Here is a 60,948-nt window from a genome sequence, read left to right as displayed (position 1 = left end):
TAGAGTTTTGAAAAGGGACAAAGACGTGATGAGGGCACAAATCAAGCGATGATGATGGGGTGTTTGATGTGATGGGGAAACGGCGCTCGCGGCGAAGAGTGTTGTTGGTTGGCTTCGTTGTGACAATGCCCAGAAAATGAGATAGCAATAACAAGGACGAATCGATTGACAGAAAGCATCCAGAAATCTCTATAATCGTGGACCGCGATTCAAATAGCAAAACCCTCCGAACTCCGGCGATCTGTAGTCAAAAGCGTCGCACGAAAAGAAGATAGTTAAGTAATGGTCGAGTTGTTTTGGTGGAGGGCTTTCATGAGTACATGTGAAGCTCGAGAAATTTATACAGAGGTGTGTGCTTTCCTCCGTGAAATTGGAATGGGGTTTATGGTGGAGGTAAATAGAGTACCAATCTGGCAGGATTATTAGAAACCACGATTTACTCTCACGGAGCAACAGGGCTGAGTCTCCGAAGTGAAGGCGGGTGTTCAGTCAAGGTCCATAGAGCCTTCGGTGTGGTCAAAGGTGGAGGGAGGAGTGGGTTCAGTAACTGGAAGTGCCGTAACCTTGTCGATTGGCTCGGCAATGGCGGAGTCCTGGGGGGACAGGATGCTTGGAATGACATCCTCGTTGAGAAGGGCAGCGGAAACACCATCGGGCTCCCCAAGAAGCTGTCGAATACGACTTCCCACGGCGTCCACCTGAGCAAGAAGAGCACGCAGACTACGCTTATCGTTATCTGTCAAGTGGCCAGTGGAAACGTTGCTGGCGTCTGTCTTTGTCATGAGCGATAACACGCTAGGATCAGCGGCATCCTATCGGTTCTTTGTCAGTAACATGTACAGGGCAGTGGATTACCAAGACTCACCAGTAGGGCTGTGACCAGGTGGTCGACACCATCCGACTTGCTCTCCTTGAGGCTGGTCAACGTTAAGGCTAACTGCATTTCATCCACACTTCTCTGCAGATCAGAACCTGCAAGAGGTCGGTTTGGGTCGCTTCCAGGGGGGACGACTTGTACCCATCTGGGCTCATCACGACGGGGACCGTAACCAGCATGTTGACGGCGTAGTCTATAATCATCATTAGCATGTGAATGTTTCGCGTCGAGTGCCTATACTCACTGCTCAATAAAATCAAGCACAATGCCTTTCGCAGGTAACTTGTAAGCCCGGCCGAACGAGTCAGGGTCTGGCCAGCCAGAGTTGTTTGGAGTTTCAGGTTCGGACTCGTCACTCCAATCCACCTCGATGTGCCCGTTGTTCTTGATACCGCGTGATAGAGCTGGCACAATGGTCTGGGCACCCTTGATTTTGCGGAAACGGTGAGCTGGCGCAAGGGGACGGACCTCGGCCATGATCTCTTCCGGATGCAGAGGACACCGCCAGTTCTTGAGCACGGGTGGAACAGCAAGAGGGGGGTCTAGACAGTCAATATGCCAGTAGAACGGGCAGACGCTGCACGGAATGATAGCTCGCACATCTGTGGCGGACTTTTGACAGCCATGGCAGATTACTGCCTGCCCTTCATCACGCTGCTTGAAAAAGTCTGGCAACTCTTCGTAGCCATTCTTTTTCCTGGAATGTTTGTCAGTATACACAAACGAATTTCGCTTAAACCAATAATACTCACTTGGCCGTCTTGGAAGCAATGGCTTCCTCGTAATCGCCGTCTGTGGCAGCTTTGACGCCCTCAAAGCGGGTCTGTAATTTCTTGGGGAGGCTGAAGGCGCGAGGAATGCTCTTCTCCAGGTTGATGAGAGCCGCAGCAAAAACACCCTTGAAGGCGGGCATGCGCGAGGGGTATCGCTTGTATAAGCACTCGTTGCAAAACCACTCGTCGGGAAGATGATCTGAGGGTATCATTCCCACGCATTCAAAGTGGAATGACCGCGGGCATCCATCGCAGCAAACGACATCTCCAGCAGCACCGCATGCAGAGCAATCTTCATCATTGTCCGATACCTAGATAAGGGGGGTCAGGTTAGTCAAACATGCTCATGTCCGTTATATTCAGCTCAACATGCGCTGCACTTCGCGTTTCAACCCGTCCTGGTTGCTGATTCAAATGCTGGGGGCTGGTTCGGAAAAGCGGACCATCGGGGGCCACGAGAAATTACCCCGTAGGTGATCCTGGCCCGACGTGACAAGGCACAGCACAAATTTGGCCACCATCTGGTGAATTTTCGAGTAAAGTCCATGATGTTGAGTTTTCCGTATATGGGTGACCAGTTCGAACCAAGACGGGTTTTTCGCATTTTGGGAAGATGGAAATGAAGAATGGAGAAATAACATACCTGTTCCTTGGCTACACCGTTGATCGAAGGGGACTCTCCCAAGGGTCGAGGCACCCCAGCAGCAGTTCCGCCTCGCTTCTTGATGGGACTAGAATAAAGATATGATTAGCATGATCTCGACACGTAAACGATGAAGGAAGGTAGCGTGTCCGCGACATCTTGAGATGGCGGCCGCGAGTGATGAAAAGATCAGTCCAGGCGCATGGGTATCTGTAACATCTCATAAAACCAGGAGTCTCATCAGAAATATGAGAATCGTGGCATTCTGATGACGACTGCAGTGCTGCTCATGATGGGGGCGATGCAGATGGTGGCAAGGTGATGATTTGGGTGTGACTTACGATGACTTGACACGAAGGCCAGTTCTCGGCTTCTTGGGGGGACGTAGCGTGGGCGTTGCAGCCCGTGATCCCCCGGCTGAGCTGTCCCTCTCATCACGCTGAAAAGACCACGCAACAGGAGACATGATAGCGTCGGCCTCATCGTGAGGTCTCTTGCTAGCCGACCGCGTAGACCTCGTTGTTGCCGTAGAGGCAGCGGCGGATTGACGCGTCTTCCTCGTCGACTTTGCTGGAGTTGTGAAGAGGTCCTCGTCGATTTCTCCTCCCCGAACAGAGCTTTCCTGGGCCATGACGCTGTTGGCAAACTTTTGCGCATCGCGCCTCCGGTCCCAAAATGCCTCGTCGTTATCATGACTGGCACGAGCGTCATCAGCAGGGGCAGATGATGCCTTGTTCTTTGCTGTCTTGGGCTTTGTAGGCAGATTGGGAAAGATTTGTGCAGCAGGAACCCTTCCTGGCATACTGGCGTCGGCACTCACGCTGATGGTCGCACTTGCGGGTGCATCAGTGTTGATATGATTACTGGTGTTGATGTGAGTGTGAGTGTGAATGTTGGTGTTTGAGGTGGGAATGGTGGGTGATGAAGGCTGCTGCTGCTTAGTAGTAGACTTGTTGGTCTTGGTACCGGCCTTGGTCTTAGGCTTGGACTTGGTAGTGGTAGTGGTACTTGTCTTGGAGGCGATTGATTTGCGGCGGGTGGTGATTGGCCGAGGTTTTGGCGCATCACTGGAGTCGGGTCCAGGTGGTCCAGGGCGACCTGTACCCCCTCGACGAACCGGGCTGGGGCTGCCCATCATGGCCTCAGGCGACGACAGGCTGAGAGCTGATGAGAGAGATGAGTCGCTTGAAGCTGAATCTCGCCTGTTTCGCTTGCGCGAGGGCGTTTGAGGTGGGTTGTCTGAAGACATTTTTCGTGGTGTGTTGCGGGTTGACTGAGCCTGTGCTTGAGTTTGAGATGGGTGAGAAGAAGAGTGAGTGCGAGAATGCGATGTCTTTGCCCTCTTGGCCGCTCGAGCTGGCGGCTGATTGCTCTGCTCTTTTTCCTCCTCCTCTTCATCGACAAACTGCTCCTCGGTCTCAGGATCTGTCTCAACGTCTGCAACCTCGACCACCTCCTCCACTTGATTGTGAAGCAGCAACTTGCCGTACGGTGCTGCCTTGGGTTTGTGGGGGGTGAATCTGCTGTTGGTGGTCGGGGGGATAAAATAATAGCATCCTTGGTTGTCCTTCTTGCCTTCTCGCTTCTTCTTTTCCATTTGTTTGGAAAATTTGCGCATCGTAGCCTCATCAGCCGTTTGTGTGAAGACGTCCTCAACCATGGCAACGAACTTGGGGTCACTCGACTTTTCGTCGTAGAGAGTCCGCAGCGCCCACGCGGTCGGGTATCGGTAGTGTTTGAGGGCCTCGTCCACCGCAGCCTCGATAACCTTGTCTGCAAATTCTTTATCTTCGGGTTCCACCGGTTCAGCAGCGTGAATAGTCGCTTCTGCCTTGATTGCGTCTGTTTCTGCGTCTGCCTCTGTGTCTGCCTCCACCTCCTCGTCTTCTTCCTCTTCGGAATCCTTGATCACGTTTGTGATCTCCGTTTTGGCTACTGGCGTGGCTGCCTTGATTCCCTTCTCGGATCCTCTGCGCTCTTTTGTCCCCTTTGCTGCTGGCTTAGTCACAATAGAGCTCCGGTGGCCGGCTGAAGAGCGCCGTGTCCGCTTTCCCAGAGATATGCGACCAGATTGACGTCGTTTCGGCCGGCTCGGATCGTAATCTTCGTCGTTCTCGTCGTCAGCTGCTGCTGCGGCGTCTTTGAGAACAATTGAAATCCTCCGTGGCGGTGTAGGAGGTAGGGTGACAGGTGGAGGGGAAGAGTTTGCCGCTCTGGCCGTAATCGCAACATCCGTCTCCGCCTCCACATCCGCGTCCACGTCCACGTCAACATCCACCACTGGGTCGGTCGCGGCGATGAGCGCTGCATTTTTTGCAGCACTTGCCCCTGACGGCCTCAATATAATTCTCTTGACACCAGAACTCGTCTCAGGTCCCGTCTTCTTGGGTTTTGGCAGACTTCCCAAGGGGGCCATGTTCTCGACCACACCGTAGCGCACCAGTCCGTCATCCTCGAAGCTCGCCTTGCTCTGCACGCTCGGCTCTAGCCAACGCTGCATAAATGCTCTTGAGCTCTCGGTCGCCCCCTTAGACGCGTCGAGGACTCCGTTCCATTTGGTATTTTGAGATTGCGCAGGACTAGAATAACGGGATCGTGTAGCGCGGGTATTTGACGAAATCATTGTGCAGTGCTTTGGCTTGCCTGTCCTGGAGGGGGTCGGGCAGCCTGCGTTATGCGTGCGCCTCTCTGCGTGTGCCAGTTGCCGTGGTACGGGCAGCGCACCTCTCTAGGACTACTGGAAGAATGATGGTTAGCATGAAAGTCCAAAAGTTAAAAAAGGGGGTAAATAATGTATTTTTTATACTTTTCTTTTAGAAAGCAGCATGAATTACTGCCGTATTATCGCGTCTTTCGAGTTCGTGGACGCGGGTTGTTGAAGAGTGAGAGAGGGTGGGTTGCTTTTCGTTGCAGGTTGAGACTCGGCTTTTGCTCTGCTCTGCTTCCTCGCCTTGACTTGAAAGACAGGACCCATACCCAGTGTCAGTGCATGCATCGGAGCTGACGGCGCGGGTCGGACAAGGAACAAGGGGGGGCCAAGGCAACCCAAGACGGTGGGAAAAAAGAGTTTCTAGCACCAGGTAGTCTTTTTGTTCTTTATTCCGCTATTCTTTGGTGGGTTGTGCTATTATAGCTGACGGCTATGTATCAACAGCAGTTGTCAGGCAATCCTGTGGTAAAATCCCACGGGTCAGGAGGTATGACCCAATGTTGACGGTAGCTTACCTACTAGTAGTACCTACATATCCCTTCGTTCAGTGGTTCCCGTAGCACCTGGGGCCTCAATCCTCTCTCCCTGCCTTTACTCATTTACAAGTGTTAAGCCCCGGCTGCCCGCCTTCTTTTCCCCTTTACCTTTTCCATATCAAAACATGATTCATCATTCTTTCGTCTGGTTTATGTTGCTTACTTCTTGACGGTTCATCTTTTCATCCATACTCACTAGAATCACCAACACTTTATTTAGGTTTAATTTTGGGCAAGCTTCAGCACTAACTAGGTCATAGAGATAGGAGCTCTCTCCTCATCCATCCATCCATAGCTCCCTCCCATAGCAACCATTGCAATCCACTCACTAGTAGTAGCTCAAGGTTACCATCCATGCTACAGAATTTAAGATAAAGTGGCTTGGTAACTTCTGCACTCTTAGTCTGCTTCCAAGCTATGTCTGACCTCTTTGATCGTCTTGAAAATGAAGTTGTTGCGATGGTTACCGATGCATGATACGAATAGGGGTTGCCTCTGATCGCATATGTAATCCATACCTGCTGCACCCAGAAATATCTGGTCATGAAGCCACTGTGACGGATAGATTGTGAGGGGAGACAGTCTGAAAATGCTGGTTTATCGGCACTGGGTCATTGGTGCTGTGCTCAGATTGCCCAGCAGTGCCCTCCTCTGGTTGCAAGTCACAACAACCTGCCTACCTTAGGCATCCAAGTCCAAGTCACCGACTAATTGAATTGGTCGATGACTGACATTTGCCTTGCATGTCTGACTTTGCTCTTCTCATTCTGTTACTCACCTTTTTTTTTTTTTTTGTAGGCCAGGTGCAATCAGGGGGGCCTGCGCCATGAGCAGACATCCCATCCCGCATTCTGATTGACGCCGAGTTGGCCACCAAACCTGAGCAAACGAATGTACTACTGCTGGCAACAGTCATGCCGGCTTGTTGCGACCATCGTCCGTCCTCGTACCATCCTGCAAGTCTTGGCCTTGTCGACGACCTCCTATGCATCACAAACACCTGTATCAAGTCGCCCGGATTTGAATCACAAATGCATTCATGGTTGATCAGTATCAGGATGTGTGGGATTTCTATATATTTCTGGTCGCTCCACACCACCTGATCAAAACGGGCGATGTCGGGTTTGGCGATTCCAGTCGTCCCTTTCAGCCTTCCAACAGTTTTTCTATGAAGACGCTTTCCTTCATGTGCATGGCCCATCCAATGGTGGAAAAGTCGTTGGCCTAAACTGCCGATATACATCCTTCTTGACTCGCGCTTCTGGCTTCACCCGTCCTCGGGTCCTTGGTCTTTCCACACCCCTTCGACATATCTTTTCATGCCGTATGCCTTACTCTTCGTCGCCCTCCTTCTTGGCAGTCTTCTTCTTAGGCTTGCTCTTCTTCTTACCAGTGTTTCGGGCAATGGGCTGCTCCAGGATCTTGAGAATCTCCTCGTCCTCGATCTTCTTGTCGGTCTCGTACTTCTCAAGGTCCAGAGGGGGAGGGCCACCCAGCTTGGTGATACCATTCTTGGTAATAGCTTGACTTTATGTCAGTATCAACTGTCGCAATGTACCTTGTATTTTACATGGAGTATTACTCACCAAAGGTTGTAAGGTATCGGGCAACGGGAGAGTTGTCCTTGTCGCCAACGAGTTCGTATTGGCGGAAGACGTTTCCTCGGACACACTCGACGACACCAGACTTGGCATCGCGCTCGTCCTCAAGCTGTCGCAAGCTGAAGGGGAAAGTACCGAACTTCTTCTGGACCTCGTTGAGGATCTTGCGCGAAGTAGGTCGCTTCAGGCCATAAGTCTGGTTGGTGCGGCGGTGAAGAGTGGCACGCTGGTCAAGTCCCTTGACCTTGCCGGAGCCCAGGCTGACACCGACCTCAACACCCCAAACCTCACCAATTTCAGGGACACCCTCGCCCTTGGTGCCCTCTGCAGGGGAAAGGACAATCTTCTTGCTGCCTTCGATCTCATTGTGGTCGAAGAGCCACGAGGTGGTGCTCTCGACGATGTTGGCCTCGTAGGTCTTGGCGACCTTCTCGAGAAGGCTGGTGATCTTGGCCTGTGTAGGGGCTTTCTGGGCAGCAGCCTTGGCCTTCTCCTCGTCGGAGCCTTGGGCCAGAGTGCCAGGGGGGATCATCAATCGCAGGAGGACCTCGTTGATGTAGTAGTTGGCAAGGACCAGATCGGCAGTGCGGCCAGTGATCTTGTCGCCAGCCTTGTCTTCGGGGGTGGCGATGATGGTGTCACAGACGATGGAACCGAAACCATCGATTTGGGCACCAAGCTGGATCTTGATAGCCTCGCCATCCTTGATCTCGGCGCCGGCCTCAGCCTCGTCGGAGGTGAGAGGAGTGTAGGGGGTGACGTAGGACGAAGGGGAGACGGTGGTGGGGTGGGAGAAACCTTTTCAGCGGCATTAGCTATGTCATCGGGGTCAGACTCGTGTAGGACAAACCCTTGTTGATCTTCTTTCCTCGGTAGACCTTGGAGATCTCTTCCTCGATGAGCTTGTCTCCCTGCTGGCAGATATCGACAATTTTGGCTCCAGGAACGACGAGCTTGGAAACCTCGGCAAGAACCTTCTCAGAGATCTGAGCAGCGGTCTTGTACTTGGTGAGGGTATCTGGGTTAGCCAGAGAGTAATCTGAGAACTTTTGTCAGTATTCCAGAGCTCAATGCAGTGGTTTTTTTAGGCTGGACGAGGCCATCATGGGGCATTGTTGACGAGGGCGTTGGCAAGAGTGAATGGGTTGGTTGTTGTTATGGCGGGGCAGCAAGTGAGTGGTGATGAAGTAACGAGGGGTAGCAGCACCTGATTGTGCAATGCAGAGTCGTAGCTGAGCTTGAGCTTGAGCTTGCTCTTGAGCTTGCAGAGGTAGGAATACAGAAGCTCCTGTGCATTTCGGCCCAGGACTTGACTTGAGAGAACGACTTACCGACTTCCTTGTTCTCCGACGACATGGTGGGCAATTTTTCTGTTTGACTTGGTTAGGTTAAAAAGTGAAGAACTACAAATGCCGGGGCAATGTGGATGAAAGCTCGAGTAGGTCAGTCGCACAGAATCAGAATGGAATGGAATAGGTCAGGTAACTGGAGAGCCAGTGGGTTTTACGGCTGGAATGGGAAGTGGGGATTGAGCTGGAGGGCTTCGACAGCAGGGTTTTGATGTTAGTACGTTTGGTGGAGGGGTCACTTTATCGAACTCTACTCAATACGAGAAAGAGAGAGAGAGAGGGAAAACCTTGAGAGTGCTGGGAGTACTACCTAGTACCTACCTACCTACCTAAGTAAGTAAGTAGGTTACCTGGGTATGTATATAGATACAGGTAGTTATATCACCTAGACACCTGTCTACCAGCACCAGGACGTTCTACCTTTTGACATGTTGATGTCTACTTATAAAAAACATTATGGTTTGTTTTGCTTTTCGTTGCCAGGCTCATACCATTCCGACCCTGGGTACTGACTCTGTTCTGCTATGGAATCGTTGCCTCCCAGTAAATACCTAAAGATGGATATCCGTGTCGTGTGGGCAACTGCATTTGTGCGCGCAACCAAGCGCCACATACTCATGCATGATCCCAGATCTTGTAAAGGTCTGGTTTGTATTACTCTGTCCATCTATGCACCTCATGCAATTGAGGGATCAGAACTATACTCTTCTTACGCCTCTCGTTGAATCCATATCCATCATCCAACTTCCCTCTACCCAATTCAATACATCACTGATTATCAGGAACAGAACTGTACTTAGTCTGTAGGTGGTCATGACTTCATCCAGCCCTATTCCGTCTTGGGCGTTCGGTCGCTCCCGTGCCGGCACCCTTTGAAGTTACCCTATATGTACTTTTCCACTTCTTGGTTCAGCACCAAGTTTTGACACTTACGATATATGATTGCGTCTAGCAACCATTTATATACTTTGACTTTTGGTTATATGGAAACTCTTTTGTTTCAGTGCAAATTTACTTGCCCTCTAAGATGTTACGAGGTTCAACTACGTTGGTGTTCCTGAAACCCGTATTTGTACCAACGTCACTACAACGCAACTCTAAACCACTCGCGGCCATTTTAAAGATTTATACGAAATGATAGTGAATTGTACTCTGAAAACCCCACTAGGCATTGCGATTATGTCGAAACTGAAACAAATCCAGCCAGAGAAGTCACTCTCGAACATGTTTTTCATACATTCAAATTGTTGTAGGTTAAGATGCTTGCGCCACATACGCATCTGTACTCATGTGGCGCAGTCAGTAACAAGTACATCAGGTCGGCCGTGTAAGTAGTGGGACGCCATGTACACACTACTAACTAAGCCACTGAGCGAGTAGTTGCAGCTTAGGTCCCGTCGCGGTATGGCAGAATCCTCCCTGCCTGCTGTTGCAACTGAACTGAACAAATCCTCAAGCCTCGCGCCTTTTCTACCTGAGGTAGACTTCAGACCAACAACGTCGAATCCACCCGCCAGAGACAACGCTCCCTAACGAAAAAGCCTACATACAGCTATAACCGCGTCCCGGATCGATTGCAATCTATACATATTCTGATATTTCCTTTCCGACGCGGCCCTTCCGCTGCGCCGCGACCCGCGACCGCGATCCACGCCCCGTAAACCCTCTAAATATGGCTGCTCAGCCGTCCGCGTCCTCGTCAACGGCCCCGGCTACGGGCCCGGCATCTGCAGCAGGTTCTGAGAAAGATGCACACTCTTCAACCCCCTCAAGCGATATACCCGTGCGCTCAAAGGAGTCATTCGATAAGCTGATGGTGGAGCGCTTCATCACCCGTGATGCCATCGCCGCCGCGGCGCTCGGTGGTCAACTCGACCAGACCCGAAAAATAATGAGCGACACGCGCGACAAGATCCAGGAATATCGCCAGGTTCGCACAGACTACCGCCAATGGTTCCCACCATCGAAACTCTATGGCGAGGGCTACAATGGCTTCGGCAACGGATACACAGAGAATCAGGGACCGTCGCGCATTATCTATCCCTCTCAGAAATCCCGACCTGGGCAACGAACGACACCCCCTTTCAAGTACAAGCGCAAGGACATGCTTAAACAGGCCGAGCAGCATGAAGAGCTGGTGCCTTTGCGTTTGGAAGTTGAATGGGACAAGATTAAGCTGCGCGACACATTTACGTGGAACCTACACGAGAGACTCCTCCACGTCGAGTTGTTCGCAGCACAGCTCGTAGAAGATATGGGATTGAAGCCCCCTGTGTCACAACCGGTCTATGAGCAGGTAGTTCACCAAATGCGCGAGCAGCTTAATGATTTCTACCCCCTGGTATACTCCGAGGACGATGCGCTCGACCCAGAACTCCCATACTCAGCCTACAAAAACGACGAGATGCGAGTCCTCATCAAGTTGAACATCACAATTGGTCAGCATACCCTCGTTGATCAATTCGAATGGGAGATCAACAACCCCTCAAACTCACCAGAGGACTTTGCAGCCAACATGGCCCGGGACCTTTCTCTATCGGGAGAGTTTACAACCGCCATTGCACACTGCATCCGAGAGCAGACCCAACTCTTCACCCGAAGTTTGTACAGTGTGGGCCATCCCTTTGACGGACGCCCGATTGAGGACCCCGATCTTGTTGGCGCATTCCTCCAAACGCCCCTCCCCAATGTCTTCCGACCTCAACAGCAGGCCAAGGACTATGCACCATATCTTTACGAGCTTAGCGAGGCCGATCTGGAAAGGAACGAGACGATATTCTCCCGAGAGCAGAGACGCCAAAAGCGTTCAATCAATCGACGAGGAGGTCCACAGTTGCCCGATCTCAGAGAAAGGCAAAGAACCATCCGAACGCTCGTTGTCTCGTCTGTGTTGCCTGGCGCTGCAGCCACAATCGACGAGAGTCGATTGTACAAGAGAGCTGCCGGTCCCAGAACGAAGCGCCCTATTCGGGATGGAGATCTTTCGGAATCTGACGACAGCGAAGACTCGGGTCCTGATTCACCTGCCCCCTCACAAATCACTGGCGGCACTGCTCGAACACGTGGCATGCGTGGTGCTGCATCGGCTGCCCAGCAGAGAATGGCCAACCTCGGCCGATCTGAAACCCCTGAGGCCAGCGCAATCGCACATCACCACGAGACCCGAACTTCGCGCCGGTTCAGAGAAGAAACAGAAGAGCCGTCACAGTTGATTGTGACGCTCAAGCTTAGCCAGGATAAGCTGAGACGGCTGATGAACCGCGACTATTCAGACCTAACAGCACCCTCCCACGCATCTGTAGCCTTCCCGCGAGCCCCCAGCGCTTCTACTCCCTCGAGATCAATGCCCCCACCGCCTTCAACACCATCTAGCGCCCCCCCTCATGCGTCGATGACACCCTCTTCATCGCTTCCTCCAGGTCAGATAGGTCGACTACCGGCTCCTCCAACAATACCTGGACAGTCTGCTTCTATCCCACAAGTAGGTCACCAAACCTAACCTTTCACTAAAACGAATGTCGAAAGTTCGTACTGACAGAGCCTCTTCCTCAGCCCCCTCCCCCTGAGTGGCTTGTCAATGCCCTCAAGGAATTAGAGAAGACATACAACCGTGGTGATAGGTTTGAAGCCATGATGAAGTACTCGTATCTTGACCCTGTAACGGAGCTGCCAATTCAAGGCCAACCGCTGCCCGAAGGTGTCAAATATGCCTGGCTGCCGCGCATTCGTTGTCTGGACTGCACAAACAAGCTTTACACACCCGGCCCTGATATGACGGTCCGGAAATTTGAGGCTCATCTCGAATTCTCGGGCCACAAGAACGCGGTCGCTAAGCGTGTGGCAAGGGAGGCCAACCCCTGAGTTTGCTATTTACCTAGGCGTTTCTCAAGCGGGAATACCATCCTAAGAGTTGTGTGGACCTGTTCTCATGGGTGGGCTGTATCTTATTAGACGACAAAGTGGCGTTGCTTTCTTTTCTTCGTTTTGGTGCAGATCATGCTTTTTCTGAAAAGACAGTTACAGGTGTTTTATTTTATTTTATAATTATCGTTTTGTACATAAAACCTCAAGCGGAGAGGGAGAATGAGATGATAGGGTATGGGTGCAATGAGCAAATGTCTCTTCCTCCATATGGATTGGTATGTCTACTTGGAGTCTTGAAACGACAAGACAGAATTAGGCGCTGTGTAGCTGGGTTAGGATAGTGAAATGTCAACAGTGAAGCGCTTTCTTGGATTCTTTCTTGTAAATGATAGTGTCTGTTCATCTGGTGTCATGGCAATGTGCGTGAGCTCGCGCGAGACCATAGCTTAATGCATCAAGCATGTCAAAACAACATAGTGCAATTGGTAGTCCCAGAAGAGAGGGTATACGAGAGTATGAATACAGACAAAACCAAAGACTCCTGCCCAACGATAATAAATAAAAGTCAAAGCGCCCTCCTCCATTGACTCAAACCTATATAACAAGAAAGGAGAACACCGCAAGCACCTCTGGAAGAACAGGTATCATTCCAAAACACTGATATACCTTTGAGCCTTGTCCCTTTTTTGCACCTTTGATTACTCCTCGGCGTCAACGTCCATATCCTCTGCGCGCTTGTCCCGTCGCGATCTTGTTGCCCTTGTTGGCCGCTTTGACTCAGTGGCAACATTGGCTTTGGCAGCTGGCTTGGCGGCAGCTTTGCTCTTTGGTGTAGCCGCAGAACCACGTCCATTGGATTTGGGCTGTTCAGGCTCATCTTCTTCCGTCGCTGGGGGCTCTTCATCGTCGGATTTGTTGTCGTTGTCGGCGGCTTGCTCAGCCTCAGGGGCATCCGACAGCTCTGACTCCTCACCACCTGAGCCAGACTCACTGTCATTGTCATCACCGTAGTCCCACTCAGCAACACCCTCCAGCATTTCCTCCTCATCCTCTTCGTCTTCCCGTTCAGTGTAGATAGATACCTTGTGAGCTCGACCACTACGACGACGCTCTGAAGGTGGCGGAGAATCCTTGGCTGGCCTGGGCTTTTTCGATTTTGAGACTTTCTTTGCCCTGGGCGTCTTGGGCTCTCGCTTCTCTCTGATCACCGTTTTGATTTGAGTTCTCGCTCTCTTTGATGGCGGGTCCTGCTTTTCGCCCATTGACTTTCGCTTCTACAAGGGGGTGTTAGCAGTGACTGTAAGATGGGGAAGCGCAGTACAAACCTTCTTGCGATCGAGAGCTCTTAGCAGGTCATCTAGCTTCTCATCTAATTCTTCCGGCATGTATTGCTTCTGCGCAATCTCATGTGCTGCCTCGCTGGATGGCAGAGTCTGAACGATGCCGTTTGGCAGACCAACCTTGCCTGGATAAGCCTGAAAGACCCAGTTCCTCTTCTCTTGCCACTTGCGTGTAACTGCCATTGCAATATCGGCCAGCACATATAGCCTTTCGCTCGCCTCGGGATTCAGTGCGTCGCGCGTTTGCTTGACACGCTCGGCGTATTTATAGATCAGCGAGATATTGTCCTCCGATGCGCATGTGTTCAAGTAGAATATGAAGTAGTTGGCAAAATCGGCCAGGTCATCAACGTCAGAGCTATAGTCAGGATGGTGGGCCAGGAGAGGAATGAAACGACTTATCATGGCCTCCAGTACTCGCGTTTTGTTCTCAGCAAATAGTCGGGCTCGGGACTTCAGCCACGTTTCTACGCGGGCCTTGAGCTCTGCAGCTGGTTCAAATGCAGCCAAGAAGAGCATCGTGTAGAACCTTGCTCGTAGTCTTCCTTGGGTGATGTAGCTTTGCAGCTTCTCCATAAAAAATCGACGGACTTGAAGCTCAGTATCCTGAATGAGCTCCGCGAGTTTGTTGAAACTAGCGGGGTCAAACTCGTCATCATACTTTTTGACAGTACACAACTTCAGGATCATGAGTCCAGCAAGAAGTCTGAGACGCTTCTTGTGGGCTAACGGAGTATCCTTGACTTTGCAGAACTCTCCTTCCGCGACCACGAAGTCTTTCAACAGTTTGAAGACAAGCTTCACTCGAACCAAAGCATCCTCATCGTCCTGGTTCGCGAGTGCTTGATTGACCAAGGTTCTCATCGAGAGGCATTTTGCCTGCAGCTCTTCATTCATGCCATCATCCTCGACCCATGAAACCTCAGTCTTCTCCTCATCGGTCCGAACTTGGCGTAAGATTTGCTTGATCATTAAATCGTTGATCTTTTCGTCAAAGTCGATAGTGACAGTTGGTGTCATACGCTCCAGTTGGCTGACTGCGGCCAGCCTCGTCAAAAAGTGCGGCGAGCCATACTTCAGGTCCTTCATGACCTTCTGGAGAAGAGTAGTCGCGGTAACCTTGCTTTTGTCGTCGTTCTTGGCTAGCAAAATCTTGATGGCATACTTGGCACCCCGGGCAGGAGTCCCATACAAGGCATAATTCATGAGAACTTGAACAAACTTCTTGTCGTAAGTAACATCGTCGGGGTACCTCTTTGCGTAGGACGAGTAAGCCTTTAGAATATCCACCACACCTGGTTCATTAGGTTGGCTCTCTGACGGCGTTTGAGTGATGATCTCCTTTCGTAAGTTTTCCGAGTGAGCCTTGAAAAGATCAGGGTTTCGTTGTGAGATATCATTCAAAACCTCGTGGGCGACAGTCGAGAACCCTGCCTTTTCATTCTTCGAATAATCCATGATAGTAGCAAGGTGGCTTCGATTGTACATCAAAGAGCTGGAGCGGTATAGGAGAGGAACCAGCGTGTCTAGGCAGACTGCGGCTTCAGGTTTTGCCTGGATCTTAGTCACTAGCTCGTGAATTGCTCTTCTGACGTTCATATACTCGGTTTCGGTATTTATACAGTACCTGATGAGCTGGTACCAGCGGCGATCATTGATCCTCGCAAACTTCTGCAGATCGCTGCGGACCTTGAGAGGATCAGGGAAGAATGTGCCGAACCACTGGAAATTCCTGCCCAAGGCAGCCTTGATTTTCTCCTCGTTTGAATCAATGACGCCGCCGTTGTAGGCCTCACAATGTTGAAGAAAGATCTCTACGCCCTTGGCGACTTGTGGTTGACGAGCCTGCATATTGAAAAAGGCTGTTTTGGCTGAAGGATCGAGAGACTTCAGCATCAACAGGATCCTCTCTGAACGAATCTTATCCTGCTCCGCCTGGTTGGTGGCACTCTGGGACTGAGATGTGGACTTTGACTTGGCACCTTTGATGGCTGGGTACTTCAAAGGAACCAGGCACTCGAACATGACACGGTCTAGAAGAACATTGAGGTCCGAATCGTTGACGTAAAATGCGTTGATGATAATGGAGGGTATACCACCGAGACAAGATGTAACAGCTTCTTGCTCATCGGCAATCTCGCCGGCACCGACCGCCCAAAGCTTGCCCAAGAGAACCATGGCGTCAACGCGCACAGCAGGCTTTCGATCGCGACTTCGATCTGCCAAGCTGGCGAATATTGAACCGGGCTTGTCGACACCGCCCAGCGCTCCCAGTTTTAGAACGATATCGCGAAAATCGAACAGCTCAATGGCTTGCACTGCAGCTAGTCGGACCTTCTCTTCGCTATCGTTCAATTTGTCGCCGAGGGCCTTGATGAGCTCGTTCTCTTCCTCACGGCTCAGTCCAATACCTCCTGCAGATGTAGCTAATATGTAACCGGCAGCTGTGACCCAAGCGGTACGGATGATGCCTGTTTTGTCGTTTCTCCTTCCAACAAAGTTGCGGTAGGCAGCGTGGTGTGTTTGGGCAAAAGACTGGGGCGAATAAGGCTTTGTCAAGACATTTTCGACAGCCGGAGCAGGAACCTCATCTAGCAATTTTAACGGAGGATATGCCAACGGGTCGAGAGAAGGGCGAGGTGGAGGTCCTGCTGCACCAATGCCTGAAATCATGTCACCGATCGTCTCTGTAGCAATCTGGCGCAGGTGGACATTATCGGCAGAAAGTTCGGCCTCGACCTGCGGAATCACGTTGAGAAGAACCGCAGGCGCAGCTCGCCATAACTCGCGAATGAGCAAATGGGCTTGGCGGAGACTCTTTAGGTCTGCGTCAGACGGGCCTGCAGTGGCGTCTTCATCGTCAGAATCATCGGTTTGTCGATGACCATTGGCTTTGGTTGCAAACCCTGAGGCATTGAAGATGACGTCGCTGAAGTACTGGCTCACGTAACGTGCCATCTTGTCAGAACAACCGTTACAAATATTCTTTGCCATAACGTAGGCTGGAGGCTCAGCCTTGAGAAGAAGTGTGGACTGGTTTCCATTCTGTCCCTTGTTGCGACTGCCCCCCGGAGGAGCGGCCCTCAAGAACTGGCTGATGATGGCGTCGACAACCTGTGGCGATACGCCGCCGGATTCGTCAATCAATTGCATCAACATCTCTGTCAGATGAAGCTCGACATCTTTAGCGACCTGCTCCTCAGTGGCTGCTTTAGAGCCAGATGTCTCTACGCCGTCAAACGTGTTGTTGAATAGTCGCACAAGGAGTTCATCGGCCCCAGATATTTCATGAAGAAGCAGGATACTCTTGACTTCTGTTAGAGATGTAAGAACGTATTTGTGCTGGCTGTCATATGGGTTCGTGGGGTTATGAAGAGCGGGTAAGATATCTTTAATGAACAGAGTAAACATCATCTAGTGCATGTTAGCATTTATACAAACGCAAAAAAGAGCCATGCCAAACGCACTTTAAGTTGATCATCAGAAAAGGGTGCATCAGGGACGCAGAGACGCAGAATGTCGACTAGACAGCATGCTGTGTATGCCTTGACTCCACGGTCCTTGTGCTGGAGCAAGTTGCGATGCCCTAACTGCTTGGCAACAGTTGCGAGAGAGTCGAGATCGGTAGCGCCCTGGTCAAGCTCTGATAGCTCCTTGGACAATTTGTCGAGTCGCTTTATCAAGGTGCCAGTAGGAATTGGTTTGGCGGGTCTCCAGGAAAGCTCCTCGTCGAACGCCAGGCTGCGTTGCTCGCCTTCCTCTTCATTTTCCGATGGTTGATTGCGCTCCTCGGGCTGCTCTTGTTGTTCTGGTTCTTCCTCCTCGTCCTGTTCCACAACCTCTTCTTCTTCCACTACCTCAGCGGGCTTCTCGTTACGTGCGCGACGTCGCGCCATCATGCGCTATGCAAATTCCGACGTTCAATTATGGCGGAAATTCAAGCGGGAAAGAGGTCCTGGGGAAAGGATTACAGGATTACGTGTCGATACAGGGTTTCGAGTCGTGTTGGAATACGAGAGTTCGTGGTGCGCAACAGCACTAACACAGTATCGAATGCGCTTGGAGGATGCAGTAAATGCTGGATGATGACAATAATCGCCCCGGCTCCGTCAAGCGACGATACTGCAAAGGTATGGATGCGATAAGATTGCGTGTCGTGGAAACAGTAGAGTCCCTGTCTCGGTCCCGCTGTTCAAGATGAAAGTTGGTGAAAGTGGGAGAGGGAGAAGCTCGATAAGCGGAGGCGTGTTCCGTGGCCGTGGCCGTGTGCGCGACGCGACCTTACAGTTTGGGCCGGCTCTCCACTCCACTTTAGGAACCTAGGAGAGCAGAGAGCTTGCAGTCTAAAATGCACATACATTAAATCTAACTGCTCCTGCTACCTATCCCGTCTAGCTTAGTTCTTGCATGCCTAACCCAAGTTGAGCTAGACCAAGGAAGCTCCCGTTTACCAATAGGAAAAGATCCTCCGGTATGCTGTTATTGAGCTCATCCATCCTCGTGGCTAGCTGCATAAACTCACCAAAGCCGAGTCTTGTTCCGAGCTGTTTTCAATAATAGTACACGTCATTCTTGGGTCAACATAAATGTTTCCGTAATCAAGTACGGACGATTCAGCGGTTGATTTGTTGTCGCTCTTATATTTACTCAGCATATTTCTTAGGCATGTTTGGTCTACTTGAGAGATCGAATCTACGGGTTGATGCGCTTAATCCTTTGCCAATTACTGTGCAAACTTACTTGACTACTTTGCTTCGAGCTGTGGAAGACAGCTCATTGTCGACGGAAGCCGAGAATTTACTGCAAAGTCCAGCAGCAAACAAATTTTGTAGTTCACTTCATTTAGGGAAGCATCAGGCCACCTCGAAACAATCCCTTGATGTGCAAACAACTTGGAAATAAAATAGTTACCTTGAATTTCTAAGTAATGTGTGTTGTCTTCCGTTTCTTGACTGGTGTACTAGAGCTTGAGTCGTAAAGAACGATGCTGAATCACACAGGTGACGGTGGATTGGAGGATCAAGGCATTAGACCAGGACTATCCTCGAGTCTTTTATTTCTGTCACTGGCCTCTCATCGGTCGGCTCGTCCGTAAACTCATTTCAATGGTACTTTGACTCGGTTCGTTCTCAAAACGGTAGCTGCAGAAGCAGGCACACACACAGCATGTATGTGTCGTGGAAACATTGTAATACTTGAGTCGTCCCATCATAGCCGTTGGTGTACGACCGCGATCATGTTTGCTTCATTTCACCGCGAGGCGACATTGTCACAGGATCCCCCTTTTGTGTTTCCGTGCAAGAAAGTCCCCTAGCGATTTCGGCCAGGAGCAACTGGGGCTACATCTCCGTAACACAAGTTTGGCCGTGTCGTCTGTCATGCGTCGAATCATTTTCTCGACATGCCGTAGAAAGGAAGGAACGTATTAATTCAAGTTGCCCACCCCTGACAAAGGGGTATCCCGTTAATGGGAGCAGATTAGGGAGGTACGGTGTTGCGTCTCTGCTGCAGTGCTTTGGATGGCAAGCTCCTGAGTACAAGTTGAGTGGTCCTCCCAGGGGAAGAACAATCCTTTCCTTTCTTCCTCTTACTTTAGTACTTACTGCATGCTTTACCTCTTCTCTCTTTGAAATCGGCTCGCTCTTTCTACTCACTCTCTTCCGTATTTCGACCAACTCTCGTTTGACAAGGACAGCACTGAGGGTATAAAAGAAAAGTATCACCAACTCCGTTGTAAGTAGACACTGAGAGTTATCCCCTGATCCAATTTCTTTTCTCCAGTCGCAAGAGTCTATCAGACTCTATGTTTGTGATGTTCGGCAGGCATGTTTTTGAACCGAGGGAGGGTAAATCTGGGAGTGTCAAGTCTGCAACTGCCTGCCAGCTGCAGACCAGCCGACAGAGAAGCCGAAATGCGTGTGGTCTTTCCCTGCCTAGGCGGCCCTCGCTGCCTGGAGGTGAATCACTGAATCACAGGCTCTTTCTTTCTGGCTGCTGGCCCGAGATCTACTCCTGCCATTTTTGTTTTATTTATTCGAGTCACCAGCTGCTTATATTTCCCTCTTTCCCACCTCCGTCCCCTTCTTTGCTTCACTCCTCCACCAAACTTCGTTACCACAACGTCTAACATTCTTTGTTTTCCCCATACCAGCAAACTCATTATTCTATGTCCTCAATCGGTATGTTACTAATCTTCTTGAACTTCTGCCTTCCGCTCTTCATCTCCTTATCTACGTCGTTTCGGCGGCACGTTCTCAGTAAACTGCAGTCGTGCGATCATCTGCCCGACGCAAACCTCACACTAACTGTCATAATAGTAACTTTGATTATCCGACATTTACCTCTATCAACCGGTTCAAGTACGTCACCGTCATTTTCCTTCTGCCGTCCATTACCGCTGACTGTGTCTCCAGTGGCAAACGCAATCGATGCCGAGAAGGGGGAGACAACTCCTCGCGTCCCCAAGCAGAGCAAGAGTAAAGCCAAGAAGTCTTGCCCGCTGAAGAAGATCTTCGTCGGCATTTTTCTTCTCATCTGTCTTTTCGTCGCCATGTTCGGCATGGGTGTTCTTGGTGCCCACTTTGGTAGGTTTCATGTCTCCATATCACTACGGCATGAAGCGACTGACAGTGAATAGCCGCTCATAATGATTCTTCCAATGAAGCCTTGGATGAAGCCTCTCAAGAGCCTATCCTCGCCATTCAAGCCGCTAGCGCCCAACATGAACATTTCATGGCCCGCCGTGACCAAACTGCTGATGCTTCGTATCCAATCTCGTATGCACCCGGCACCTAAACATTCTGAGGATCAGAGGCTGACTATTTACACAGGACCAAGACTGCACTGTCTACCATCTATGAGGTCAGACATACTCCCACTCTTGAGATCGAGACTGTGTTCGAGACTGTCACTGGCACGACGTACGTTACTGTACCTGATGAGGTCCCTGTTTCCGTCTCAACCACCACCTTTGAAGAAACTACCGAGTACTGCGAGGATCATGTTGTTACCATGACAGCGACTGTGACCTTCATTGTCACCCCCGACGAAAGTCCTGCAGCCACCTCCGCTGCTCTCCCTGGGACCCCTGTCGTTGTCACCGAAGAGCCCCAAACGGTTACAGAGACCAAAATCGACACCTCGGTCACTAGTGGCCTTCCTGATGCCATTATCACCGGTAACCCGGAGACTGTTACAGAGACCGACGTCGACACATCAGTCACTAGTGGTCTTCCAGACGCTGTTGTCACTGGCAACCCTGAAACTGTCACAAAATCCGAAATCGACACCTCAGCCACTAGCAATCTTCCGGATGTTACTGTCACTGGCAACCCAGAGACCGTTACTGCCACCAAGGTTGACACATCAATCACTAGCGGTCTTCCAGATGCTGTTGTCACTGGAAACCCAGAGACTGTCACAAGGTCTGAAACCGACACCTCGGTCACCGATAGCGTCTTCACGACCATCACCGTCTCGAATCTCACCCCCACTGTGGTCCCCCCTGAGCTGCCCCCCAAAAGCACTGTCACATCATGTACCACTTTCGTTCTGACACTTCCTTACTCGAAACCTACAAACATCGTTGGTGTTCCTCCTGAAAGCACAGTCACCGCAACGATCTACGAAACCGAGGGTGATGCTTCCACCTCTACCACGACAGTTTTCGTCCCCCCGTCTCCTTACCCTCCTCAACCTCCCTACCCAACCGCTAATGACACTACGTTGCCTGATAGCACCGGCAACAACCCCATTGTGCCTCACATGCCCACTCCCACTCCCGTCATTATCTCTGGCGGCACCAAGAAGCCTGAGCCTCGAGGTTGGGGAGGCACCAGCGGAACCACTAACCTCAGCTGCACTGTCATGCTTGTTGCTGTCATCATGTTTCTCCTTTAATTTCTGCCAGCGAGCTACCGCGTAAGGCAACAACTTTGGGGAACCCTGCGAAGTGGACGAAGGGTTCAGATTCACTTGTATGAACACGAAGCCATTGTTCTGGCGTCTTGGAGTTTCATCGGTCGGAACTGGCAACGGACTTGGCATGGGAACTGGAAAGCAAAGCGAGGGGTCTGTAAATCTGCTTTTGGCTTGTGCTATGCTGCATACCTAGGTAATGCATAAGGTGACGTTGGGTGCTAGGTATAGATAATAAAAGTTTAATAGCATAACATGATTATTTTACTCCGGCAACGCACGCATTGTTTTATCTGTTGAGGTATTTTGTGATTTGGCTTTGTGATGTGTGGGTTAGTAGTCAAGGTGATTTCGGGATAGTGATCGTAATAGTAACAAATAATGGATGGAGCTCTTCTAAATGCCGAGTACGGCAGCACTGAAACATACATATACTAGTCCTGATGCCTTTTCTAACGCCTCGCCTGATCGATACAGAACCAATATTCTTCTAGACGCCATGTCCGTGGAACAGCTGTTCTACTTGGAGCCCCTGCTGGCCCGAGCCTTCCACGCGTTCTTGATATCACCAGCTGCTCTATATAGGTCCTTCTCCGAGACTCGGTCCTCAATACTCTGAAGCACACTTTTGGTGGTGGTGGTATGGTTTGCCTCGTTCTTGTCGTCACGGAAACGAACAATACGCCATCTTCCCTGTTCGTCGATATTACATTCGACGATGCGCCAGTCTAATGGGTCGTTGAGAGATTTGAGGGTCTCCCACTCCTCCTCATTGATATGTACATCATTGAAGAACTCATATTTATCGGGACCGCTGTCCCCTCTGTACACGTACAGTTCGGCTTTTGGGATACTGTCATAGTCGATGAATGGCTCCGTGATGCCCTCTCGACGGTCCGACTCTGTAGGGTCAACCTGCTGGAAGGTCAAACGTAGACGGCAGTCAATGGTGTTCTCCTCCGGGGGCTTCCACTTCAAGATGTGAGTGTCGGTGCCGTGTTTGTAGGGCGTGGTGCGACAGGTGAAAATAAGTCCGTCGTTGCCGTGTTTCAGCTTGGGTAGAATATCTCTGAACATCATGTCGATGGCGTAGGCGAACTGGGGCTTCTTCATTTCGACGTAAAAGGGCTGAAATTCCAGTTCCTGCGGGTACTCCTGGTACAGCTTCTTATAAGGGCGGTAGAATCGCTGGTCGAAGTATGCGAGGCGCTTGTCGAGTGTTCGCTCCATAAGCAATGCACCGTCCAGCACCAGGCAGTCGAAGACAAGGAACATGGGGACGCGCTTCCCGTCCGAGCCGGTGTCCCAAACCAGTTCGCCATCAATAAGCGTGTTTGTGTGGAAGGCTTCCGGGGACGTCTCGAGGGGAAAGTGAAGGCTCCTGTTTGTGATGAACCAAAAGTCGTTCTTGCGATCGATTAGGTAGTGCGCCTCGTTGTTGGTCTCGTCGGTTGTTGAATAAAGAAGGTATCTGATACCGTCTGACTTCTCGACGACATAGTAGCTGCAATCCAATGTTAGTTCAGATCGTCAAATGTCAGTGGCTATTCCTACTCGTGCTGCGCGAGCTCGTCAAGATGCTGCCGGGCGAAGCTCACGGGCTGAGCGCCAGGAAACCCCGTATGCGATCTACCGAGAAGGGTTGCGACCTCCCTTCGCATCTCGTGCAAAAGCTGGCCGTGAGCCTTGACACCTGGCTCCGCGATGGAGGTGATAGGCCCATCCTGTTGCGCCATGGCGAATAGTTCTGGAATCTTTGTGCATGAGGCGGATGAAAGGTGTTGTCGCGACAGGGAAGTACCTTTGTATGTAACGTTATCGATAAGGCCGCTGCACGTCACATTAGTAGAGACTTTGCCTGTGCTTCGTTTACAAAACGTCGGGGTTTCTCATCAGGTCACATTCATGTTCCATGAATTCATATGCAATATATTAATGAGTCACACAGTATATGGTCAGCTTGATAAGAGTCACAAGTTGTTGTGTGCACATTCTATCATGCTGATCTGGTGGATTTTGCCTGTTTCGGACCATGCCAAGTCAGCCTTACCACTCACAATATTGAGTGAAGCTGAAAGACTGGCTCTTGTTGCTGCTATGGAAAATCTAAATGGAAGTAATGACGAATTAATATCAGGCTCCGGTTCTGGGCTCAATTTTTCTCATCGTTATTCGTCAATAAAAGGCCAACAAGGAACGACGGAATATAGGCTTTCGGTGACAAGACCCATGTGAGGAAGAACAAGTTCCAAGTTTGGTTATCCCCAGCGTCTCATTTCAAACATAATTTTTCAACCATATTCTATGAAGTATGACTGATGAATGCTACTCTGTCCTAAGCCCAATTGTATACCAGATCTTCTCAGTGAGTACCATCCCCGGCCTATGGGTCGTGAAGAATGATATAAGTGTGCAAACCAAGAATGCCGTTCTCGATTCCAAGAGTTCGATATATCACAATCAAGACGACAGAGGTCTTTTTTAATCAAAGGGAACCCAGCAGCCGCGAGGACATGATATGCAGTCAACTGTATGAATTATAATGGGAACATTGCTCCCCACACTGATCTTACCCTCTACTGCTTCAAGCTCCAAACCGACCGTAAATCAAAAAGACAAAAGCATGCTTTAGGACTCATCAATCTTCTCTACCTCTGCTCGAGCCTCTTCCCATTGCTGCTTGCTCTTTTTCGCCCATTCGATTTGACTTTGCGCATACGCAAGCTACTGAGTGTTAGCATTCAGATGTGCAGTCAATGTTACGCGCGGCAACTCACCATGTATCGTCGCAAGTCATCCTCCTTGTCCTTTTGGAAACGTTTCATGTCCTTCAGCACACTAGCGCTGGCCTCCTTGACATCCTTTTCCGAGACAACCTGGGCTTGCTCCAGCTGACCGATGCTCTCTCTCGTCTTTCCGATCAAATCACGGCGAGTTCTCTCCGGATCAACGTCAACAACTCCTTGCACGGCATGGCGAATGGGTCCAAAGATCTTGTTCGTTATCGAGTTCCCACTGGGCATCTTCTTATGAGAGGGCACACTGGTACTTCTTTCGGGCAATCCTTGGCTGGCTGAAGGGGTATGGGATGAGAAGTCACCATGAGTCCCTGGGAAATCAGAATCGATGGACTCAGTGTCCTCCTGGCTACCATCCCGTCGCTGGTGAGAGGGCGGCTCCCTAAGGCTCGTCGATCGCTTTGGCGGCGGTGAAATTTGTTGACTGCTGGATAGGTAGTTCTCGATCCTTCGAGCTTCGGCTTCGCTTTGCTCTAGTTGGTCAAGGAGTGCTCGCTTCTTGCTTAGCTCTTCAGTTGTGAGATCTTGCTGTACACGCTTAAGCACGCGGTACTTTAGCACGCTCCTGACAACACCTGCAAATTGCGCATGCTCACGCATCGGTTCGGCAAAGCTTGCGCCCAGAGAACCCGACAGTTCCTCGGTCGCAATGTATGACAGATCAGCCGCCTGGCCTATGCGCTCAATAGCAGGTCCGAGTGATGGTGCCTGCTCCGAAACCGCAAAGGCATTGTAAACGGAGCCCAGCTCGCAAAGATCGGCTGCTAATGATGAAAGATGGCTGAGGGTTCGTCGATTCACCTTTTCCATGGGTCCAGTCAGAAGTTGCTCAAGGTCCTTAATCGAAGATTCGTAAGATATGAAGTAAGGGTCGAGTTCCTGTTCGCCGAGATTATGTCCTTCAGGTGGAAATCGACCAAAGGCATGGGGTCCTGCTTGGATATGGCCTGAGCTGTTGTCATGATTGGTACCGGCCACCGTCTTCAACTTTGCCGACGCAGCCGGAATGGGTAAGTAGTTGTGCGCAGGAGTTGGGTTCGCAGGGTTCAGTGGAGGCGCCTTCAAAATCGATTTCGGGATAGAAGCCACGGGATGAGAGTGGAGGACCTCGCTCTAATCTGCTGTTAGTAACCCATAACGATGGCCGCGCATTGAGACGAAGAACCTACCCAGCTAGCATTCGGGTCAAGGAATCGCCACCAGACCCCATCTGTTCGAATCTCTTCCATCCGGCGACAACGGTTCAAAAACACTGCCAACATGCGCTTGCGCAAATCAATGATTTGTTGATCTTGCTTCGCATTCGTTGGGTTGGCAGCATAATCGGCCATGGTGTGCTTCTCAGGGATGGGAGGAACGATGAGGGTAGGGTGAAGACGAGTGAGAGCATCGCGCAGAGAAGCGAACTCGGAGTATCGGCGGCGCACCTCAAGATCCTGTTACATATGATTAGTGAGATTGCCAGGAAGAGCAGATCAGAAGAGGCATACTCCGGTCTTGATAGTGTACACAATGTACCTGCCGCCACTCTCTATGCTCTTACCAGCATCCGTGATGAGAATGGACAGTTTGGGGTTCTCATAGAGAATCTGCTCGATGCGACTATCGTAGCCGCCAGGCTTGCGCTTTGGGCCAGCATCTTGTGTCAAATCTTCATCGTCATCGTCACTGTCGTCATGAATTACGCCATGGTTGTGTTCATTGTCGCTGTCGGAGGTTGGCGTTTGAGGGGGTTCGAAGCGCTGATCTGGAGATACATTGTTAGCATCCAAGGCCCGATTTGTGTTGGCAACAATAATTAAATTCAAGGCATGGCGGTGGTTTAGTAGAACGTACATTCCCGAGTGGACGGAGAGGTCGGGTTGATGGACGATGATTGCGAATCCCGTCTATCGAAGCTGGTTCCGTACGGGTTGTTATCCTCGTCGTTCCACATGTTGAAGGGTATTAGGGAGAATCGCGATGGTCGCTGCAGACCGACTTCTTTGCAGAGTCTATTTCGCGCGGTTAAGCTGGAACCTGGGAAGAGCTCCGGGCTGTTGGCGGACGAGAGCTTCAAATGCAGGTCGTTGCTAGCGGGGGAGGGGCAAGCATGGGTCTAATGGAGTGATACGAGGATGAACGAATTGATGCGAATGGGGTCCAGTCGAGTCGCATTCCTTGGTGTCCTGTTTAAGCAGTTTGCCAAAGGGAAAAGTATGTCGTGGTCAGGTCGGCGGTGTCGGCAATCAAGTGAAGTAAGGTAAAGTAGGTAGGTAGGAAAGTTAGTATGTAGAATGGGAGGGATAGGATAGGATGACGTTGACTGGGGCTGGGCTGAGTTGAGTGTCCAAGTAGAGTTTAGGCACTCAAGCAAAGCAAAGCAAATCAACAAGGGCCTTGAGCCAGGGCAGCCACCAAAGCTTCGAACTTGTACTTTGCCTGTTGTGGAACCAACTCCAAGACCGGAACTTTGCTAGGATTAGCGCTGGTTATTATTGTTTTTAATTAATAACTTGGTCTTTAGTATGTAGACTTGAATGATACTGGCTAACATGGAACCAAACTCCGTTCTATTTGGGAATTGATAGTAATGACCTATTGGATTTATCATGGCTGTGTTCACCTTTATCACATGTTTGTGTTCCTGTGTTCTCAAGGGATAGATAACGCAAAACCTGTTTATTTCTCTCCTAAACTTACACAGCAAGGAAATCTGTACATCTAGTACAAAAACCATCTCCAAACATTGCATATCGTAACGTGCAATAGAGCCAACCAGAGTCGGGAGACATCCATAACATCCACAAAATCCACCGTCAACCCTTTTACATGAACATGAGCGAATACTCAAAAGGTCTTGCTCTCAAAACCATACCCTGACCAAGCATAAATATGCGTCCTAGAATTCAGGACTCCTTACAAAAGAAAACTGCTGCAATAAAAACCAAACTCCGCTCGCCTGCTTTTCCAGTCAGGGTTCTTGGATACTCTTCTCCAAGTTGATGTTCTCTGACAATAACTCTTCGGTAAAACGAAGCGGTGAAACCACTTCCAAATTCCGCGCTCTCTGTAAAATGAAAACCAACATGAACAATTCTGACAATAGACTGAGGCGGGAAAGGCATGACATTGTCTCTCGTCTGTCGATTCGGAGTGCTGTCGTCTATCGATCACCAGCATCGATTGATCTTTGGGAAGAACTCGGCTTCGCCGGATTCCGAATCTTATCGATGAGCTCTGCAATGCCTAAGGTGCTTGCGATGCTTGGCAGCTTTGCATCAGACGATATCATAGTCGTCACTGTGTACCGTGGCGACGGCTGATGGGGGTGACTGGACATGTGTGGTCTCACGATGCCCAGCGTCTCGGTTTCGAGCATTGTGGCCTGAGTAACTCGAGTTGAGAGTGTGGTCGGAGTCAGGGTTCTGAAGTCGAGTAAGTGTTGTTCGTTCAGGCCCCATTCGACCGTGTCTTGCTTCTCGCCCAGATGCTGGGATGATAGGAGTACCCGGCATGGAATCGCTGTTGATTGTCGAAGCTCGTCCCAAAGGGATCCCGAAAACTCGACGCATACGCTGCCACCATTCATACTGCTCTCTTGACGAGCGCTCTGAGGGGGCTGAGCTCAAAATCGAATTGGGTCTTCGGTTTGGCTGGGGATGACTCCCGGGTGAGTTAACATATGTCGCTGGAAAGCTAGCATAGGTTGTTGGATCAAGGGGTGTGACTGCGGGGATAGGATGCTGGGGAATCAGAATCCGAGTAGCCTGACTCTGCAAATTGTCGATTTGCCCCCCCGGGTGATAGATAAACGGTGTGCATGCATAAACCACATTCTCACTTGGATAGTGCGGCACTCTAGGGAGCTGAACAAGGGAGACCGGATGAAGCTGTGCGTGGGTTCTTCTGCGCTCTCGGTGCCGACGTTGGCGTCTGGTGGCAGCCTCCTGATGGGCCATGGTGATTCTGCCTAGATAATACATGTACACGAAGAGGAGGATCATAGCCGTTACGACAACGCTGGTGATAACACCGGCTTGTTCTGAAGGGGTCAAACAGTTCCAGGAATAACATTTCTTGCTACGCGCATGAATAGTTGACAGGCTCATCCAAGGGCCGACGTTCGCCAAGATAGGAGCCATAGCCCAGAATACAAGCAACTGCTGCTTCGCGCTGAACTGCTGAAGATTATATAATAATACTTCGCGTAGGATCGAGAACCGGAGGGAAGGGGCTACAGAAGTAACTGTTCGAGAATCGAGTGGAAAGAGATCAGGATAAAAGCTCGTTCGTTCTGAAGGAGAGAAGTAAAGAGAAAGAGGGCGATGATTTCGCCGCGCATAGAAATTAGAGGGCCTCCATGTGATGGTGAGGGGGGAAATCAGATTCCAAGGCGATAAGTGTGAAAGGTTAGAGTATCAGCTCTCTAATTATCGAGAATAAGAGGTCGAATTATGCAAGATATGACTTTCAATAGCCAACAACGTAGGAGGTTCGATTTCCTAGCGATCGAGCCTTGGTGTGTGTTGAAGAGAAGAAAGGCAGATGCAGGAGGGAAAAGAAAGAAGTTTATTTCGTAGTTGGATGAGAGAGAGAGCATAGGCAGCAGGCAGAAATTACAGAGAATGCAGAGAATGCAGAGCGGGCAAACACTGCCTGCCAAGTGCATGCTGATGGCTCTCTCGCCGCAGCGGAACGCGATACTCATTCTATCTACAAGTCAGGCCTACATAGGGGTACATACATAAAGGCCCAAGCTACTAGTGGTATAAGGTCACGAGCTGCAAGTAGTGTTGGAAATACTAAACTGTTTCATATCGCACTCATCATTTGACCGCGAACCCTCTACTTCAAATAGCGAAGCAGGCAGAGCGCACTAGGGCGATTTGTGCGTGAGGTATCTCGCATACATAACAAGCTAGTGACGATCCGCCTGACTGAAGTCAATTCACTTCACTTCAAATCTCGTGTTACTGTGAATGTAATAGACGACTACGCTGCTATGTTAGGTGTTGGGTTGCTAAATCTAGATGATAGAGGGAGGTGTCTAATCTGGGTGGTGAAGTTAAGCCCACATAACTACAAGAAGATTCTTGACAACTGTGGCACAATAAAAGAGACAGCAAAAATACTCCCACGAGCTGTTTTGTTCTCTCTTATGTTCTGTCTTTGCGTTTCTTTCATCTCTGGACTGTTCTGGTGTCCTGTTCGATTTAATGACAAAAGGCTATCGAGGCTAGCATGGACACTCACGAATTCTACAAAGACACTCGTACCATACATCGAATAAAATCAATAAGAAACTGCTAGGTCCTCCAAGCAAATGATCTCTTAAAAATCGGCATAATTAAGAAATAATTAGACTTCTCTGTCTGGTTAACATGTCGATTGTCGTTGGACGTTTCGATCGTGTAAGTCATTGACCAATCATGGTAGTGGCGGATGCCCCACCAATAAATGTACGTACCTACCGCCTGAACCTCGAGAAGCAGCTCCTCAGATTCTCATTCATCCTGCGATACAACAAAACTAACACGCCAAAACTACATACTAATCTGCGCCATCATTACCATCCTCATCCTTTTCGCCAATACAACCTTGAATCCCCCCCCCAAGCAAGCTTAGATTTTGCGATTGATTATGCTGCTTGGTCTTTGAACCACTCGATGAGCTGATCCTCCTTTTAATCGAGGCGCATTGCTAGCTACGAGCGACGCGTTTCTCGACCCAACTTTTCGCTTCCGAACGAACACCACATCTTTTCCGCATATACACGCACACATCCTCACGACCATGTCTTCTTCACAAAACGGCACCGCTAATGGTGTCAATGGCGGCGCCCAGTCGGCGCCCGTCAGCACTCGATTTAGCGACATCCCCTCCGCCATCGACATTCCCATCCCTAGCGGCGAGGCTGATGAAGCTGTCGAAATCAACCTCGAGGACCTCGTCGACGAACCTGCCGATCTTTGTACCCTCTTGGAGAACGAAAACGCCGCAAAGACCTACTGGATGACCGTCGCCTTAGCTTATGCTAAACAACACAAGGTCGACCATGCCATCGAGATGCTCCAGCGAGGCGGCAACGAGATCCAGAAAAACAGCGCCAACCCGCGTGATAGAGTCAGCATGGTCTGTTGTTTATGCTGGATGTATTTGTGGAAGAGTAGAGAGGCGCCGCGTGTTGCCCCTGAGGGCACATCCGTCTCCGAGGCCAAGACTAAGGAATATTATCTTCAGCTCGCGACATCATCTCTTAACGACGCTGCCCGATTGAACCCATCATTCCCGCCTATCTTTCTCGCTCGCGGTGTCCTCCTGCTTCTACGAGCTTCCCTACAAGCACCATCCAAGACCGCGGGAGGTATTGGATCTGAGAAGCACGAACTTCTGAAGACGGCTGTCAAGTCATTCGATGATGCTCTGCGTGTGTCTCAAGGCAAAAACATGCTGGCGCTCATGGGCAAAGCTCGGGCTTTGTTCTCGATGCACAAATATCCCGAGTCGTTAACAATCTACCAAGACGTCCTGCAGAAAATGCCTGACTTGGTCGACCCGGACCCTCGAATCGGTATTGGTTGCTGTTTCTGGCAGCTCGGCTTCAAAGACGATGCCAAGATGGCCTGGGAGAGATGCCTCGAGATCAACCCCAACTCCAAGGTTGCCAACATCCTGCTCGGCCTATACTACTTGGATGCCAGTGGTCATGTGCCGGTAAACAGCGACGATTTCCTAAAGCTTTACAAGAAAGCAATGACGGAATACGCACAAAAATCCTTCAAGTTGGATAAAGATGTTCCACTAACCTGCTCTACCTTTTCTGGGTACTTTCTGTCTCGAAAGGCTTGGGACAATGTCGACAAATTGGCGCACAAGGCTATCCAGTACACAGACGTCAATGCTATTGCCAGTGATGGTTGGTATCTGCTTGCAAGAAAGGAGCACTACACTGGGGACATCGAACGGGCAGCCGACTACTACCGACGTGCTGATGAAGCTCGAGGTGGAACCGAGACCGGTTATCTTCCTGCCAAGTTTGGTGTTGCTCAGCTGTCCGTCATGAAGAATGACCTTGGAGAAGCCAAACTTCGCCTTGAAAAAATGATTCAGCAATCCAAGAACCACGAGGCCATGATTCTCCTAGGTACGCTGTACGCTGAGGAAGTCTTTGCGAACCAGGTCAGCGATAGCAAAGAGGACAAGTCCGCTGAGCTCAAGAAAGCCATTACACTACTCGAAAGCGTTCGAAATGCCTGGAAAGATCCCAAGAGGGCACTGTCCCCAGACGCGTCGGTGCTCCTCAACCTAGCACGTCTCTATGAGACAGATCAGCCCGATAAGGCTCTGCAATGCCTACAGCAAGTAGAGCAACTGGAGCTGGACCAGGTCCCTGACTCAGAACAACCAGAGGATATCACGGATGCAGCTGAAATTAAGGCTGCACTCCGAAAGTCTTTGCCACCCCAGTTGCTAAACAACATAGGCTGCTTCCACTCACAAGCTGAAAAGCATGAGCTTGCCAGCGACATGTTTGAGGCTGCACTAGGCGCTTGCATAAAGATTGGCGAGAAGGACCCTGATATGGATACGGATGCCTTGGTATCAACAATCAGCTTCAACCTAGCACGAAGCTACGAGTCCAGAGGCTTGACAGACAAGGCTACTGAGGTGTACGAGGGACTCTTGGCCCGACACGATGACTACACAGATGCTCGTGCCAGGCTTGCCTATATAAAGCTGAGGAAGAATCCCAACAAGGAGGGGCCTGATGCCGTTGCCAAACTGTACCAGGAGAACAACACCGACCTCGAAGTCCGTGCCTTGTACGGCTGGTATTTGGGCAAGGTTCACTCGAGGAAGCGCCCCGCCAACCTTAACGAGGACGCTGAGTTTCGCCACTACAAACATACATTGCAAAACTATGACAAGCATGACAGGCATGCTTTGGTTGGTATGGGTAACTTGTATCTCATGCAAGCGCGAGAGATGCGTCGCGAATCCGATTCTGATAAGCAAAAGCGAAGCGCAATATACGCCAAGGCCGTCGAGTTCTTTGAAAAGGCCCTTTCACTTGACCCAAAGAACGCTTACGCCGCCCAGGGTATTGCCATTGCTCTTGTGGAAGACAAAAAGGACCACAAGTCGGCGTTGGGTATCTTCAACAAGGTTCGGGAGACTTTGAGGGACTCTCACCTTTATGTTAACCTGGGACATGTCTTCGCCGAGCTTCGCCAATACTCGAAGGCTATTGAGCACTACGAAATTGCACTCTCCAAAGACGGCAAGAAAGACGATCCGACAATTCTTGCTTGCTTGGGTAGAACATGGTTGAACCGTGGCCGAGCCGAGCGTGATGTCGACTCATATAATAAGGCACTTGAGTGTGCTCAAAAGGTATGTTCTCCCGCTCTCAACATTGCATTATACTAACAGAGACTACTAGGCTCTTGAGGTTGCTCCCGAGCAGGTGCACTACAAGTTCAATGTTGCCTTTGTTCAAATACAGCTTGTTACATTAGTTCAAGGATTGCCAGAGAACAAGCGATCTACAGAACAGCTTGAGAAGGCTGCAGAGGGCCTCGAATCTGCTATCACATCTTTGGATGAGATTGCAGCTCACCCCCAGACTCCTTATCCCAAGAATGATGTGGAGCAGCGTGCCAACATGGCACGTAACACCTTACGTAACCAACTTCAGCGCGCCATTGGCAAGCAGAAAGAGTGGGAGGAGAAGAACAAGGAGAAGATACAGGCAGCCAAGGAGCTCAGAGAGGCAGAGGTTCGACGCCGTGAGGAGGAGCGCCAAAAGATCGTGGAACTAGAACGAGAGCGGCAAGAGAAGATCAAGAAAGAGCGTGACGAGATTGCCAAAAAGGATCGAGCTTTGGCTGCTCAGCGAGCTGAGGAAGAGCAGGCTCGCATGGAAGCCGAGATGACGACCGACAGTGAGACCGGGGACAAGGTGAAGCGCAAGCGCAAGACGGCCCCGCGTGCTTCAGGAGAGCCCAAGCCCAAACGATCCGGAGGAGGAAAGAAAAAGAAGAAGAGCGAGCACCAGGACGACGAATCTGAGGAAGAGGAGGAGCGGACCAAAAAGCGCCGTCGTCTCACAAAGAAGGAATCTGCCAAGTTCAAGTCGGCCGAAATTGTCGTCGATAGCGATGAAGAAAACAACAACGATGATGACGAACTCGAACGTGCCGAGAGGAACATCGACAGAGAAGAAACTCCTCTCTCTGAGGTCGATGAAAAGGCTGTCGAGGATGACAAAATGGATGTCGATGGCGGAGCTGAGCAAGGGGGCGACGACGACGATGAGGAGGAGATCGCTCCACGCCAACAGAACAAGCGAGCTCGCCGTGGACGCGTTGTCAGTGATGAGGAGGATAACGACGAGGAGGAGGCGCCCGCTCAAGCCAAGACAGCGTCTGGCGATGAGGATGACGAGCCTCGCCCTGCAGCGGATACCAGCATGGCAGACGCAGCTGACGATGAAGAGTAAACAGACACAGTTGGGATTTGAGAACGTGTTTTTGCTGAAAAAAAGACTGCCCTTCAGTTGGGATTAGTTGTACCATTAAGTTAGATGGGCTTACACCGAGACATTGGGGAGAATGGGAAGCGTTTTTATCTTGTAATTTTGCATACAGTCAAAACATTTCAGTTGAGATTAATAGTTTAATATGCCGTGGTACATGACTAACGTGAATTGGCATGTCTTCACGTTCGGCATGATTTTAAACATTTCAAGATAACATGCATTTCCCTATGAGTCCCAAGATGTTTTTAAGTTTAACGTTATGTATCTTTCCATCTCTTCCATATTCATTTTCTATATAGCTAAGTTTTACACTTTCATGGATCATCCATTACGCCTGTCCCCTCCAATGCAAATAGGAATCTGGCATATCATTTCATTATATCGATTCAATATGCTTAGAAGGCGAAGACCTGATCAACAAGCTTGCTGACAGGGCGGGCCTTCTTGAAGCCAAGGCTCTCAGTAGCCTTCTTGAGACCGCTAATCATAGGAGGAGGGCCACAGATAAGGATCTTGACATCGTCGGCGGGCTTGGGCAGGTATTTCTAAATAATGGTCAGCGAATTGGATTGTCAGAATTTGAAGATGAGTACTCACGTTGATCATGTCGGCAGTAACGTAGCCAACACCACCAGTCCAGCCCTCCGGAGGCTTGTCGAGAACGTAGTGGATGCGGATACCAGCGTCCTGGGCAGCGAGAGCATCGAGATCCTCCTTGAGAAGAATGTCCTGGGGGCTAACGTTGGCGAAAATCAGGTCGACCTCGGTCTTGTCTCCAGCAGCTCGGCCACGAACGATAGCACGGATGACCTGGAGCATAGGAGTGATTCCGGTACCACCAGCAATCATACCAAAGTGTCGGACCATGTTGGGGGTGTAAACGAAGGCGCCCTTGGGACCACGGACCTTGATGGTCTGGCCAACGACGAGAGAAGCCATGTGCTTTGAGATATTGCCCTGGGGGTAAGACTTGATCAGGAGGTCGACGTGGCCAGGCTGGTGGTCACCGGAAATGGGGGTGTATGAGCGAACAATCTCCTTGACAGAGCCATCGGGCTGGGGGCAGGGAGCACCAATGGAGATGTGCTGGCCGATAGGGAGACCGAGAATATGCTTGGGGCTGGGAAGCTTGAAGCGGTAGCTATCGCGCAGTTAGTACAATGAGCAAAATCGTGCGAGTACAGGTTTTTGGATTGCATCGGCAGCTTACATGGCGACGTTGTGCGACACAATGGTCTTCTCCTCGAGCTCGAAGTCCTGGAAAACATCGGGCTTAAGAGTCTTCTTGACCTCTGCAATCCGATGAGGTTAGTTGACCCGTGGCAATTGCGTTGGGAGCAAGAAGCGGGATGGAACTTACGGAAGGCCAAGAAGTTGTAGATGCCGAACGCAATGGCGACGAGAGCGGCGTAAGGAGTCCATTCCTTCTTGATGATCAAAGTGCCAACAATCAGGAGCAGACCAGGCGCGTAGACATAGTCGATGTAGTGCTTCGCAAGAAGCGAGTCGTTATCGGCAGGAGAGGACATGGTGGAGCTTTTTGAGTTCCCCGCCTTGGAAACACGCGATGCTCTCTGTTGTCTGGAAGTGAAGCTCTTGCTCTTGCTCTTGAAGTGAGCAATTCAATTGAGCCTCAGAGGTTACACAGACAAAAACGTTGCTGTGCTGTCCTGTACGTTATGCCCAGACCAGGCTCAAGGTGGGTTCTGTGGGGGTGGAAAGAAACTGTTGAGTTCTCTGGACGGTTTAAAGAAAAGAAGAGGAGGGGGAGCTCTTGGTAAGGTATTAAAAAATGGAAACCGAAGGCCGAAGGCCGAAGTCGCAGGCCCACTGAGAGAAGGTACGCCAGTACGGTAGATATGGATTGAAGGCACCTGGCATCTGTCTCTACGAGCGGTCACGTGGCGGTTGAAGATACCGGTCTTGTTCGAGTTCGTCAATTGCTCAGACAAGAATTGCGAAACGTGATTGGTTGTTACCCCAGACTATGGCTTCAAGCTCGACTTGTGGTGGGGTCCTTTTCTCGGTTTTGAGTTGTTGTTGACCGTGGAGTTTAAGAAACAGAGAAAGAATAAGTTAGGCCAGACAATTGGGATCGAGATACGGCATGGCATGGCCTTATATACTTTGGTCGAGGCCCTGAGCCCTCGCTGTGTCATCTGCACCTTCATTGTAGATTATTGTCTATCTATCTGTCTGTCTAAGTATCTGCCTATCATTGCATTACAAGGCTCACTCAAGCTAGCTCGTGTGAATACCATTGATCATTCGTACATCATTCTTCTCAGGCCTGGGCAGCTTCCCTACCTGCTGTGGTTTAGGCATGGCCGCGCCTCTTACTCTTGTGGCCGCAAAGCTGAATCTCGCCGATATCTGGCACTTTATGTGCATTGTTTCCGCGGACTTTAACTGTCCGACACAACTACCGTACCTCGGAATCGGCACACTGAACTCCGATAGGAAGTCTGATAACACGTTCTCATGTTTCTGTAGCAATTGACTCGGTCAAACGTATAGTTAGGCCTGATCGGCATCCCCGGGTTAGGGAATTGAATGGGATTTTCTCCGAGCTGGAAGGCATAACTTGCATAAAACAGGCCGCCTTACCTATCTAGGCTATATCTTATCTTATCAGGCCCTTAGAAGGCATCATGAACTCTCATGACAACCAATCTACCTATGAAAAGAGTAACGACCTATCTAGATAGAGACTCCGCACATCTAAAACTCCAGTGGGTCAGGACATATACTAATGCGCTCAAGAACATCACTCTATGTGGCCAGTTCATACGAACTGTACTTAATCGAATGGCTTTTGCTTAGGCATTTATTGGAATAATGGCACATGATACAACACGCATAGTGTCCAGAGACATGTGGCATCTGGCCGATCATGAAAGCTTTCCATCCTCGCCTGTTAGAGAGCAAGAGCCCCCAGAGCACATCAGGCCAGATCTAATAGATGCGGTATCGGCATGCCAGGGGTATCCTGAACAAATATTCTTTACTGTTCTGAAGTGTTCTAATGTTCTGGTTAAGTAAGCACTTCTCATTGTTTGGCCAACCGACAGTCTGCCTCCATAGCAATGCTGCTCTGCACTGACCAAAGCTGGGGGATCTTGTATAGTAGCATTTTCGAAACACGCGTATCGTAAGATAGGAGACACGAGTTATCGATATAACAGATCCCTTGGAAGCATGTAAATTTTGAGATGAGTGCGATTCCTCATGAAATGCTTGGTAGCTGGTTATCAACTCCGAATTACTAACGTTGAAATGCGTAGACTGATAGAGAACAGTTTTATAGACAGGACTCATAAACTATGGTTCTATACATGATTCAAGTAAGATTATGAAGCCAATTATGTTGCACCCTGACCTGAACATGGCACAATATGGATCTTGGTGAAGCGGTCAACAGCTGTGTCCTTAATAAGGAATCCACAAGCAATGGAAGCACAATGGAACATAGCCACGATCCAGGAAAATGCTGGGAGATCTCATCTTTTATTAGTCTGGTCCCTGAATTTACGTAGCCGTGCTAATTGCCCGCAAAACAAGGATATTGTGGAGACGTTGCTTTTCTTAGACAGTCTCGCTCGTGTCCGGTCGGGAGAGCATCAATCCACCCACATGGTCCATGACTACGAGGTGAAGGCGAACTACATAGTAATTACTGTCGCTAGAGTTTCCAAGGGTCTTCTGCTCCTGTCTACGTACCCGGACTCTCCGGTGCAGGCTTGAATGGCAGGCAATTCTGCTGGTTTCACAAAAAGGTGCCATGCCGCTAATAATAAAAGCGCCAGATTGAAGGGGCGATGGCCTTGTCGCTAACCGCGGATGGCGAGCTTTGGAAGTAATTAAACAAAGACGATCAGACACACACGAAGTCAGGATTACAGAGTTGTGCAAGCCTTTGATCCAAGCTCCGACCTCTAAATTAGCCTCCTTTTCTTTTCGTCCTCTCTCTCCCATATCATGACACTGTCCATATGATCCATGATAGAATAATGAATGGGTCGTTCTCAAACTCGCAGGACCAAAGCCCAGTAAACTCATCGGTGGTACGTTAGCAGAACCCTTTTAACACATCTCTGAGCTTGTCTCAATAAGGACGCCGCGTCGTCGTCGTCGTCCAACGTTAGCGGGTGGCTTAGCCACATGCCAATCGCAAGCTCAAAGCCCAAGCAAGTTCAACGGCCTACTAATTGAGCTTTGTGACTGGCAAGGATTTTAGAGGATTTATAAGGTGACACGGCGTCCGGCAATACGGCAGATAAGGATAATGTGCGGGATGGCCTTCAGAGCGAGATGAGACAGCAGGACTGGAGGCATACCTGAGTACTCAGTCTTCGCTAGTAGCGACACGAGATCACTGAATACGATGTTTATAACTCATGTGAAAGGATCAAGGACTTGGCTAAGACCCGAAGTTGAACCAATTCCGCTCTACCGGATTTCTCAGTACTGTGCATGTATTTGAAGCACAGCTAGTTGCATTGAAACTGTGTTTCTTGTGGCTCTGACCTCTGGACGATTCCGAGATGAATTACTTGGCTCAAACCAAAGCTTGGTTGAGGCTTGAAGTAAAAAAGTGGTTTTTGGGTGGGTTGAAGTTGGAACTAGATGAGGGGGTTGGTATCCGTAGAAGAGAGAGGGGAGTAAATTGTCAGGTCTCATACCTACTTGTAGACAACTATCCTATCGTGAGATGCATTTATCCTTGAATATGATCTAGTCTAGACTTTTAGAGGTTGATGTGAGGGATAAAAGGATAAGGCCCGTCTATCTGGAGGCCAAGGACACCCCACAAACTTGATGATTGGCCATATCATGACTTAGTAGTTACAGAGCCAAGAGACCAGGCCATGGAAAGCAATAATGGGTTTAGGTGGAATCATCATGGCTACCGGGTGCTGCCCATCATGGCCACAAATGTTGGATGGATGGATCATGGTCACAGAGTGGCAGTCCGTTATCCTGGAATTGGTTACTCAAAACTTAATATGTACAATTTTCGAGTGTAGATATGCATAAAGGACATGTTTTCCTGGATCTTGGATGCGTTTCAAACCTTGGCCAAGTCAAGCCTTGATTCCCCCCGTCTCTTGTTAAAGTTGCCAGGGCCCCTTGTTGCTCGTGGACCAGTAATCAGCCACAGCGCAGCATGAAGTGACGGGTTAATGTTGTTGGTTCGTTCTGTTTCTTTCTCGCTTTGATCGAGATGAATCTAAAAGATACCACAGATGCATTAGTTGGACCAAGGTCTTGCCAGGGATTTTCCTCTTGTGGTAGAGCTGATTGTCAAAGCCCTCAAGCCCGCCGTTGGAGATTCACTCTCCCGGGCGGTGGAGCTATGCAGCGGTTAGGTGTTTGAGTCAACTGAAATTCAGCCCGTAATGTCCAGTGGTTATTGTTATTATGCATGGGCTGGACCCGAGAGATCCATTGTGGGTGCTCGGTTCAGGTGATCCACCACTAAAAAATGTCCCCCCAAGCCGCAGCAGTCCTTATGACGACGACAATTGACGTGACCTCAGCGACTGGAGCTGGAAGTGAGATCCATGATTGGGACCTAGACTCAGTCAGACTCAGACTCAGACTCAGACTCAGACCATGCCTGCTAACTAACCTTACCTCGCCTTACCAGACTTAGATGAGCTTCATTCGTTTTTTTGCTTTTCTACCTACCTACCTATTTTCCTTCAACTCTTCTCTACCCGTCCCTCGTTTGAAATACTTCATCTACCTAATCCTAGCAAAACCCCCTCTTGTCCTATCCTATCCTATCCCATCCCCCATCCTGTCAATCTCTTTCTTTGGTTAGCGGCCGCCCTGGTTACGATACATACTACCTCCCCAGCTAGCTCCTCTTTCTTTGTTAAAGGCATCCATTCCCATCTATTATCATATCACCCACCACTGGTGGTGGTGGCTCTGACTTCTTTTTTTTTATCTTTGCTCTCCTTTTCCTTGGTTCCAGCCTTGGACTTGTCTCTCGTTCCTCTTCAGAAACCTCCCGTCCTCGTCTCCGGCATCACCGGATCGGAAACTTCATACCTCATACGGCACGCCTCGCACCATCAAAGCCTCCGTCCCGCTCGCATTCTTGACAACCTCAGACTAAAGTCAAGTCTCCTATCTTTTGCACTGCTATCGATTCACGGTTCTTGGCAGTGTCTTAGCATGCCGTATCCAAGGCTGTAATCTAGATCTCCCATGCTTTCGATCTGAACTACAATAACTCTCCTGGTCACCACGACGTCACCCTTGAATATTGGTCTCATCCAAGCCATTCCCTCGCCGCCGATCAGCCAACCGACACGGAACCTCACTCAGCTCGCACCGTGATATCTATCTACTCTATTTACTGGTCGTTTTTTGCTCTGTTCTTACGCACACTCTGTCTTTATCTGTCTTATACTATTCCCCTTTCAACGAGTTCTTGTCTAGCGTGACTGTCTGCAGTATTTATCAAGTTCGTCTCTGGCCGAACTGGAACAGTCGTGTTGTGCAGGCATAGCGCTCAGATTCCTGGCGCATTCCTTAGCCATAATACTACTCGCAACACTCAACTTCACCAAACCCAAAATACTGGATTCAACAAGGGTGTTGGCAACGGACGCACCCACATCCCGCTTCGATAACGACGACAACGCATGCGGGTGGTCTTTAAAGCTTGGTTCGTTCAACTTCTGCGACATTGCATCGTAACCGAAAGCACTGAGACATCTTGACGTCGAGACGACCCTGTCACCCAGTCCGCGGTTTACATCCCATATCAATTTCGTTTGCGGACCCATACCAGATTAAGGAACGAACCTTCAGTTGCTTTCAAATCAGGAGTTTGGTGTCGTGTGCATCCTCGACGTTGTCGGCATGCTGAGCATAGCTATACAACCTGATATATTTCTCTATCTCTACTGATTTCGGAAACTTCAATAATCGAACCTCGAAACCCACCGACGATCCTAATCTATGCACAACCGCGAACTCGCCAAAATGAATGAAAAAAAGTGGAAGAGGATGACTCTTCCAACCCTCAAGACAACACCACCAGTACCGATTCCCAATGATGGGAGCAAAGGATTCGACAATGGTGATGGAAAGAAGCCCCGCGTCTTCGCCAAAGCGCTTCGTTCACTCAGCAATTCCTCCATGGAGTCCATGTCACCGAGCCCATCTCGAAGCTCATCCTCTATGCGACGCCTACAAAAGAGCAATTCTGGCTCGGGTTCCATGATCGACAGGATACACCGTCGAGTATCGATCGCCTCGCCAATGAGCGCGTCTGCTCCCGAATTTGCGGCGATTGCCCCTGACGTGCCTTACTCTTCAATGGAACTTATTCAATCTGGACCACTCAAGACTGATGTCACACTCCTAAAGGCCCGTGCCGAGTATCTGGTTTTGACAGACACTTGCTTGATCAAATTCGGAGGTGTAGATAGCGCAAAAGCTACTTTTCCGCAGATCAGGACAGGAGATGGAACGCTGAAACCTAGCAGTTCGCACAGTACAAGCAAATCATCATCGGATGTACGCATGGAGATCCCTCTGCGTTCCATTGTGGGGGTTTTTAACGAAGAAGGCTCGAGCCCGCGATTTGGCATCGAAATCTGGTGGTTTTCGCAGTGGCCCAAACTGGCATACTCAAAGGCACACCTGTTCTTTATGTTGCCCAAGGATCGCGATGACTGGCTGGCCAACATTCAAAGGACTTGCAGAATCAGTCACAGACGATCACCGTCCCAATCCTTAATACCCAGCAACCTGAGAGCGAGAGTCAACCACATTGTGGAGACCACAGAACCTGACTCGAACACAAATGTCTCAAAAATCTTGACATTTCCTGTCGTCAAGCGTACGGTTGGCGCACTCCAGAAGGCCAATTCAAGTGACGACTCTCAGCACTTCTCAGATGGGTCCTCGTTCTACATTGTTATTGGACCATCTATGTTATACTTCATCGAGGTCCTAAAGGCAGATTATACAACTTCCCCTGGTGACTTGCGTGTCAAGGTTCAGTCCTATGGAACAGTTTCGCTGATACGGTTTCGGGCCTCTGTTGCGTCGCATGAGCAACGATTTGTCATGAGCTTTCGGTAAGTTATGTCAGAAGCAATGATAATCGCAATTTTGTGTGCTGATGCGTGTTAGACTACCCCTTGGTCGCGAAAACCGACTCGAGCTTGCAAGCGTTCATTATCGACATGTCATTGAGGCCATGACCAAAGTAGACCGAGAGTTGAAACCCATGTGGCCACAGCATTTGCAAAAGGCTATTTTCGATATCAAGGGTCTTCCTCCACCACTTCAATTGACCTCTGGAAACGATTTGGGAGGTCTCGAGCGAAGCTTACACGCCTACTGCGCCGCTTTCAAGGTCCAGGTTCCAAGCTGGACAATCGAATGGAACACACCCTCCCAACCAGCCTTCCGCCTTTTACCTCCTACCAACCAGCCATATTCTACTCTGCAATTGCTTGCAATGTTCAGGGCCTTACGCTACAACAGTTATTTCAAAGAGCTGTCTTTCCGCAACATCGATTTATCTGGTCTTGCCGGGAAGAAGGACTACTCGCATTTTGGAGATACCATTGCCTACACATCACTGAATGGAGTTAAGATCTCTGAAGAGCATTATGATATCCTCATGCAATCTTCTGTCCTCAGCCAAGAGATTCACGCTCTGGCGTTTTCATCCGAATCGATACGAAGCATGGACCTGAAAAACATCCTAGGCCCACGGAGCATCGTTGGTCGTTCTAAAGACCCTGAGGGTGCCCGCAGAGTCAGTTCGGAGGTCTTGCGACCCATCCTACTCTTGCTAAAGCGCCAGGCATGTCTTTGCCATAGCATTACCATGTCTGGTAATCTCATTGCGCCAAGTGACATTGAGGAACTAGCCAACGTTCTCGTTCTTGACGAGGTCTACATGAAGAAGATTGACGTATCTAATTGTGGCCTTGGTGATGAGGGTCTTACTACTCTCTGGACGGGTATCCCAGGTCAAGGTGCCAACCTTCAACACATCGACACCTCGGAGAATCAGGGTACAGTCAAGTTCGAGATTATTCATAACTCGCTTAGTCAACTTCAAGCTATAAGGAAGCTGAACATAGCTGGGAACACAAGGATCCCATACGATGTCCCGTTATTCGAGGACTACGTGCTAAACTCTTGGTGTCTAGAGGAGCTTGACTTGTCCGGAATTGCTGTAAGTGATCTCTTATGATGGCAGGGTTGACAAAAACTAACAAGACTTGTTCAGCTCAACGCTCCAACCGTTGACATCTTGACCGCCTACTTAGCATCACAAACTTCGGAACGTCTTCGTGTTCTTCGGTTGAGCAAATGCGGTCTAACAGGTGCTCAAATCGCCCAGATGTTCTATGCAATGGGTCAAGGTAGACAGATCACACTTTACATCAACGGCAACCGCTTAGACGAGGGTATCGACGATTTATGTGCTGTCATTAGCGAATGTTTTGGGCCCTGGGGCCTGTTCGTCCAGATGGTCGAGTTTGCTTTAGAGTCTAATTACATCAAACTTCTGGAGGCGTTGACCGTCAACAACACAATCGAATGCCTGAGTCTTGCTGGTACCGCCACTCCTGACTCGGCCAGTGAGACGGCCTGCAGAGCACTCTCAAATTTGTTCTCGCAAAACCACACAATCAGGTTTCTCGACCTTTCTGGGTTTGATGCCAAATTAGATGAGGGTCGTCTTGGTCGGGGCTTCTCCAAATCTCTTGGCGGCCTTCGTTCCAATACAAGCCTAGAACACCTGCGCGTACGCAGTCAAATGCTGAACGTCAACATCGGAGACCTGGCTGAAGCCATCTCTACTAATAAGACGCTCCACAGCTTGGACTGCGAGGGCAATGATTTCAACCTCTCTAATTTTAGACATCTCGTACGACATTTGAGCGACAGTACGACAATTCGCTATTTTTCAGCTTTCTCGGATCGAGATCTTGCACAGACAATTCAAAAGTCCGTGGACAGTGCTGTCGCGACTGCAACGACGTCTGTACGCAGACAGTCCATGATTTCCAAGCTGCGACATGAAAAGGCCCCGCAGAACGCCAGTGATCCCCTGGCGCAACAATTGCGAGAAGGGTGGGAAGACGCAGTTCACACACAGCAAGAGGTTTTAGAGAGGAACCGACTTCTTTTTCAAGAAGGTGAAGATGGCCGTTTCGACTCAGGCCATGACGGGCACCTTCTTTGCGAGGGTGAAGAGGACTTCTCCAAAGCATTCGGCGGGTTGGCACTGCTGGCTTTCGAGTCCAAGAGGGCATTGAATCGTCGCAATTCCAGCCCGTATTTGAACAACAAGAGGGCCAGCATGATCTCACTGGGTCCAGCTCGTCTGGTCAGCGCGGAGCCAGGCCCCAGAGTTGCGAGATCTTGGTCAAGATCACACTCGATTGTCTCGAGTGAAGGGGGTATTAGTGCAGCAGAGAGCCCAAGCACAAGTTCAGCGGTTCCAACCCCTCCGGAGCCAGACAGCCCAGTCGACAAAGAGTACCTAGTAGGGGACCAGCAGAACGGACATGATGATGGCCTCGATTACGAGTACAGCTTTGCGGATCCTCAAGACACTGATTTCGGATTGGAACTACGAGCCCATCGACGATTCTGGAGCGATGAGGCTGGGTGTATTGAAGAGGAGGACCATGGAGTGCAGTTTGACGAACGGCGCACGTGAGATGAGGATAATGAAAACTAATGGAGAAAATGCGTTTAAGGACAATGGCATTGTGGTTGACCCTTTTCCGATCATTCCGGAGTTCTTTTTTATTGGGCATATGGTACACGGAAGCAGGCGCTTGATGGTTCTGGTATAATTATCGTTGTTGGTGGTTTTTGGTGCATTCTTTTTTGCGTATAAATTACTCTTGATACCCTACGCTATTTCTGTTTTTAGATGAGCTGAATCCCATATCTTAATTGCTTCAATGAACCTGTTGCATGCTTCGTCATGGTGCACATGTCAGTATCCACGATAGCTTTGTGAAAGAAGGGTAATGAACTCAATACCATGCTAATGAGGTCCAGGTAGGAAAAGACCACCAATCCCTGTTCGTCGTTCCAACTTAGGAGACTCCCCTCAGCCACCCCAATTTGCTTTGGGCTTCCATTCCCCTGTAAAAGCCCACAGGTGCCTTGGCGGGCCACTAGAAGCGCTCCGGCTGCTCTTCACGGGGGGAGCACTCCACTAGAAACCGACATCAACCTGCCCAAAGACGACGCTCGTCATCACGTACGAAAGCCACTCTCTTACTCTTCCATCATCACATCCAATCTTGTGGATGCCCTCTGTCCATTCCGCGATTACCGACTGAGGGCCTTACAGTCCTTTAATATTGTATTTCTCATCTTATTACTGCATTTTTCAAGTTTTAACTTCTATTCCGGGAGCTTCCACGCTCCAGAGACTGTCTTTTGGTTCCTCGCAACCCCCGAATTTAGCGCCTCCTCGACTCCCAAACCAGATCTTGTACGTGGTCGTAGGAACAGGAATCAACCACAATGTACTCCAACTCGAACGCCTACCTAGGTGGTAACAGCCAGCGGCCTGGTGGCCAACAGCCGCAGCAGCAGTATGGCGGAGGATCGTTTGGTAATATGGGTGCTGGCCAGCAGCCTAACCAACAACCCAGTCCCTTTGCGCCTCAACCCACAGGCTTCGGACAAGCTCCTTTGCAGCAACAGTATACTGGCTTTCCAATGCAAGGCCAGGGACTGCAGCCGCAGCAGCCTCTCCAGCAACAATACACTGGATTCCCTGGCCAGCAGCAGCAACAGCCTCAACAACCTTTCCAGACTGGTGCTCCCGCGATGCCCTCGATCCCACCCCAGTTCCAACAGCAATTCCAACAGCAGCAGCAGCAGCCCACTGGCTTCTCTGCCTCGCCTCAACCGGCGTCCGGGCCATCCAACCCCCCTGCGGTACCAATGAAACCACAAGCTACCGGTTTCACTGAAATGGCCGCGTCCTTCCAGACAGGTGGTACTGCAAAGCCACGAGGTCGAAGACCGGAAAAGCCGCAGCCTAACAAGATTCCCAACATCCGACTGTCTTTTATCACAGCACAGGACCAAGCCAAGTTTGAGACCTTGTTCAAATCTGCTGTAGGCGATGGTGGAATGACCATGTCAGGAGAAAAGGCGCGCGATCTACTTATGCGATCAAGACTTGATGGCGACGCTCTATCCCACATCTGGTACGTTTCACTCATACTAACTTGCTTTTTGAAGCTTCAATTTATGTTGCTAACACATCTCAGGACTCTCGCCGATACCACTCGTGCTGGCCAGCTCTACTTCCCCGAATTCGCTCTCGCCATGTACCTGTGCAACTTGAAGCTTACCGGCAAGCAGTTGCCCCCTAACCTTCCCGACAACATCAAGAATGAGGTTTCAAGCATGGTCGATATCATCAGCTTCAGCATCGCCGACGACGCTACTCCTTCAGGCGGTGCTTCTCTCACACCTGACATCAGGACCAACACCGCGACTCCCCCAACTATTCAGCAACCCCAGCCTCAGCAGCCTCCACCTCAACCTCAAGCGTCCAACGCGCAGTTGCTTCAAGCGCAGATGACGGGATTCCCTGCCCAACAGACAGGATTTGGACAACAACAGGGTCTGCAGAGTCAAGCGACCGGTTTCCCTGGGATGCAAAACCCCCAACCCACCGGATACAACGGTCCCCGACCTCCAATGCCCCCTATGCCTACTGGCTATGGCCAATCGCTGACTCCTGGTGCTGTGGGTGGCATGGCTGCTCCATTAAACGCTCAGCCTACTGGGCGACCTGGTCAATGGGGTCTCGTTAATGCGCCTGCAACTGGTCTGCCCAACATTGATGCTCTCCAGGCTCAGATGATGCCTCAACAAGGTCGCGAAGCTGGAAACTTCACTACTCAGGGTCTTCAAGGAAACGCTGTCATTCCCTGGGCGATTACAAAGGAAGAGAAGACCCGTTACGACTCGCTTTTCAAGGCTTGGGACGGTCTTGGCAAGGGCTACATTGGCGGCGACCAGGCTATCGAGATCTTTGGACAAAGTGGACTGGAGAAGCCCGACCTCGAGCGCGTCTGGACTTTGGCTGATCACGGTAACAAGGGCCGTCTGGATCTCGACGAATTCGCTGTTGCCATGCATTTGATCTACAGAAAGCTCAACGGTTACCCATTGCCCAACAACCTCCCTGCCGAGCTTGTTCCTCCTTCGACCCGCAACTTCAGCAAGTCGATCGGTACCCTGAAATCAATGCTTCATGATGAGTCCGAATTCCGCACCAAGTCTGGCGCCGCTCTTTTGCCTCAGAAGACGGGTGTGAGTTACATGAAGAACCGCTCACTCAGGGGCGCCCCTGCTGGAGCCGTTGCTGGTCGAAAGGATGCTACAGTCTTCAAGAACGAAGACGAGCAGTTTGGTTACAGATCTAGCGCTCGTCGTAGGGTTGGTAACAACTCTCCTCGGCCTGAATCTCCCGCCTCGGTTGCTTCAAACGATGAGTTGACTATTGACCAGCTCAAGAAGAAGATCAAGGAGAAGGAGGTTCTTTTAGATGCTATGGATTTTGCTGACGAGAAGAACCTTGAAGAAGACGACATTCTCGATCGCCGTGATCGACGTGAGGCCGACGAGCTTTACCGCCGCATTCGTCGCATCCAAGAGGATATTGATTCTCACCCTGACGCGGCCTTGGCAAGCGGGGATTCTGAAGCTGAGCGAAGAGCCCTCAAGCGACAGCTCCAGAACCTCACGGATAAGGTTCCCGAGCTTGCTTCGCAGGTGCGAAGAACTGAGAAGGCCATCATGGACGCCAGACTGGAACTTTTCCGAATCAAAGATGCCAAGGCTCACCCCGGCAGCGGTGCTCCTATCGTAGGAACTGGACCTGGCGGTACTGTGACCGAATCAGATCGTCTCAAGGCCAGAGCCAAGGCCATGATGCAGCAGCGAACTGCTGCTCTGACCGGCAAGAAGGTTGATGTTGGCACTGAGGATGTCGATGCGCCCAAGCGACTTGAAGAGGAGAACATCAAGGTCAAGAACGAGAAGGAGAGCAACGAACGCATGGTCCGCGATGTTGAGGAAAGTGTCCGAGACTTTGCCCGCGGCATCGAGGATAGTCTCAAGGAGGGTGGTCGTGACAACACCAGTGAGCATGAGAGGCGCCGCTGGGAGGATGCACTTGGAGTGGAGGATGAGGTCCGCGATTTCATCTTTGATCTCCAGCGTGAGAGCCGCAGTGCCCGTGTTCGTGCTCAGGACAAGCGACCTGCTCGAAGCTCTGCACGAACCGAGGAGGTTCGACCGGAACGTGTTGCCAGCCCCCGAGTAGAGGATCCCGTCTCAACATCTCGTACTTCTACGCCCAGTGGTGGAGGATCATACTCCGCGTACAAGACTCCTGAGGAGCGAGCTGCTTTCATCAAGCAGCAGGCTGAACAACGTATGGCTGAGAGGCTGGCTGCTTTGGGAATCAAGGCTCCCACAAAGGCTGGTGAAACAGCTGCCCAGCGCATTGAGCGTGAACGAGCCGAGCGAGCCGCAAAGCTGCGCCAGGCCGAGGAGGAAGATGCTCGCAGGGAGGCTGACCGCCAGGCTCGTCTCGCTGAGGAGCAGGGAGCTCCTCCTCCTGCCGCTGAGCAGTCCAAGACTGAGGCCAAGAAGCAGCCTCCTCCCCCGCCAACCCGACACCGTGGCAAGCCTGAAGCTGACCAGGAGGCTTCAAGGAAGGCCGACGAAGAGGCTGCTGCTGCTAAGCAGGCTGAGGAAGATAGACTTACTCGCGAGCATGAGCAACAACAGCGCGAGACGCAACAGATGGAGTAAGTTCTACATCAAAAGTCCATACAGTCACGGTACTAACGATTTCATAGGGATGATGCAAAGGAACAGGAGGATGACCTTGCCAAGGAGAGAGAGGCTTCTGAAGCCCGGCTCAAGGCTCTTGAGGAACAAGTGAAGCAAGGCAAGCTCCGTAAGGAGGAAGAGAAGAAGCGAAAGAAGGCCGCCATGGCTGAGGCTAAGGACAAGGAGGCCAAGCTTGCTGCTCGAAAGGCCGAGATTGAGGCTGCCCGCCAACGTGAGCTTGAACTCCAGCGACAGCTTGAGGCTATGGAAGATGGTGACAGTTCATCATCGGATGATGATGAGGGTCCTCAGCAGGTCACCCCTCAAGCTTCTACGCCTACAAGAAGTGACAGTCAAGTGGCTAGCCAGGAGGAGGAAAAGCAGCCCTCGCCGCCCCCTGCCGAGGCTGTTTCGTCTCCTCTCCCTCCTTCAATGGTTGTTACATCGCCGCCCAGTGAGACTGAGAGTAAGAACCCATTCTTCCGGATGATGTCTCAGTCGAACGAAGGCACACCCGCTGCTCCTGCTGCTCCTGCTGCGCCGGCACCCTCTGCCACAAACCCTTTCCATAGGATGACACAGAACCAAGAGGCCAGACCTCCCTCTGCTCCTGTTTCTCGCCGCCGTGCAGACACGGACGACTGGGGTTCTGATAACGACGATAAGGACGACGACTCCGACGATGAGCGACCTGGTGGTGGCAACGCCGCTCAGCTAGCATCCATATTGTTTGGTACTATGGCACCTCCTCGTCCTCTTTCGGCAGCTGGTAGAGACTCGGCAACAAACAGCCCTGCTCAGACTTCTGCTTGGGCTAACACTCCTCCTCCCGCTCCTCAAGCGCCGAACGATGATGGTGGAGCTCCGGTGTCTTCTCCGCCTCCACCTCCACCGATGCCCGGCAGTGATGCGCCCAATGCTCCTCCGCCGCCGCCGCCCATGCCCGGAAGCAATGGTCCTTCTGCTCCTCCGCCACCACCGCCGCCTATGCCATCAGCTGGAGCACCGCCTCCCCCTCCTCCTCCTCCTCCAATGGGTGGCGCTCCTCCACCACCTCCACCCCCTGGCAATGCGCCTGCTCTTCCTTCCGGTGGTGGTCGACCAGCTGGTTTCTTGAGCGAAATCCAGCTGGGTAGGTCTCTCAAAAAGACAACCACCAAAGACAGTAGCGCAGCTGCGGTAGCAGGACGGGTTTTGTGATAGAGGTTTTTCGTGCATAACTTGGAGAAGCAAAGACTATTGATCATGATGAGGTGGGACGCGAGACAGGTGTGACGTTGAACAAGGGATGGCTTTTTTGTGTGAGATGTATATAGCTAGTTAGGTAGTCGATAATGTTGGTAGTTTGGAATGCGGTTAGATCGTTATCCTGGCCTTTTCGGTATTGCCGTTGTGACATGGTATAGCAGAGGAGTCTCTCATGCTTGAGAGGTGTTCTGTCCAGGGTGAGGTGTCTCATGGGAAACGTTGCGAGTTATGCTGTGAAGCCACTTGTGAAGTACGATACCGCTTCACGGCAATGGTGTACTTCGGCAGGCCAGCCCAATCTCGTGCTCCGATCGACATCGGTGACTACATATGGCTCAGATCGTAATACTTGGGCGTTGAAACGGTCTCAGTCAAGTCTCAAGCTGGTTGGTGGTGAATGTTTCTGCCATGCGAGTTTGCTCGATAAACTACAGTTTTACTAAGAGATATTGCGAAAGTGGCTTCAGGATTGAAGAAGCTTGAGAAGCAGGCAAACATTCATTGTTCAGCGTGTTAACTAATGGAAATTAGAAGGAGGTAGTTCAGTGGCAGCTAATGAGAGGCATGCTAAGCAGGCGAGATACGTGGTGCAAGTGGACATGTCAATTTGAATGAAACATGAAAAGTCGGGATCAGATGTGGAGTGCAAGGATGTACAAAGTCGAGTACGGTATGCTAGAGGAGCCGAGCCTGTGTTCTCGACGGTGTTTCTCATTCCATTTGAGCCGTTGAGTTATGCCTTGAAGGAAGGATATTAATGAGATATGTAGTTCCGTTGGTGAATGCATAGAGATTAGAGGTCTAGGCTGCTAGGGATGGTAAACTATGTTGCAGTGCTTGTCTGCCGGACGGAGATGGGGCCGAGATATGCCGGAAGCTTGGTCAAGAAGACTAAAAAGCTAACGAGCAGGGGTGCCATGATATCAGCTATGGAAGTGCTGGACTAAGTCACGTATTGGGATATGTGCCGAGTGTATCCACGGAGCGTCCGATATACACAGGGATAAATGAGCCGTGTCCAACAAACTCCACGATGAACAGGCTAACAGGGCCAGAACTATACGGGTGGATCATGAAGAGAGAAGAACGAACGAGCGAACGAACACACGGACGACTATTTGTTTGAAAGAGCGTGGGTAAAAGAAGTTGAAAGAAGAAAAGAATGTAAAGTGAGCATCTGACTGGACGAAAGCTCAGATCACCGTAAGATACGTCTGGCCTCAATCTACAGGGCCCGTGATAGATAGGTAGGTAACTACTACTAGTTGACCAAGCAGATGGGAACCTGAACCTGGTTTCTGGGTTAGTCTGGGGGAACTAGATGAGTTGTCAAAGTGTAAAGGAAAAGGTCTGATCTTTTGTTTAAGAAACTTGATTGTGCAAGATTAGCACATGCGTGTTATTATGCAAAGAAAATGGCAGGTGACATACAGATATCTCGCCATCGTTAGGGATCCAGCGATTTCTGGATCTTTAGCTTTTTGCTATTCCCTGTCCTGCCTGGATACGTTTCATGTTTTTGTGTTCGCGTTTAGATATCTACAGGGTTGATAGTAGTGATCCCAACAAGGCATGATCCTTCCCTCCCCAATATCCATATCAGGAACCATTTTAAGCCCTTGCGTTAGGAATGTGAATTGTGAATGTGCGGAGAAGAAGGAAAAACAAAGTCCTGGCCTGGTCCGGTCTGGCCTGGCCTGAACTGACCCTGGCCCTTGACTCTTGGGAGGGAAGGGTGCTGGGATGCTAGAGCGAATAGCTTCGTGGAGCGTGTTCAATGTGGATACTAGTTTAATTGAAGATGGAGCACGAGACTTGATCAGCTTCTTTTTAAAGAAGTCAGAGAGAGAGAGAAAGATGGACCAGGGTTTCTTTTTGGGAATGATTTGGGTTGTGTTTCTGACCGGTCATGATGTCACCCCATATGGAGTAGTTATATGGAAAGTCAGTCTCACTTGGTAGGCTATACAGTAAGAGAAATGGATTCCATTCAGGGGATTGATTCAAGCCTGACACATACTAAAAAGTTAGGTTTGGGTCTCTTGTTACGAGGCGACGGATATAATCCGAGAGAAGGGAGAGGAACAAAAGAGCGGTCAAAGTGATGGTAATTTAATTAATCAAACAATCAAATCAGATCGATTGATTGAATGATGATGCTTGGATCACATCACCCGTGTCAGATCAGCTGGAAACGGTCGCATATTGGGTTACATGGTCTGCCATTCCTCGTGGTGGCAAAGTCGAAAAGAGGTTGGACGAGAGTTTGTTAGGTTACTGCCTAAAGAGGCAATGAGTAAATAATGTAGTCAAGTTTAGCAATTGGGAGCGCGCGAGGGGAAACGCGTCGTAAGCCCGGGAATATTGAGGATACGAGACGAGGGCGATGCAACCCTTTGTGGCTTTATCGCGATGACGCCCCAATGGATGCATAGAGTATGTACACCACGGCACGGTGCAGTTGCAGTAATATAGAGAGACCTCAGTAATAATACCCCGCTGACTCTGGTTCTGATTTTAATCTTTTGACATGGGAATATCCAGGTTTATCCCTCTTGGCTTTGCCGTGTTTCCCCCTCCTCCTCCTCTGAGCCGACGAGTCGAGAGTGCTACGCCATATTCTGCCAGTTCTAACTTTCCACTGTATCCATAAATGGACAGTACCTAACCTCGAGCTGCAAGGCAAGACACTCGAAATCCATTGACAGCTGAAACTCGCAAGATCTATCCCAAGTATGGAGCAAGGATTACCAACTACTGGCAGCTCTAGGCTGGAACTGTGCTAGGTCACCCACCGTAACAAATCTTGGTTGCACTTGAGGCGGATTCTTGGATTTGTGAGGTTCGGCTATCGACTTTTTTTTTTTATCGAGGACCCTGTTCATTCCAGGTTTTTTTTTTTCTATTGGAGAAAAAGTCAGGAATTGGCTTTGGGAATGCATTTGTCTAGGTAATAGATCAACACATTATCCGTATAACGATTTACTCAACAACTGCTTAATCTTGAACGTTGGCCACCTACAAAGTTAAGAGTCATTAAATATTCAATTCTACTCTATACAGGGAATCCCATCATCCGACGGCCAGATATCTACCGCTGATCTCTGACTGAATGTCTTGAACCCCGAAGTCCCCGAAATTGTCAAGACGGTAAAGTAAGACAGCCAAAACTCAAAGGGAGAAAGACGGGTTCCCTTGTTCGTATCACGACTTCGGATCGGATAGGATGGGATGAGATATGGTTTAGATTGGCACATGGCTTTCTCTCTTGCTTTTTCTCCTCAGCCTCGATTGGGTCAGTCAGCCCAATTGCTATTACTGATTGATGGGGAACTTGAGAGGCTATTTCTTTCACATGCAAGGGAGGCTAATTAGCATGTGGTAATCGGTCCTCTTTTGTTGAGCCCCAATAATAATGATGGTGGGATCATTAAAGAGAGATCCATTGTTGTTGTTTATTAATAAAGAACCGACGATGATGACGATATAGTACATTGAAACTGGAATGAAGTAGTGCGGGGAATAGGAACGTATTGGCACTGGTACTGCAACTCTCATCAAGGTGCATGCTATCTATATGCAGTACCATGCGTGCTGTGCAGTTCTGTAAGAACCTTTTCAGGCACATACATACTAACTAATGGAATCAAATCTGAGATGGATGCACTTTACTTTTCTTTTTCTTATGCAACCTTTAGACCCTTGAGGTTGAGTAATTGTGATTGGCTCTTGTCAACTACAATCCAAACAAAAGATACGCGCCGTCGTCGTTATTGTCGTCGGCCAAAAGACACTCCAGATCAACTTAAAGTCGATCAGTAGATCAAGAGTGAGAGATCATTCCCTTCCATCCACACACTTTCTGATTTAGAAACAAAAGAGAACACGAACAAAAACCTTGCGCAATGACCCTGTCTTGGCTTGTCATGCCCTGTCCTGGTCTGACCTCGATCTTCGATCCTCGGTCGGTTCGTCCTTCGTCTTTTTCTTTTGTCCTCTTTGGCGGCCGTTTTACCAAAGAGGATGGCGCCTCAGGTCAAGCACATCCCAGTCCAGTGTCAAAAACGGTTCTTTCTTTCTTGGACTTGAACTGCCTTGGTTTCGCCAAGCAAGCATTCCAGCCTGACCAATCATTATTTAAGGAACCTTGTAAAGAACAATGGGCACGAGCGGGGGAAGGATTATGCTCCGTGATCTTCTCCCGTTACATTCTACCGATATGGATGGGCTACCCTGGTGGAAGTTTATGCCTGTAGGGTACTGCACAGTACAAACGCGAGAGTGTGGGTGGGAGGGGAAACAAGACCTGTGAGGCGAGGTGAGGTGAGGGATATTGTCGATAAGAAAGGACACGTTGAGAAGAGAGATAAGATAAAAATAAAAAAGAGGCGTCCCAAGTTGATGAAGAAGTTTTGTTAAGAAGGATAAATCTGTAGCTTTCGGCATCTCTAACATTAGATCATGATTACTATCGAACGTGGCTGGCTGCTGTTCTGAACAAGGTATAGCATGGACAAGGTTGGCGTTCTCGTTTATCTCAAGTGCTTTTTTCCCTCGTTGTCGTTACTTTTCTTTGATGGACTGTCAAAATGCCAGCTGTCAAAACGTCAATCTTTGTGATATTTGACAAGAGAAGGGAATAATAGTAGACGTGCATGGAAATCATGGTGGGCCAAAAGTGTGAAACAAGTGAGATCCTCTACCCGCGCGATACCGTATGAGTTCACTCCAGCATGTACAGTACAGTTACATGCACCCATGTCTGGCCCATCTCGTGTATCCGTACGTATGTACAGACTTTCGCATCCAAGGTGTGATCGGCACCAAGCACAATCCCAGTGTCTGATCCGGGAGCACGAGCAGGAGCATCAGCACAAGCACAAGCACAGCATATTCGCATCGCATCGCTTCTTTGACCTCGCATTGTCTTGCATCGCTTCACTCTGGAAGCACCGCTTTTTTCAAAATTGACACTACTGCGTGGTTATAATGGCCAAGTAGCGACAATCCGGAGCAAGGGAGGGCCAGCCAGGTAGGAAGGAAGGTTATGTAGGTTAAGATGGGACAGTATTAGAGCAAAGATCGAGATCTGCTGGTGTCATTATCTCCACTGCCCCTACATGCATACACACGTATCAAGTTTCATACACTGACTACTGTATGCAGCCCATTAAGGCGCCATCTGGTTATCAATTAACAAGGTGCCAAAATCCGGCCCAAACACACAAAAAGAGAGCATAGCATGATCAGCAACAGGGCCGGTCAGGTTGAACAAGTGGTCGCATAATAAATTCATTTAACCTTGAGCCAGATATTTCATCTTGAGCCAACTCAACATGCCATATTTTATCCAAAGAACTGGACTGGACTGGACGAGACACGGCCCATTGCATGGCCTCTTTTCGCCTCTTTTCGCACAAGACGGGTGAATGTCTCATCATGAAGCCGAGTTATGTGTTTTGGATGACTTGACTCGACGGCAGAGAGAAACGAGGCTTTTCCCTCTCTCTTTGTCTCTTTTCTTTCAGTCTTTCAGTATCCAATCCCCCGCATCAATCCAGCCCAGTTTCATTCATATCTCTAAATCTCTTTGACGCTGTCAGCCAATCAGAGTCCCTGATTGAACGCGCGCGTCGACCACCGAGGACGAGAGGGCGCTTCGCTTCGCTTCGCTTCGTTTGAGGTGATGCGATTGCAAATCGATATCCCGTCTCCATCCATTCAATTCACCTTTTTTTGGTCTGATAGCATTACAATACAGTACGGTCCGCTACAGTTCTGTACGGTACGGTACAGCAGGTGAGACCCCTGTAGATTTCTACGCGTCACACGCCCCTAGTTTCTCCTTCGACCCACACCTCAACTGTTGGAGTTGATGCTTACCTCGAGTTGCAAGCTCCATCTTGGGCCTCCCTTTGGTCGGCTCAGGCTTTTTTTGCACATCAATTAATAGCCCATTCCCGAAACAAGCAGCTGTACCCCCTCGCTTTACGCTGCACACGCCCTTCCCATCTGATTATCGTGCTGTACAGTATAGTATCTTGTCCTATCGTTGTGCATCTCGACATCTTCTTGTTCTGTTTCCCCCCTTCTCCTCCTCCTCCTCCTCCTCCTCCTCTTCGTCGTCGTCGTGCTCTTGTCCTCTCTTTCTCCTCTTCTTTTTCCATATCATCACCAGATTTGTTTGCCATCATCCGAGATTTGAGGCTCAGACCTTGAATAAACTAGACTCTAAACCTTTGTCCATGACATCAGTCTCGTCTCGCTTTGTCCGTTGACTGATTTGATTGCACTCAACTCAATCTTATACTACCAAGGCAAAAGAGAGACAGTGCTCACGCAGCGTCCCCTCTTTGGCTGTTCCTCGGCGTGTCGTGTCAGCCTGGACGCCCTCCATCCAATCCCTGACGCTGGTCCGTTCTGTTCTCATCATCCTCCCTGCGCCCAGTTTTTGAGTCCCCACTACTAGGCCACACACACTGCGGCCAGACGCTACGCTACATACATACGCTACAGTACAGTGCCGTGTTCTGCTTCTGCTTCTGCTTCTGCAATCCCAGGACGCCTCCGCCCGCCAGCTGCTGCCAGCTGCCATTGCCAACTAAACCACCCCCCAAAAAAGCCAAAGGGCCTTTTCTTTCCCGGCCTGTCTGCCCTGCCCGGTGTGGTCCATCTGGTTTGCGTCTAGGTACCAAACTCACCTCACCTTGCTTGGCTGCATCATTCAATCATCTCTCTGCTCTCTCCTCCTCAACTTCCTCTCACCCTCACCCTCACCTCACTTTTACACTTCTACATACTCTTCCGCGTTTTTACGAGCCCTTCTATTCTATTTCTTCCCTCTCTTCGCTTTTGATTAATCGACATTTGTTCTCGTCTAATCACTAGAGAGTAAAAGTAATAACCCAACTCACTGTACGCATTCTGTCGCATTCCGACTCGGCCCTTGTTTGATTCACCACTTGCGCTTGCTACATCGGCTCATCTCGCCCACCTCTCTCTCAACTGTGCATCGTCTTGACCAGCTTCACAACAATTCGCAAATATTTTCTGACGCCGTTCTTGCTCTATTCATAATCTCCTGTCGACGCGACTTGGACATATTCCCCTCGACCGCCTAAACTCGCTTCTATATTCGGACCACTTCTCAAAGACCGTGAACCGTGAACCCCAGATAACTACACCAAAACCAATACCGGCTGCCCGTCCTATTGAGCGCCCAGACCAACTCACGACAGCCCTGTCCAGGCAGGCCCCACTTCCTACTCTCACTGCTACCTTGAACTTCACGGTCCGTCCATCGTATCCTTGTGAGTAAACTAAAGTCCTTTCCTTCCACTCCCTTGTCTTTTCTTCCCTTACCGTCTTGTCTCGTCATGCACTCTCATCCCATTAGTCTCTACCGGTGTCCACTCATTTATTCCCACCTGCGCCGTTATCTTACCGTCATCCCCTTCCACTTCCCGTCCCCGGTATCGACTTTACCCTACTAACCTCCATTAAAAGTCCCACGTTTGGTTCAACCTTTTTTTGCTCCGTCTCACCGCGCGACTGCACCCATATTGAGCTTTTTGCTCCTAACACCATGGGCAAACATACGCGTTTTCCCAGTTCATCTGGGCCGCTGCAAATATACCAGGACGAAAATGCCACGCCCATGACTAGTCACGCTCCTATGCCATCAGTCTCGAAGCAAGCCCGAAGGCCCCTGGCTAGCTCAACCTCAAACCTCGTCTTCAACCCACCCACCGCCTCCCACAATGTGCACTCACCCTTCAAGCAGAGACCTGCTTCCGCGTCGCAAATACCATTGACAACCTCCCAAGGCAACAAATTAAACATGGTCCCCATGGCGCCTCCATCAAGACGAGGCCACTCCACGGATTCCCTGCAAAAGAAGCCTTACCTGTCGAATTTTAAGACGGGTCCTCAAAAGCACGTCCTCGACATGGGCTGGGACTTTGGCAAAGAGAACGTCCACCCACAAATTTTCCCAACACCTCCTGCCATCGACATGTCAGTCGAGAATTACTACCAAAAGCCAAACGGAAAGCGCGCCCTCATGGAGGCTGCTCCCATCAGAGATTCTAGATCCATCAAGAAGATAAAATCCGAGCCAATGCCTGCGACAGTGGAAACCGCGACAGACGCGACAGTCGTTCCTCCCCACGACTCCTTCCCTCCTATTGTCGATGATGGTAGCAAGCCTGCCCTCAGTTACGCCGACTTGATTGCCATGGCCATCTTCCGATCTCCCAATCGAAAGCTCACGCTCTCTCAGATTTACAATTGGATCAGCGATAACTACTCCTTTTACAGCCCTACCGATGCCGGCTGGCAAAACAGCATCCGACACAATCTAAGCCTGCAAAAGGCCTTCATGAAAGTCGAGAGGCCCAAGGACGACCCTGGTAAAGGCCACTACTGGGTCATCAAGCCTGGTTACGAAGCGCAATACCTCAACAAGAAGCCGACTCGCAAATCCGCATCCGGCTCAGACAGCCTCCACGTTATATCGACTCGCCTTGAGCCCTCCCGCCCGGCTTCTGCATCGACTCAGGAGCCTACGCTGCCTCCCCCAGTCCCCGTCAGCCAGTCCGCTCTGCCACCCCTCCCCACGTCCCAGGCCACCATGTCGATGCCTGTAGATCTTTCATCCGATGCTACAATTCCTGTATCCGACAACATCGGTCCTGAGGATGTCGCAGACAAGCTTGACCACGATATTTCTCTCGAATCATATCTCTACTCACCACACCCTGCCGCCATGCATTCGTCACCGCCTGTCTCCCGGCATGTGGATCATCGGAGCAACACGCCCCCTCCGGCTGCCCGAAACCCGGCCTCGTCTGTCTCGCGATCCCACAGGCGCAAATTCGCATCTATGGACGACAGCGGATACATCTCTTCTCTCGAATCATCAGCTATCAGGCCCAGTCAGAAGTTCATGCTCACGTCGGAGGCTGACCGCCCACGAAATAAGTCAAGGGGCCGCGCGGAGGAGGAGATTGCTCGTCTTCGAAACTCTTCGCCTTTCAGTCCAAGCAAGACACGCTATCACTCTGTCATACCGCCCGTCTCTTCGTCTCCTCTACGACCAGCCTACGAGAAGCAGATGCTGCCGCCGATTACGCCTATGGTCAAACTCAACCCTCCACCTCGACCTCCTCCATCGGCATCTCCCAACACAAATCTCCGGATCCATCGTGACAGAATGCGAAACTTGCTCCAGTCGCCTGATCGCAAGGTTGGGGTCAATTCTGAGTTCACACCCTATAGCCCTGCTTTCGATCTGGGTACAGATGTCTATCAATCAGTTTTCGGCGCCTCTATTTTGAGCGATGCGGACTTCACCATTAGTCAAGATCTCGCTGGATTTGACGGCCTTGATGATGCTACTTTTGCGGCCATGAGCGCAGTCGATGCTGGATCTCCCATCAAGCGTACGACCAAACGCGCTCGACTAGACCGCACTGTGTCTGCATCGGTCCTGGGTGATCTTACGAACTCAGCGACCAAGAAGCCTATCGCTTCTGCACCTCTCCTGAGACCCCCGGAGCAATCTCTTCAGTTCGATACGCCAAGCAAGGCGTTTGAAGGCCTGAGCTCGCCCAGCAAGATGTTCCAGGATTCACCTATCCGGAACAATCAGTCTCCCTCCAAGTTCGCCAACTTCTTAAATGTCAACTTGGACAGCAGCGACTGGGCATCATCGGCCCTCCTGGGTCAACTAGACTTTGTGCCTCCTAGCCCTGTTGGCGTTTCAACGGATGTGTCTAGTTTCGACATATTCAAGGGGTTTGACAAGATCGGATCGACATCACAGGCCAACAAGAACAACACTTCAAGGAGCAACAAGCCCGGATTACCCCGAAGTTTTTCAACACAATTTTAAGACGAAGACAACTTTATAAAAAAACGAACGTGGCAAGACGACGAAATAAGCATAATTATGCATGACATTCACGATTTGACGAAAAAAGACAACACACGAGTAATTTCTTGGAAGGTGGCCTGGTCTACACCCAACCATGACTCGGAGATATTGGGTTGTGTCCGGTATGGACTAGAACAGCGAGACTTGGCTCAAGCCAGGTACTCGGATTGGCTTCACAGCTAGCAGTTGATGAAAGTAATGACTTAAGAGCGCGTTGTGCTTGCTCTCAAGGCTTGGGTTGCGGAACAGGCATTTTTGGGATCTGTGTTTGAGTGCGTTGACGGTTTTATGCTCTCTGGTTTTACTCTTTTACATTACATTATGTAGCCCTGCGTGGTGTTGGATGGGTCTCTGGGTGGAACGATGGTAGGAATTGCGTGTACTTTGCATGTTTGCGCGTTTTTGGTCCATGTATTTTTGGGAAAGCTCAGCTTGGGAAACGGACAGGCATGGCCAGGACATTTGACCATGTACGATAGCCATTATCATACATTGACACAATATTAGTATTTAGCGCTGATACCTTGACGCAAGTCTTTCGTTACTTCTCATGTGCATCTCATCCCGTGTCCTGGTTGGATATGAACCAGACGCTTTCAAGAGTCTGTGTCGGTGATTCTGCCGTGTCTGGCTCTCACACGGCATGCGAGGCTGAAACCTTTGGTGCGGCCTTTGTAAGCAACATAGCCAACGTGACGTTCCCAGCCAGAGAACTGTCTGGTGACCGGTTTTATAAATGGGTATCGATTATGATAAAAGTCTAAACGCTAATTCCAAACTCCGGAAACGCCTCAAGTCTATATATCCGCTGGTCCATAACTCAACTGGTCGAGACTCAATCATTTCAATATGAACAAGACTCAGGCCACCTAATCCTTGTTGAATGCAATATCAGAGAGCACCCTAGTCCAATTCTCAGTCCCATTTCCAGGTTCAATAGGTTCTTCAG

General features: G+C 50.1%; 14 protein-coding genes across 14 annotated transcripts in view, besides 7 other annotated features; 6 read left to right on the top strand and 8 right to left on the bottom strand.

Annotated features, from left to right (window-relative positions):
• Positions 1–485: 485 nt before the first annotated feature.
• Positions 486–4,916, bottom strand: FPSE_04768 (uncharacterized protein; the record flags this gene model as incomplete). The annotated part of the gene is made up of 6 exons (XM_009257886.1): positions 486–812; positions 866–1,070; positions 1,122–1,574; positions 1,630–1,961; positions 2,294–2,381; positions 2,635–4,916. 6 exons carry the CDS (start codon positions 4,914–4,916, stop codon positions 486–488), a joined length of 3,687 nt encoding a protein of 1,228 aa, XP_009256161.1.
• Positions 4,917–6,870: 1,954 nt separating this feature from the next.
• Positions 6,871–8,496, bottom strand: FPSE_04769 (uncharacterized protein; the record flags this gene model as incomplete). Its single annotated transcript, XM_009257887.1, has 4 exons — positions 6,871–7,061; positions 7,126–7,938; positions 7,991–8,179; positions 8,472–8,496. 4 exons carry the CDS (start codon positions 8,494–8,496, stop codon positions 6,871–6,873), a joined length of 1,218 nt encoding a protein of 405 aa, XP_009256162.1.
• A 1,665-nt stretch (positions 8,497–10,161) lies between these two features.
• FPSE_04770 (uncharacterized protein) lies at positions 10,162–12,350 on the top strand (the record flags this gene model as incomplete). Its single annotated transcript, XM_009257888.1, has 2 exons — positions 10,162–11,970; positions 12,042–12,350. The coding sequence occupies 2 exons, from the start codon at positions 10,162–10,164 to the stop codon at positions 12,348–12,350; spliced, it is 2,118 nt and encodes a 705-aa protein (XP_009256163.1).
• Positions 12,351–12,515: 165 nt separating this feature from the next.
• Positions 12,516–12,537: a repeat region.
• Positions 12,538–13,051: 514 nt separating this feature from the next.
• Positions 13,052–17,589, bottom strand: FPSE_04771 (uncharacterized protein; the record flags this gene model as incomplete). The annotated part of the gene is made up of 3 exons (XM_009257889.1): positions 13,052–13,627; positions 13,679–17,107; positions 17,161–17,589. 3 exons carry the CDS (start codon positions 17,587–17,589, stop codon positions 13,052–13,054), a joined length of 4,434 nt encoding a protein of 1,477 aa, XP_009256164.1.
• Positions 17,590–19,859: 2,270 nt separating this feature from the next.
• FPSE_04772 (uncharacterized protein) lies at positions 19,860–21,592 on the top strand (the record flags this gene model as incomplete). Its single annotated transcript, XM_009257890.1, has 5 exons — positions 19,860–19,872; positions 20,011–20,052; positions 20,107–20,277; positions 20,331–20,469; positions 20,524–21,592. 5 exons carry the CDS (start codon positions 19,860–19,862, stop codon positions 21,590–21,592), a joined length of 1,434 nt encoding a protein of 477 aa, XP_009256165.1.
• A 537-nt stretch (positions 21,593–22,129) lies between these two features.
• FPSE_04773 (uncharacterized protein) lies at positions 22,130–23,346 on the bottom strand (the record flags this gene model as incomplete). Its single annotated transcript, XM_009257891.1, has 2 exons — positions 22,130–23,114; positions 23,165–23,346. The coding sequence occupies 2 exons, from the start codon at positions 23,344–23,346 to the stop codon at positions 22,130–22,132; spliced, it is 1,167 nt and encodes a 388-aa protein (XP_009256166.1).
• An 892-nt stretch (positions 23,347–24,238) lies between these two features.
• On the bottom strand, positions 24,239–26,344 carry FPSE_04774 (uncharacterized protein; the record flags this gene model as incomplete). Its single annotated transcript, XM_009257892.1, has 5 exons — positions 24,239–24,334; positions 24,388–25,521; positions 25,578–25,844; positions 25,899–26,155; positions 26,245–26,344. 5 exons carry the CDS (start codon positions 26,342–26,344, stop codon positions 24,239–24,241), a joined length of 1,854 nt encoding a protein of 617 aa, XP_009256167.1.
• Positions 26,345–27,668: 1,324 nt separating this feature from the next.
• Positions 27,669–28,349, bottom strand: FPSE_04775 (uncharacterized protein; the record flags this gene model as incomplete). Its single annotated transcript, XM_009257893.1, has 1 exon — positions 27,669–28,349. One exon carries the CDS (start codon positions 28,347–28,349, stop codon positions 27,669–27,671), a length of 681 nt encoding a protein of 226 aa, XP_009256168.1.
• Positions 28,350–30,183: 1,834 nt separating this feature from the next.
• On the top strand, positions 30,184–33,892 carry FPSE_04776 (uncharacterized protein; the record flags this gene model as incomplete). The annotated part of the gene is made up of 2 exons (XM_009257894.1): positions 30,184–32,784; positions 32,834–33,892. 2 exons carry the CDS (start codon positions 30,184–30,186, stop codon positions 33,890–33,892), a joined length of 3,660 nt encoding a protein of 1,219 aa, XP_009256169.1.
• Positions 33,893–34,326: 434 nt separating this feature from the next.
• Positions 34,327–35,460, bottom strand: FPSE_04777 (uncharacterized protein; the record flags this gene model as incomplete). The annotated part of the gene is made up of 4 exons (XM_009257895.1): positions 34,327–34,476; positions 34,529–35,072; positions 35,142–35,223; positions 35,292–35,460. The coding sequence occupies 4 exons, from the start codon at positions 35,458–35,460 to the stop codon at positions 34,327–34,329; spliced, it is 945 nt and encodes a 314-aa protein (XP_009256170.1).
• A 4,240-nt stretch (positions 35,461–39,700) lies between these two features.
• Positions 39,701–39,728: a microsatellite.
• Positions 39,729–40,933: 1,205 nt separating this feature from the next.
• On the top strand, positions 40,934–44,648 carry FPSE_04778 (uncharacterized protein; the record flags this gene model as incomplete). Its single annotated transcript, XM_009257896.1, has 3 exons — positions 40,934–42,036; positions 42,092–43,151; positions 43,206–44,648. 3 exons carry the CDS (start codon positions 40,934–40,936, stop codon positions 44,646–44,648), a joined length of 3,606 nt encoding a protein of 1,201 aa, XP_009256171.1.
• An 824-nt stretch (positions 44,649–45,472) lies between these two features.
• FPSE_04779 (uncharacterized protein) lies at positions 45,473–50,014 on the top strand (the record flags this gene model as incomplete). Its single annotated transcript, XM_009257897.1, has 3 exons — positions 45,473–46,167; positions 46,231–48,789; positions 48,841–50,014. 3 exons carry the CDS (start codon positions 45,473–45,475, stop codon positions 50,012–50,014), a joined length of 4,428 nt encoding a protein of 1,475 aa, XP_009256172.1.
• Positions 49,823–49,845: a microsatellite.
• A 1,719-nt stretch (positions 50,015–51,733) lies between the features above and the next one.
• Positions 51,734–51,776: a microsatellite.
• Positions 51,777–55,717: 3,941 nt separating this feature from the next.
• Positions 55,718–55,742: a microsatellite.
• Positions 55,743–55,813: 71 nt separating this feature from the next.
• Positions 55,814–55,860: a microsatellite.
• Positions 55,861–56,146: 286 nt separating this feature from the next.
• Positions 56,147–56,183: a microsatellite.
• A 1,464-nt stretch (positions 56,184–57,647) lies between these two features.
• On the top strand, positions 57,648–59,957 carry FPSE_04780 (uncharacterized protein; the record flags this gene model as incomplete). Its single annotated transcript, XM_009257898.1, has 1 exon — positions 57,648–59,957. The coding sequence occupies one exon, from the start codon at positions 57,648–57,650 to the stop codon at positions 59,955–59,957; it is 2,310 nt and encodes a 769-aa protein (XP_009256173.1).
• Positions 59,958–60,944: 987 nt separating this feature from the next.
• The window catches only part of FPSE_04781 (uncharacterized protein), a gene marked incomplete at both ends in the record, with an annotated part of 831 nt that continues 827 nt past the window's right edge, over positions 60,945–60,948 (bottom strand). Inside the window, one exon of the mRNA XM_009257899.1 lies at positions 60,945–60,948. This exon is cut by the window's right edge and continues 187 nt beyond it. Coding sequence (XP_009256174.1) covers positions 60,945–60,948 — 4 coding nt within the window.

This window comes from Fusarium pseudograminearum, chromosome 4 (genome assembly GCF_000303195.2).
Source record: "Fusarium pseudograminearum CS3096 chromosome 4, whole genome shotgun sequence".
NCBI lineage: Eukaryota > Fungi > Ascomycota > Sordariomycetes > Hypocreales > Nectriaceae > Fusarium > Fusarium pseudograminearum.
Note: the sequence above shows the minus strand (reverse complement) of the source record. Positions and strands in the feature narration are given on the sequence as shown.